At 35.1% G+C, this 64,204-nt stretch overlaps 5 protein-coding genes and 1 pseudogene across 6 annotated transcripts in view; 3 read left to right on the top strand and 3 right to left on the bottom strand.

Moving 5' to 3' along the window:
• The window catches only part of LOC112009968 (polygalacturonase QRT3), a 3,169-nt gene extending 1,050 nt beyond the window's left edge, over window positions 1-2,119 (top strand). The window contains exon 3 of the mRNA XM_024042323.2: window positions 979-2,119. Coding sequence (XP_023898091.1) covers window positions 979-1,998 — 1,020 coding nt within the window. The 3' untranslated portion in view covers window positions 1,999-2,119. The remainder of the gene's footprint in view (window positions 1-978) is intronic.
• A 5,754-nt stretch (window positions 2,120-7,873) lies between these two features.
• LOC112009970 (polygalacturonase QRT3-like) lies at window positions 7,874-11,033 on the top strand. Its single transcript, XM_024042324.2, has 3 exons — window positions 7,874-8,050; window positions 8,157-8,384; window positions 10,017-11,033. The coding sequence occupies exons 1-3, from the start codon at window positions 7,874-7,876 to the stop codon at window positions 11,031-11,033; spliced, it is 1,422 nt and encodes a 473-aa protein (XP_023898092.1).
• A 3,216-nt stretch (window positions 11,034-14,249) lies between these two features.
• LOC112008258 (E3 ubiquitin-protein ligase DIS1) lies at window positions 14,250-20,626 on the top strand. The gene is made up of 6 exons (XM_065777944.1): window positions 14,250-14,729; window positions 15,595-15,675; window positions 15,997-16,062; window positions 16,505-16,749; window positions 18,217-18,603; window positions 20,074-20,626. Exons 3-6 carry the CDS (start codon window positions 16,008-16,010, stop codon window positions 20,392-20,394), a joined length of 1,008 nt encoding a protein of 335 aa, XP_065634016.1. The 5' UTR covers window positions 14,250-14,729; window positions 15,595-15,675; window positions 15,997-16,007; the 3' UTR covers window positions 20,395-20,626.
• Window positions 20,627-39,997: 19,371 nt separating this feature from the next.
• Window positions 39,998-43,339, bottom strand: LOC111996238 (probable E3 ubiquitin-protein ligase RHY1A; annotated as a pseudogene).
• An 8,037-nt stretch (window positions 43,340-51,376) lies between these two features.
• LOC111988770 (F-box/FBD/LRR-repeat protein At4g26340) lies at window positions 51,377-53,663 on the bottom strand. Its single transcript, XM_024020562.2, has 2 exons — window positions 52,137-53,663; window positions 51,377-52,055 (listed from the first exon to the last, which is right to left on the bottom strand). Exons 1-2 carry the CDS (start codon window positions 53,154-53,156, stop codon window positions 51,603-51,605), a joined length of 1,473 nt encoding a protein of 490 aa, XP_023876330.1. The 5' UTR covers window positions 53,157-53,663; the 3' UTR covers window positions 51,377-51,602.
• An 833-nt stretch (window positions 53,664-54,496) lies between these two features.
• Window positions 54,497-60,663, bottom strand: LOC111988758 (uncharacterized). Of its 2 annotated transcripts, XR_010630664.1 has the most exons (2): window positions 59,083-60,663; window positions 54,497-55,676 (listed from the first exon to the last, which is right to left on the bottom strand). XR_010630664.1 is itself a non-coding variant. In XM_024020546.2 (1 exon), exon 1 carries the CDS (start codon window positions 60,481-60,483, stop codon window positions 59,278-59,280), a length of 1,206 nt encoding a protein of 401 aa, XP_023876314.2. In that variant the 5' UTR covers window positions 60,484-60,663; the 3' UTR covers window positions 58,944-59,277. The 2 variants fall into 2 exon arrangements, 1 of the variants encoding a protein (XP_023876314.2); XM_024020546.2 differs by lacking the exon at window positions 54,497-55,676 and having other exon boundaries at window positions 58,944-60,663.
• Window positions 60,664-64,204: the final 3,541 nt, after the last annotated feature.

The raw sequence follows: 64,204 nt of genomic DNA on the forward strand, positions 1-64,204 counted from the left end.
TAATCATCCATATAATATTAACAAATAATCATTCATTTGTTTTGGACTGAGGATTTACATGAATTTGGGCTAGACTGGTCTGATGATTTTAGAGGGGAGAGGGGCCAAGCTACTTAGAGTAGGGACCTAAATTTTTTTTTTTTCAAAAGTCTAGTGGGGGTTGGGCCCTTTCGGGCCCCCATCCTAGGTCCGTCCCTGCATCAAATTGAAACTTTTTAACGTTTTTTCTCATTTTACAATTGCTATTAGGCATGGGCCCGTTCTTGAATCAAATTCAAACTTTTTGACATTTTTTTTTTCCTTTTACAATCACTTTTAGGCCTGGACCCTTTTGGCCCCCCTCTTGGGTCCATCCCCGCATCAAATTCAAACTTTTTGACCTTCTTTTCTCTCTCTATACAATCACTATTAGCCTATTGTTTTTTTGATTAATAGGTATTCTTAGAGTATTTGTTAATGAATTATTATTTTTTTTTTAAATTGACACCATTTTTATGAGAAATAGAAAAGGCTATTAAAAAAGAAATTGCTTATTTTCTTTTAACATTAAACTTTCTTAAAATAGTTTACTAATAAGTGCTCTTAAGACATCAATTAATTTTTTCCTTTAGCATGTCCACTACTTTAGTCAAGCGCCTTGTATTACTTCATGTGTGGGTGGGATGAGAAGCCATATACACTTGAAGAAAAGTCGGGTACTTGAACATCTCTTCCCAATCATTTTACATAATGGAAAAAGCTAACAAATGCTTTTAAGACATTAGTTTAGAAAATATTTTTATACACTTTTTATGAGAAATTTTTTTTAAAGAGCAACTCATTTTTTTAATAATTTTTTAAACTTTTAAAAAATGATCCATTAATTTCCTAAGGACACTCGTTAATTGGACCCATAAATAATAAGTACTCCAACAAGTTGATTTTCTTGCACCCACAAACAATTACTTTAATGTAAATAACATTGGCATGGTCAATTAGGTACAAGGAGGAACTTTGCGAGCATCAAATACATTTCCTATTAATCGACACCTCATTGAACTATGGGCACCAAATTCTCGAAACATAGGAGGAAATAAGGCCCAAAATGGTCGTATTCGCTATGAGGACATCACCTTCCGGGACATCCTCTTTGATTCAAGCTACCGAGGAGGAGGGATTTACATTGTTTATTCAGCAAGAACTCGTATAAACAATTGCTTCTTTCTCCATTTCACAACAGAGGGAATTCTAGTGCAACAAGGCCTTGAAACCTTCATTTCAGGCTGCTTTCTTGGACAACAATCATCCATTGGTGGGGATACAAATGAAAGGAATTTCTCAGGCACTGCCATTGATCTAGCAAGTAATGACAATGCAATCACTGATGTTTCAATTTTCTCAGCAGCAATAGGTGTTGTATTAAGAGGTCAGGCAAACATGCTCACAGGGGTACATTGCTACAACAAGGCATCAGCTTTTGGTGGGATTGGAATATTATTGAAACTAGCTGGATATTCGCAAACTAGAATTGATAATTGTTACCTGGATTACAATACTTTAGTCATGGAAGACCCTGTTCAAGTCCATGTTAGTAATGGATTCTTCTATGGGGAAGCTACTATTGTCTTGAAATCAATTAAGGGTATAATCTCAGGGTTAAATATTGTGGATAACATGTTTAGTAGTGGACCAAGGCAAGCGAAGGTTCCAATGATAACATTAGATGGAAAATTCACTGACATTGATCAAGTGGTGATTGATCGGAACAATGTGAATGGTTTGAACTTGAAATCAACAGTTGGAAAACTAAGCGTGGCTGGAAATGGGACAAGATGGGTGGCTGATTTTTCGCCGGTGCTGTTATTTCCCAACAGGATTAGTAATTTGCAGTACTCATTGCACACTCAAGGAGAGCCTAAATTTACAGCACATGCAGTGACCAATGTGTCTAATAATGTGGTGGTTGTAGAGAGTGAGAAGCCAGTCAATGGAGTGGTCTCCTTGGTTGTTTATCAGTAATGTATAATTAGGAAGAAAATTTTACTTATGTATACATTAAGTTGTGCTATCTTCATCAATTAATTGTTGGTGCATATTTATTTGAAATAAATAGAAGACGAAAGTCTTGCCAAGTCTTTAATATGATTTTTTTTTTTCTGCTTTTGAGTTTTAATTCTTCTATTTGCTGACTTTGGTTCTTGCATTTGCTCTTAACCACGGTCAAATTCTTTATAGATTTCCAACTTTTCTACTTGCAGCTAATGGAAAAGCTAATAATCAACTATGTGCTTTTTTATTTTTCAAATTTGTCGGAAGTGATGAAAGAACTTGGAAGGCACAAACCATATAAACAATTGAGATTAGACATTGATCTAGAGTCAAGAAAGTTTCTAAAGTAAGGAACAAAAGCTTGGGATTAGTGTATGCTTCCCATCTCAACAACTTGAATAGGCTTTGCATTCAGGTTTGGATACTAAAATATTTTCAAAAGAAGATTATCCTACTTTTTTACTTTTGCTTCCTCCTTATGATAATGAGTCTAATCACGAAAAAGCTTTTATAATCATTAAAATAATATGTTGTGCTTAATGTATAATAAAATAGTGTTATTGGATATTATGTTAAAATGATGTTCTTGCAATTACATGAACGCAAGTTATGAAAAAGATTATAAATTAGAAGAGTAATGTTAAGGACATGTCCTTAACATTACTCTTCTTCCAATGCCTCAAAAGGATTCTATCAAAAAAGGGTTAGAAAAAGATTCAATCTTTGAATGAATTTAATCTCATCCATTATATGGCAATAAAATAACTATTCAATTTTTTTAAAAAAGGAAACAAATAACTATTCACTTATATTTGAATAAATTGAAGTATTCAAAGAATTTATATATATATATATATATCTCACATGACCTTTTTTATAGTATGATTTAGTATGTGATTTTATATATATAGAAAGGGTAAAGTTGAATACACGTAACTAAAAGTAACTTTACTTTGGTAAAAGTCTTGTAATTTATTTGGTAGTATTATTTGATTTATGGAACTTGATGCAAATATAAATTTGAATTTGTGGGGACATGTATGGTGATTGTTGAGATATCCATCCATCATGCTAATTGCTTTATGCAATTTGATTAGTTTTCTGTTTTCTGTTTTGTTTTGTTTTTTTTTGTTTTTCTGAGAAGAATCTTTCGAGTAGTTTGTCATGACCTTTTATGGATGATTTGGTAGGTATGAATAGTATCATTGACAACATGGTCGCTTGTTATTTGTATAAGTGTGGGAAGTGAATGAAAATTAAAATTGAAAAGGTTCTTTTGGTGGAAGTGTTAAAAAAAAAAAAACCTCAAACTCTTGCTATCAGTGCAGGATCAGGAGGATTTGGATCTCCTGGGCTAAAGATATCAATGTCGTATGTCTTGGATTTTTTACTGAGAGTGGAATCAATTGATCACTTTCAGTCTTCCAGTTTATGCTTCAAACATTGTAAATGATCAAAAGCACCAATCTTTAAATAAATTAAATTGAATGCAACTACATAGTGTGCGTCTGACTTCAAAGGTCCATTTGAATACAACTTATTTTTGCTGAAACTGAAAACTGAAAACTGAAAATTGAAAACACTGTAGCAAAATAATTTTTAAATATGTGAATAGTACTGTGAGACCTATTTTTAATATTTTTAAATGCATGCACTGTTCATGAACAGTAAATTTTGTCTCTAAAAGTCAATAACTACCGCTTAAAAAAAAAAAAAAAAAAAGAAGAGAAAATGCAGCCGTGGTATCCAAATCCACATCAAATTAAAAAGTCAGCTTATTTTACTATCTAATTTATTTTTACTATTATTCATGAGTCCCACTGCAATTTTTGGTACTATTCATAAGTCTTACGATACTATTTCGGCTAACTTTTACTTTTATTTATAGTATTTTTAACAAAAATTTTCAGTTTCAACAAAATAAATGGATCCCAAATGAACCCATAACATTTGAATTTAATTAGAAAACTTAATGTACTAAGAAACTGTACCTTTGTTTTAAGTTTTCTTCACTAAAGCTAACGTACAAGAGTATGCCCTAGATATAAATCTTGCTTAAAATTGAATATGGTGTAGAAGTTTCAATTCCTAATGAGAGAGTCAAAATAACTTCGTACACATTTTGAAAGTCTATTGAAAAATATGAATTAGATCCCAAAGTTTTAATCCATGGACGCAGGTAGGTTCCAACATATTGGATTATCAAATAGATGATAATTATAAGAATTTTAAATTTTAGGTGTTCTAATGCTTTTCCTAGTTGCATTAGGATTATTTCCTTTTTTTTTTTTTCTTTCTTTTTTTCTTTTCCCAGTTGAATTAGCATTTTTTTTCTTTTCTTAATTAATTTGTTTTTCCTTTTTCAAGTAGGAGTTAGTTAATTATTTCTTTTCCTAAGAGAAGTAGGAGAAATGGATTAATATTATTATTTGGTTATTAATGGGTAGCAAATTTTTTTCCTGGTTAGATTTAGAGAAAAGAAATTACAGGTTTTTTTAGAAAAAATAAATTCACATTTCACACACTCAAATAGTGAGCTCTGAAATCCCCCACTACGGTTCACACTCAACATTAAAAATCCACCATGTACCGTAATATGGTCTTGTAAGAGCATAGAAATAGCCCAAGGCCCACTTTGAATAGTGGTGTTAGGTGTTTGTAGCCTAATACAATTAATTTGTAAGAGAATGAGTTTGCAAGGTCAATTGTAATACTTTGTTGCGATCTAGATATGAACTCAGTGGAATTAAGGCTTGTAAGATGATAAAGAGAAGCAAAACATAGGGATAAAACACTTCCTCAGGCCTGGTCGAGGAGGCAATGTTTATATAAAATTAACTTAAGTGTTGATACAGGGTCATATTCTCTTCCGTCTAATCCTTCCTTTATGATCTAGCCCGTTTCCTAGAGGGATTCCTTTCCTTTATATAGTCACTCTTATTGCATTTGAGCCTTCCACCTATACGTCTCTAGGTAGCAATTTGGATGCTTGTCCCATCAGGACTCTACTAGAAGTGGTAGAATGTGTTGTGAGCTGTGTGAATATTGTTTAAGTATCATTTTCTCTCTTCTTTACTTGCACATCTTTAATGTTTTCTATGGTGCCCTGCTGTTTGGTGCAAGTGGTCAGTTGAAGTATTCTCAAGGTGCACTCGTTCCTCGGGCTCCTCAGACAATAGGTCTTTATGTTTTCCCTCCTTGGATCTTAGTCCACATGTCGGGCTTGAATTGGTGTGATCTCTACGTTTTCCCTCCTTGGACCTTAGTACACGTGTCGGGTCCACAGATTGATGCACGAATGGGCCTTTCCCCATCCTCGGACCAGGTCCATGGGCTCTATATTGTGTTTGGATCCTTCTCTCCCACGGGTCTATTTTGTTTGTTTATCTTGTTGTTCAATTGGCAAAAAAAACTCTCAAACAATGTAACTGAACAACTAAAACCCATTTTGAATCTTACCTTTCATCTTGGGTCCTCTATATATGAGACCTGAAAAGTTGTAATAATTGTGTATTATAGATTTTATTTTATACACATCTACGCTGCATCATAAGGTAAAGCTTGAATCTCGTGAATTTTTTTGATTGACATGAGTATTCTAAAATTTGATTTTTAAAATTCAGCTTTTCAAATGGAGTTAATACAATTCAAATTAAATAAAATACAACCTTATAACATATTATTTTAACACATGAATTTAGCCAACATTTTTAAACTCATCTATTTTGTCATAAGTTTTCATCAATCTCCGAAACATATTATTAGCCTTTCTTTAGGCGGATGGAAAGAAGTAATCCCTTCTTCCGTATTAGTTTTTAGTCTTCACATTTGAATCTTTGATTGCTCACAACTCACAAGTCACTAAGTTATGAGTACTGTTTTTTTTGTTTTTTTATTTTTTTTATTTTTTTGTTTTTTTATTTTTATAGGAAGTTATGAGTACTGCTGAATAATAAATTTGTTCCAACATTTTTTTTTACCTGAATCCGGATACTTGAGAGCTTGTTCTTGCTTTTAATTTCTTCGTTGGTGCTCCAATCTCTGAATTCTATGCTACAATTGTTCTTTCTCTTTTAGAATCATGGGTAGATTACAAATATATAGTATGTATATCATATATTATTTTTATTTTACACGTGATATTTATTTGAAAAAAATAAAAAAGAGAGAAAAGAAGAAAGAAACAAATTTTGATTTATGATTTAATTTAACTTAAACCCATATGTGTTCATGGTGAACTAAGTAGAGCCATACCTTAGCTTCAAGATTGCCACCTGCATTGTGTCACTGAACCCATTTAAAGCAAGCATCAATAAGCCTCCCCATGCGCAGAACCTATCTCTGCGGTTGGCTCGATCAAAAATCGATCATATAGATAGTGGCTTTTGTCGCTATTTATGCTTGTGAGTTGTGATGATAAGAATAAAGTAGTCCACTAGTATTACAAAAGTCGTGTATTAAGATAGAATATAATAAGTGAAAAACAAAATTTTGATATCAACAATTAAGATCTTGTAATTATCCAAATAATCGATAGAGTTGTAGACAAAAAGTTTATTAGAACAATTAAGCTATTGTTTCTGTCTAAAAAAATTTACTTTTGAGTTTGAGCAACTACTTGACAATTAAACAGGATGTTCACTTGGCAGATAATACAACTAGGAGTTTTACGTTCAATTTTTATTATACAATATATAATATGATTTTTTTTTTTATGGCCACTACTTACATTTGTTAAGATAGTTTATATTTATATAATCTTATTTCATTCTTGGGTAAGATCATAGTATTCATTAATGTCCTAATTTTGGAATTCTTTTTTATTTTTAGTAGTGTTTATTACATATAAACTGTTTTACACTGTTTTACACATACCTTTAAAAGCAACTAAAATCATGTGTGTAAAACAATGTAAAACAATTTGTATGTAACAAATTTAACATCTTTTTTAAGGTTCACAAACTGCCTATTATTGGAATCATGATGTTATGTAACACACTTCACAAATAATGGACAAAAATTGGCTGTGTTGTTTTTTGAGATAAAAGGAATTTGTTGTCTTTGAGTGTATTGAATTTGTCCAGATAGATAAAAACAATAATATCACTATTTCCTTATGGGTAAGGTTAAGTCATTGATTAATGTCCATATTAACGTTGGGATTCCGTTTCTTATTATCTATATGTCACGCACCTCATCTTAGGGTCAGGCTAGAGAAACTCGTTATTTGCAAACTAACTTAACAAATCCCTATTTGTCATCAGATATTTTTTTCCCTCAAAAAAAAAAAACTTAACAAATCCCTTTCTCCAAAAAAAAAAAAAAAAAAAAAAAATCCAACTATTCACAGTCACACACTATATTATATATCTAGCTAACTCTTAAATAATAAAATAAAAAAAAAAAAACAACAACAACAACAACAATTTTTTTTTTAAATTTATGGAACTTAAAAAAAAAAAAGAAACATAACATTCTCTCAAATTATTATAATCTTATTATTTTCTTTTGGGTAAGTTTAAGTCATGGATTAATTTCCATATTAACTTTGGGATTAATTTTGTTTCTTATCTTAGCCTTACGTACAACCCATTATTAGAATCTATATGTGTGCTTATAAAAATTAATTAATTCATTAAAAAAAAAAAAAAAAAACCCTTAAAAGAGATTACAAGTTTACAACAATAACAACAACAAACTATAAGCACGCAACATTCTCTCCTTAAAATTTTCCTAGATAACCTTTGAAATAGAAAACACCTACCTACCTCTCCCTCTCTCTGATGCTATATATATTCCTTTTCAAGCCTGCAGAGACAAAAAAAAGGATAGCAATTCAAAAACAATGAAGGCCTTTTTGGTATTAAGCTTTCTAATACTGCTGTTGGCAGAAGAAGCTCTATGTTCCCCTAGAGAGCAAAGGCTATCAAAGTTGCTAGAAAAGCTTGAAGCCAAAGTAGCCTCTTCTCCTACTAAGCCACCTTTGATACCACCACAAAAGGCTAAACACAACAAAAAAAGGGTAAAAGAAAATACTTCCACATCTTTATTATTATTATGCTTGTCTTCTTTCTTGTTTGTTGTTTTGATTTTTTTCTTTTCAATGTTCTGGTTTGAATGTGTTATAGACTGGGAGGGAATTCAATCCCATTGCCTATGGAGCAGACCCAACTGGGACAAAAGACAGTAGTGATGCAATATTGCAAGCTTTGGGTGATGCTTTTCAATTGAGAAGTGGACTGGAATTGTTGCCTGGGATCAGTGACTTTGGTGGTGTAGTCATTGATTTGCAAGGTGGAAACTACAAAATTAGTAAACCAATAAGGTTTCCTTCTTCTGGTGGTGGCAATATTGTGGTAAGTCTCTCTCTCAGCCTGCGTGAGTTCTTCTGCTGTCTCTCTAACTGCGTGTGAATTCAGCTGTGTGCCTATCATTTTTAGTATTGTTTTAGCCTTCTAGGACCAGGACACCAATCTTGCAATAAATTAAAGTTATAGTGACAATATAAATTCATAACTTCACATCATCCTCCAATAAATTTATGATTGATGATACGTAAATTTGTAAAATCATTATAGTAAAATTTGTAATATCTTACTTATATTTTAATTTTAATTACTCGTATGTAAAAATTAGACAAAACTAGGTAAATAGAATGTTGTGAATTTTTTATCGTGACTCTAGCTTTCACGCCTATCGGTTATTGTTTTAGGATTAAGGCATGGTTTGGCTGCTTAGTAGTAGCATTATTTAATTTTTTTTTTTATGACTTTTGTGCAAGATTGTTTAAAGTGTATTATATATATACTCATTAATAAAAAAAAAAATAGTTATGAGTAATTAAAAAAAATAGTTTGTCCTAAAGGTATAAATTAAAGAAAATAGTAATTAAGGAATAATTTATATTTAATTATTATTTTTAATATACACACAAATTCATTGTGATGGTGTGTTTTTTATTTTCATTGACACTATATATAATATAACTATTTTTGAAAAAAAAAAATCTAGTACAAGATATTAATTTAAGAGAGGTGCTATGTTTACAATATTTTTATAACAAATCATAAGTATTTAGTTGTTATAAGTTCAAATTTGAATTTAATACTAAAATTACTTTTTTACCCTAACAATAATAACTAATAATAACCTACCACTTAAAATTTATTATAAAAATATTGTAAATATCTCATTTCCTTTCATTTAAAACACTTTTGTATTGTTGAATCCGTTTTTGATACACGTGCATTTCATAGATTAACATTCAAAGTGTTGCACGTGCCACGTTGCATTGCATGTTACAGCCTGTGCTCTGCCTTCCATGCAGGGACGCGCATTAAACACCGGAACTGCCCCTTTTTGCTACTTAATATTCATCAATGCTTCTCAAAAAAAAAAAAAAAAAAATATTCGTCATTAATGCTTCGTTAAACTCTCTACCTTCAACATCAAATTCATTCAAAAATTCAAATTTTTGTCCTTTTTCTCTCTTTATAATCCCTACTAGTTTACAACAATATCAAAGACAGTGAAAACATAGAAAAAAAAAAGTCATATGATTAACTATTCTCTTAGACCAATTGTTAATAGAGAAAAGTTAACAAATAATTTAAAGATATTAGTTTATAAAATGTTTTTAAAAAATTTTAATGCAAAAAGAAAAATGCAATTGATTTTTAACGTCTTTTTACATTTTTCATGAAATTTATATCAAAACTTTTTTTAAAGCTTAAAACAGTATCTTTAAAACATCTATTAACTTTTTTCTTTAAAAAATAACAACTTATAATATTTTAGTCAAGAGCGTAGTACTATATATGTGCAATAATATAGAGAAATTATATACCCGAAAGAAATGTTCAAATACTTTTAAAGAATAATAAACTTCTTTTCCCAATTATTTTAAATAATTAGTAGTTCAACAAGTTCATTCTCTTTCACCCAAAAACAATTATTTTAACTTAGATGATATTGGCATGGTCAATTAGGTACAAGGAGGAACTTTGAGAGCATCAGATACATTTCCTGGTGATCGACACCTCATTGAACTATGGTCACCAAATTCTCCAAACACAGAAAATAAGGTCAAAAATGCTGGATTTTACTATGAGGACATCACCTTCCGGGACATACTCTTTGATTCAAGCTACAGAGGAGGAGGGATTTACATTGTTGATTCAGCTAGAATTCGTATAAACAATTGCTTCTTTCTCCACTTCACAACCCAAGGAATTCTAGTGCAAAAAGGCCATGAAACCTTCATATCAAGCTGCTTTCTTGGACAACACTCAACAATTGGTGGTGATAAAAATGAAAGGAATTACTCAGGCACTGCCATTGACCTAGCAAGTAATGACAATGCAGTCACAGATGTTGCAATTTTCTCAGCAGCAATTGGAATTGTATTAAGAGGTCAGGCAAACATAATCACAGGGGTACATTGTTACAACAAGGCATCATTTTTCGGTGGAATTGGAATATTGGTGAAACTAGGTGGATATTCACAAACTAGAATTGATAATTGTTACTTGGATTACAATTCTATAGTCATGGAAGACCCAGTTCAAGTCCATGTTACTAATGGATTCTTCTATGGGGATGCTACTGTGGTATTGAAATCGATTAAGGGTAAAATTTCAGGGTTAAACATTGTGGATAACATGTTTAGTAGTGGACCAGGGCAAAGTATGGTGCCTATAATAACATTGGATGGACAATTCACTGACATTGATCAAGTGGTGATTGATAGGAACAATGTGAATGGTCTGAGCTTGAAATCAACAGTTGGAAAACTAAGGGTGGCCGGAAATGGGACAAGGTGGGTGGCTGATTTTTCGTCGATGCTGCTATTTCCCAACAGGATTAGTCATTTGCAGTACTCATTTCACACTCTAGGAGAGCCTAAATTTACAGCACATGCAGTGACCAATGTGTCTAATAATGTGGTGGTTGTAGAGAGTGAGAAGCTAGTCAATGGGGTGGTCTCCTTGGTTGTTGATCAGTAAAGTATAATTAGGAAAAAAATTGTACTTATTTTAACAGAAAGTTGTACTATCTTCATCAATTGTTGGTACAAAAAAAAAAGGAGACGAGAATCTTTGCCAGGTCTTTATAATGATTGGTTCTGCTTTTGAGTTTTAATTCTTTTATTTGCCGACTTTGGTTCTTGCGTTTGCTCTACCATGGTCAAATTCTTTACCAAATTTCCAAATTTTCTACGTGTAGCTAATGGAAAAGCTAATAACTATTTGCTTTTTCAATTTTCAAATTTGTCGGAGTTGATGACATTGAGAACTTGGAACTTGGAAGACACAAACGATGTAAAGAATTGACATATGATAATGACATTGATCTAGCGTCAAGAAAGTTTCTAAAGTAAGAGGAACAAAAGCTTGGGAGATATGTATGTTTCCCACCTCATCAACTTGAATAGGCTTTGCTTTACATGCGGGTTTGGATAATATTTTCAAAAGAAGATTATCCTACTTTTTACTTTTGCTTCCTTCTTATGATTATAAGTTTAATCACACCAAAGTTTTTTAAATCATTGAAATGATATGTTTTGATTGATGTATAATAAAATGGTGTTATTAATTAGTGATTATATTAAAATGATGTTCTTGTAATTACAAGTTATGTAAAAGATACAAGTTATGAAAAAGATATTGTAAATAAGATTATGTCCTTGACATTTCTCATCTTCTAATGCCTCAAAGGATTCTACCAAAAAAAGAGTTAGACAATGCTTTAATCTTTGAATGAATTTCATCCCATCCATTATATGGCAATCAAATAACTATTCAATATTTTTTATTTAAAAAAATAACCATTCACTTATATTTGAATAAAATGATGTATTAACTATTAAGTGAATTAAAAAATAATAACATGACCTTTTTAATGATTTGATTTATTCTCCATACCAATTTGAATGAAAATCCTGTGTAAATGAAAACTTATATATATTAATAAACCAAAGCCCAAAGAATAAACCAAATTGATATAAAAATTACTAATTTACAAAATCGCCTTCCTAATTAGAACTCAAACAAAGCATACAGAAAAAGAAAAATAAAGTAAACAAAAACTTAAGAAAAATTATGGGCAAGTACTTTTTTAAATAGACAATATTTTATAAACATTTTAAAATAAGATAATAATCAAACAAATGAAAGAAAGAAAATAAATAATAGTTATGACTCTCCTAAGTAAATTTATCTTGTTAAGAGTTTTGTAAGTTAGTATTATTATTTGATTTCACGACACTCAAATAGAGATATAAGTTTGAAATTGTGGGGACATGGATGGTGAGATGTCCATCCATCATGCTAATTACTTTATGCAATTTGAGTAGTTTTTTTGTTTTTGTGTTTTCTTTGAGGAGAATCATTTGAGTAGAAGTTTGTCATGAGTCATGACCCTATATGGATGACTTGGTCGGTATATGGATAATATCATTGACATTTTATGGTTTGCTTGTGCTCTCAAAAGAGAACATGGTTTTGTGGGCTTGCAAAAAAGTATGATGGTGATGTGAAGAGTGATTGTGTAGCTTTGTGTTTGTATGATTGTATCAATGTGGGCAGTGGATGAAAATGAAAATTTAAAAGGTTCTTCCGTTGGGACTGTCCTAACCAAGTGTTCAATTATTACTTGTTTTGTTTATGATAAAATAAATAAAAACTCTTGCCGTCAGTACAAGATTTTGATCTCCTGGGCTGAAGACATAAATTCTATATATGTCGTGGATTTTACTGAGAATAGATCACTTTCAATTAATCTTCCAGTTTACGCTTCACCCAACCCATCTAATCTGTCACTTTTCCCCTTACAATTTATACCTGGTGAAATTAAAAAAAAATTTGGTAGAATACCTAGTGAAAATTTTAAAGTGAAAGAAATTAGGTGAGTATACCCGAAAGTAAATGTAATAATAGAAAAACTCAAAGTCGGTGAGTATAATTTTCCCCCAAAAAAAATTTGTTGGGTGAAATTTTAAAAGCAAAACCCCCCGCTGCCCGCGAGGGGCTATTATTACATTTACTTCCCCTCTAGCTTTTAGGATCATTTTTTTGCTACCTTACTTTCAACAAAGCATTAATTAACTCATTTTATTTAGCTTTTAGCTTTTATTTATAATATTTTATAAAAAAAAATTTAACAAAACTCTAAATAAGCTATTTTCAAACGGACATATATCTGTTAAAAAAAAAGTAAAAAGAAGAAAAAAGAAAACCATATGTGGGAAATCGCGGGTGCAAAAAGTGCTTGTGTGACTTGTGTCTACTTTGTGTGCAATAGTGCATGCACCTTGCATTATGTTAGATTTTTTTGTCTTTTTTTTTTTTTTTTTTTTTTCATTTATCACTTCAACAGTATTTTTAACCATTTTTATTAATTCATGCCAATTTTTTTATTAGTTGGACCCACAATAACTCGTACTTAAAAAACACCTTACTATGCTTGGTTTTTTTTTTTTTTTTGAGAGAGTTTCAATTTATGGTATCTGCTCCTGATAATAGCTTTTTATTATCAGACTAAGACACCAATCAGTTTTTGGCATAGACGAGGATTGAACCCCAAATCTTTTATTTAACCATTAGAGATTTTACCAGTTTTTTTGTTATTGTTGAGATTTTACCAGTTTTTTTGTTATTGTTAAAATTTTATCAGTTGAACTAACTGGAACTCACACCTTACCATACTAGTTAACATTTCCCATACTTTTTTTTTAGAAGAAAATATTTTCCCATATTTATTTATTTATTTATTTCGATAAATAAAAAATAGGTAGAGTGGGGTGACCATTATGACTTTTCTACTTGGGCATAACCATGGTAGCTTCCAGGCTAGATCCCATACTTCCATTCTGTGTGAGAAAATCACTTATTTTATAGGTTGACTGTTTGAGATAGAAATGAGATATAAGGAATAATAACATAGCTAGTTGTTTGATGCTTGAACCTAAATTCTGAGACTTATTGACCCGGTATCTTACCAACTAGGTCATCTAAATGTTGATTTTCCCATATTTTACTACCCTCTGTGGATTTGATTAAGTTAAATTTTTTTTTTTTTTTTGGGTAACTTTAATTGGTTGTCTATTAATAAACAAGCTACCAAACATAGTCACCAAGACTCTGTATGTCGCAGAAAGGCACGCGCAAAAATTTCGCGTGGGAAAATCATCAAAACTTTACTTAAACCGTAACGCAAAGCCGGCTACAGCATTTCCGGGCCACTGTTTCCCTCTCTCTCTCTCTCTCTCTCTCTCTCTCATGATCTCACTCTCTGTCTCTTTCTAAATACAAACTTCCTAATCCTCTCTCTCTGTCTGTCTCCCTAAGATTCAATTCGATTTCTGAGCTCCCTTTACGGTCCCACCGACCTTTTCAATATTTTCCTTTTTGTATTTTCTCGAGAAAAATTTCTCTCTCCTCCCAAAACCCCTACTACCCCCTCCGCTCCTCTCTCTCTCTCTCTCTCAACGGCTTTAATTTGAATTGAAATTCTCTCATTGACGCGCACCTCTCTCTCTCTCTCTCTCTCTCTCCTTTTCTACCTTGTATTAATTACATTACACAGTACAGTACCTCACCACCACACCACTACACATTTCTCCAATACACCTCCCTCTCTCTCTCTACCTTAGGGTTTTCATTTTCGCTTCGCGTTTCGCAATGTCCTTTTGAGTTTTTCAGGTACGTTCTTCTCTCTCTGTTTTTTTGTTGTTGTTTTGATTCGGTTTTGAAATTTTCCTGTGATTTCGGGATAAGTTTCCCCTGTTTCTGTGAATTTACGGAATATTCTAGATCTGTTTTGCGAGTCAAGGCTTTGACTTTGAATGCGCGTGCGCGTGATTGTAGGGTTTAGTTATAATCGCCATTTGAAAATTCTTTTAATATATATATATATATATACTAATTTTGGTTTAGGATTTTGTTGTTCTCTGTTACGATTGGCTTAGTTTTCGTAAAAAAAAGTCTATTTTTTGTTCAGGGATTCAAAGTCGTTGTTGATAGCGTAAGTGTTTCGTTCTTTGAAGTTAGGGTTCTAATGGCATTGAATTTGATAATGATTTGTTGCGTTAATTTGATTTTTGTGATGCTTTTTTTTAAAAAGAACTTTTTGTAATGGTTACTGTGGTAGTTACAGAATCCACCAATTACTGTTCATATTGAGAGAAAATTTGACTTTTTGTAGTTTTGAGATTTGAATTTTAGAATGCTGCTCCCATGAAAGCATAGATTTTTTTCCCCCCTTTTTTGATTTGGAAATATTTTAAGAAGTTTTTATGGGAAATTGGAAAAGCATTTTTTTTACAGCTTTTTTTTATGTCCAATGAAAGTCTTATCTAATTTTTGAGGTATTAGAACTTGGAACCTAGAAGTCAGGGGCTTAAGACCTACTCGGCCAAGAGTATTTTAGCTCAACTAGTCGTCATTGCACCTCATGGTGTGTTAGACAGCGCTTTATGAAATGATTATGTGAACATGGGAATTTTTTTATTTATTCTTATTTGATCGAGAGATTATGAATTTTTATTGTTATTGATATCTTTGTTAGGTTCTGGACTCTGGAGTTCCTGTCCACTTCATACCTTGTCGAAAGAAGGCAAGAAATTAAAGTGCAAAACTAAAGTTGTTGGTAAGAATATCTGGTAATGTTTTTAGTTTATGCCTGAAGCTAGATACTACTTTCATTTTAGTTAATGTTATTAATTTCCTATATATAATGATCCACATTCATGGGCATGTAAATCTTTATTTTAAATTTTTTTATTTTTTAATTTATTTTTTATATTGCAATAAATATGTTGAGATGCCTCTTTTTTTCTAGGGTGTATTATATGTTTGTAACTATAGTTAAATGTTTAAAATTGTCAACATATATTTTTTGTGATTTTGCTATATTGTTGATGTTTAATAGTATGACAGATTGAATCATTTTTTTCTTATCCTTTTGCAGTTGGGGTTATTATGCCTTATATTGGAAGATTGGTCCTTATAAATAGTGATCCACATTCATGGTCATGTAAATCTTCATTTTAAAATTTTTTATTTTTATATTGCAATAAATATGTTGAGATGCCTTTTTTTTTTTCTTTTTTTTTTTTTTTCTTTTTTTTCTAGGGTGTATTATATGTTAGTAATTATGGTTATATTCTAAAATGTTATCAACATATCTTTTGTGTTTTGCTATATTGTTGATTTATAATAATATGACAGATTGTATCATTTTTTTTTTCTTATCCTTTTGCAGTTGGGGTTATTATGCCTTGTATTGGAAGATTGGTCCTTGTTTTACTATTTTTTCATCTTTATTTATAAGCCTTTTTCCTTTCTTTTGATGAATCAATTACTGTTAGTGATGTAGCTACATTTATTACAAAAATGTTTTTCTTGTCTACGTTCTGTTTCAGATCTCATTTCTTATGAGTCATGGATTGATGTTACGTATTTATTTGTCTTCCTAGATTTTGCTTCTAGAGTTAGCCACCGTAATACCTGGATGGCATCTGGAAATCCATTTTTTGATGAAATGCGGAGCAAACCTGAGGTCATTGATCCTCCTCAAAGTGAAGACATGTTGGATGTTGGTGAACATGTGAATGACCCAGCTGCCATTTCTCTAAAACCTAATTTAACTGTTTCTAGCAGTGTTCGTGAGCTATTAGAGTGTCCTGTGTGCTTAAATGCCATGTACCCTCCTATCCATCAGGTTTGTGTCAAATTGCCATGTACCCTTTTATACCACATTCTTAAATGAACACAAACTATCTTGTTGAAATGCATTTTACCAATTTGATGCAATGCCCTGTACATCAATTATTATGTCAACATAATAGTTGGTGTAAATTTTTTTTTACCCATCGATTCATCTTACAAAAAGGAACCTGTTAGGGTGTTTAGTTGTTAATGTGTTTAAGTTTCTTTTCTTTATTTTTATTTATTTATAAACAACTGCTTAGTTTCATCTTGATGCATTCAATCATTTATACACCTTTGGCAGGCTTGGTCAGTCGCTTTGCTTCCAAACATGCAGTAGTTTTGATCAATAAGGCCATTGATTAGGTAGCTTATGTTGAGATATATATAGTTAGAAATTAACATTACCTATGGGCTATTAGGAAATCTTGAATTAATGTTAATATTCATTAACCTTCTATACATCTTGATTAGTATTTTATTTACACGAATCAATATTTGAGTTAATAACTGTGCCATTTTCACAAAGAGCTGTCCAAAACAAATGGGCTTCACTTATTATGGTTATGCATAAAACTTTGATATTATATTCCTAATATATAGATTTCTTTCTTAGCTTACGGCATTTCATCAATTATTTCCCAGCCATAGGCACTCATACTATTTTAATAAATTTCTTTTGCACCATGTATTTGGATTTATGGTATATGGAATTCCACTAATTATTGTGTAAATTAGATATTTAATAAAAGATCAGTTATACTCAAGTCAATAATTTATTACTAATTGGTTTCTGTTGTAACTTATCATTATTCTTTTTATGCTTAATGTGTGGCTAATGGTACTTCGTTTGAACCTTTTGTGATACTTCCTGAAAAACCATTTGTTTGAAATTTTGTTGCAACCATTATTTTTTTTTCAAGTCATGAGTCATACTGAAATGTCATTTTTTACACAATAGGGTCTTGCTACATTGTCTATGACAGGTAAAAAAGTAAGAGTCAGAGAGATCAGATTTGAAAGATTTAGAAAGCCTTTGTCCCAGTGTGGGGGTTCCACACTCTATGCTGCACCAACCACTGTCTGCCATATTTCCCTGTTTTTTCTCTTATAAAGTAACCAAAATATAAAAGGGAAAAAAATAGACTTGTAGCATACTGTAATTGGAGTATGAAGTGGAACATTCATAGTGGGATAGAGGACTTTTGTTTGGTTTAACCCCAACATTAAAATGAGAATTGGAACATTCCTCCCACCCCCCGCGCGCGCGCGTGTTCTTGCCCAATCTTCTTTCCAACCTCCCAAAAGAATAACACAACTTAGCATGGAATTCCTCTATTGATGTTTCTTTATAAAAGAAAGTCTTTTTTATTTTTCCCTGTATCAAGATAATTATTATTTCTATCTAATTGAAAAGAAAATGGATGCAAATTAAATGCCAGTTCCAACTCATATTGGTGTTTTACTGTTCCTGCTGCAGTGTTCAAATGGTCACACGTTGTGCTCTGGTTGCAAGCCCAGAGTGCACAACCGGTGCCCCACATGCAGGCATGAACTTGGCAATATTAGATGTCTTGCATTGGAGAAGGTGGCTGCATCTCTGGAACTTCCTTGTAAATATCAGAGTTTTGGGTGCTTGGGCATATACCCATATTACAGCAAACTTAAACATGAATCTCAATGTGTCTATAGACCCTATAACTGTCCCTATGCTGGATCAGAATGCACAGTCATTGGTGATATACCCTATCTGGTGGCCCACCTGAAAGATGATCACAAAGTTGACATGCACAATGGCAGCACCTTCAACCATCGCTACGTCAAATCAAATCCACAAGAGGTTGAAAATGCCACATGGATGCTGACGGTATAGTGTTTCTTACTTGTCCTTATCTCATTGTCTTCTTTATAGTTCTTTGCTTGCTTATGCTTTAGCAGAGGTGGTACTGTGTTTATGTTGGTGCAATGTCAATAGAAGAATTATGTCAGATGCATTCATATCCACTAGTTAATGTGGATACAGAATTTTGTTATCCCGTGAGGGGTCTAATCCATTGTTTCAGCTAAAACTGGGTGAAATATTTATCAGTACTTTGTGGACCTATTTTTAGGAACTGGAATCTTTTAATCGACGGGCCTGATAATTAAGAATGCAATCATATTTGAAACAAAAGTCAATTCAATTATAGAATTGTAGTAAAACCCATCCATATGGGATTTTTTTCTGTAGTTTTGCCTATATTGGGATGAAATACTTGTGTCTTTGTCCTGTAGACCCATTGTTTATGGAAACAGTGCAGCTTTTAAGTACTGAGCTTACACATGCAGGCATGAACTTGGCAATATTAGATGTCTTGCATTGGAGAAGGTGGCTGCATCTCTGGAACTTCCTTGTAAATATCAGAGTTTTGGGTGCTTGGGCATATACCCATATTACAGCAAACTTAAACATGAATCTCAATGTGTCTATAGACCCTATAACTGTCCCTATGCTGGATCAGAATGCACAGTCATTGGTGATATACCCTATCTGGTGGCCCACCTGAAAGATGATCACAAAGTTGACATGCACAATGGCAGCACCTTCAACCATCGCTATGTCAAATCAAATCCACAAGAGGTTGAAAATGCCACATGGATGCTGACGGTATAGTGTTTCTTACTTGTCCTTATCTCATTGTCTTCTTTATAGTTCTTTGCTTGCTTATGCTTTAGCAGAGGTGGTACTGTGTTTATGTTGGTGCAATGTCAATAGAAGAATTATGTCAGATGCATTCATATCCACTAGTTAATGTGGATACAGAATTTTGTTATCCCGTGAGGGGTCTAATCCATTGTTTCAGCTAAAACTGGGTGAAATATTTATCATTACTTTGTGGACCTATTTTTAGGAACTGGAATCTTTTAATCGACGGGCTTGATAATTAAGAATGCAATCATATTTGAAACAAAAATCAATTTAATTATAGAATTGTAGTAAAACCCATACATATGGGATTTTTCTGTAGTTTTGCCTATATTGGGATGAAATACTTGTGTCTTTGTCCTGTAGACCCATTGTTTATGGAAACAGTGCAGCTTTTAAGTACTGAGCTTTGATAATTCATAATGCTAATATGTTAAAGACAACTTTTAATATTGGCTTATAGTCTCTGCCGCATTAGGGTGTGTTATCAAATGTTGATGGTGGAGTGGGTGAATAATTTGTTGTGGAGTGGCTACACTTTGTAGTAGTATGTTATATGCCACATTTATCCATATAGCTCAGTTAATTCTAGCATTTACCGGACAAATTGGGGTAGTAACTGATCACTGAATTTCTCTGTTATTTCTCTAGGTCTTCAGTTGCTTTGGTCAATACTTTTGTCTGCATTTTGAAGCTTTCCAGCTCGGAATGGCTCCTGTCTACATAGCATTCTTGCGATTTATGGGTGATGATAATGAGGCAAAGAACTACAGCTACAGCTTAGAGGTTGGTGGAAATGGGAGGAAGATGACTTGGCAGGGGGTACCTAGAAGCGTTAGGGATAGCCATAGGAAGGTGCGTGACAGTTTTGACGGTCTCATCATCCAACGCAACATGGCTCTCTTCTTCTCTGGGGGAGACCGGAAGGAATTGAAGCTTAGAGTGACAGGTAGGATTTGGAAAGAGCAGTGATAAAGAATTTCTGCATTTATCTTCTTTCCCGTTCTATTCAACCTTATAGTAAGTAGTTCTGTCCTTTTGAGTTTTTGAGTCTTCTGGTCATGTATTTTTTGGAATGTAGGACGCAAACTCTCTTTGCTTGTCCATGCATTGAATATACATGAGTGGGAAGGCATACCTGTTATCTGTAATTACAATGATTATCTATTTGTAGATGAATTAGTCTGCTGCTGGTAGTTTTTTCTTCGGTGTTCTTGTGTGGATGAATATATCAGTTTTGGGACGGCTTTTGATGCACGAGCAATTAAAATTGTGTTATCATAACAAATTAAATTGGGAATGGTGTATTCTAGCTTTTGGAGATAAAACATATGAAAAAATAATAAATAAAATAAAATAATATAGAGGGACATGCAGTTGCAAGAAAAAGAAAAGTACACTTAATTTGGTTTCTACACCCGTGGTTCTGCTCATCAAATAAGATTGAAGCATGATATTTTTTGCTTGCAACAGAGCAACCCATCTTTGTTTGAGTCAGGGAGATAAAAGGATTGAAACGAATAAATATTTAAAATATTTCTCTTTATCATTGATATTTAGGACAAAGTTTAGTTCTATTATTTTTTTCACCTCATTACATGGCAAATTAATATATCAAGATTGGTTTTTCAATTGCCACTTAGTAGGTTAAAGCAAGATAACTTTAAACGTGTTTGGAGCTCAATTTTTTTCTATTCAGAATAGAAAAAGGTATTTGGCAAGACAAATGTCAAAATTATCATAGATGGGAATGACATAGAATTCTCAATGCATGATACCAAATTACTGAAAATAAGCTGAATAACTCAATAGCATTGCTTTCTCAAAAAAAAAAAAAAAAAAAAAAAAAATCTCAATAGCATTGAAGTACCATAAAAATACAAATAAAGGAATACTTCAAAAGACATCCAATCACACTCACTTGGAAAATGATCAAGTTCTAGATGTGTTACATTCACATCTGAAATCATATGGCTTGCAAGACGGTAATGAAAAAAAGGAAAACAAGAAGAAAAAAAAACATAAAGCCAAGCCTCAATTGGCCAAACACTAACGCAGTGTAATTTTCTATTTTAATCGAGAAAACTGCACACATGGAGTTGCACTCTTGAAATGAAGTAAATAGAAAATGCTGGAAAGAAGAGACATCATTGCTGCTGGTTGAATGTCAATTAGTTCTTCAAACGCACAATTGTAAAATGTCTCAACTTGTTGCACACCTTGTATCTGAAATCCTGCGTAATAATAGATTACAAAGATTAAAATAATTTATGATTAGAGGTCCAAACTTCAAACCAAAAAAACTAACAAACTTCAAGCACCTTTAGGTTTGAAAATGTAACATAAACCAAAAAAGAAAGGCATGTAACCTGACATTATCAATCACCAAAAGATTACAGAAATAGTTTAAAAGTGAAAAAAAAAAAAAAAGAAAAAGAAAAAAAGGCAACGTAGTATGTGTTCGAAAATGCCTTTCTAATCTAAAAATAATAACAAATCCAAGCAATAGTCAGAACGAGATAAACTTGGCCCCCTGTAATTGCATGATCCATTCAGCAAATATTTTTTGTATTCCAAGACTTGCAAGGCCACATAGATGTCATTAGAGATGAAAAAGAGGCAAGAAGCAAGCAGCCCCACCTCCTCCAGAAAAGACTCCATAAGTCACTTTCTGTGGCATTTAAATAATTAAATGGATGGATGTTGTTAAATGAACAAGCATTAGACTTTACTGTTCTTGTGAACATTTTTCCATTTATTCTTCCATTTCCAATTCTTAGTATAAGTAATGTCCTGTTTCCTCTTTGGGGAAAAGAAAAGGTAAAAGGTAATAAACGAAGCACAGTGGAAAGCTGACCTGCATTGTTCAATCAAAAGCACTTCTCTCACTAAGTCTGACTCTCTGAGCAATGATTTTCAATCTCAAAATTGTGAAAATGAAAGGCAACAAATCTGCACTAGGTTCCACATGCAACTTGACTACTATGGATTAAATAGCCTAGCTGCAATGCAGGAAAAATCTGATTGATTGTACCTTACATCCCCTGAAGTAAGAAGCTACTGTTTTCAGTACTGATGATAAAAAAAAAATAAAAAATAAAAAATAAAAAATAAAAAATAGACATGAGAATATACTCAATAAGTAAGACCCTTGAATTTTAAAGCTGGTCAATGACATTGATTTTTTCAGCATACTATGGCAATTAAAAAGGTCACAAAAATATGTTGCAACTTGAAGTTTCTGCATTCATGTTGATGACTGCAGACAGTAGAAATTCATATAGATAACCTTTTGAAAGTATAACCTTCTTCCAAAAGCTACATGCCAAATCAAATTACTAAAATTGATTTTAATTTTGACTCATATACCAAGCATGTCAGTTCAAATCCAATGCCAGATATTCACTCCTTAAGAGAAACTAGTTGCCGACCCACGCGATGCATGAGAATATATAAATATTATGTAATAGAGTGTAATTTATAAAAAGTAACGGTGGGGTCATAGAGCCCAATAATGTGCATCCACCTTCTGTACTGGGGCTGAAGCCCATGATGAGACCCATAATCTCATATGAAGAAGGCAATGGAAATCATGGTAGCCCAAGAAACTGTGCCGAGGACAATTCTGTCCTTCGCTAGAAAGGCTGAGGACAATATAAAGAGACTTACCGACAAAAATCACCTTCCAAAGTACCCCAGGGAAGAATATAGGTACAGCAAGCAGGTTCTATGGAGCATGGCAGCAGAACAATTCCAAGAAAAATCTCATATGAAGAAGGCAATGGAAATCATGGTAGCCTAAGAAACTGTGCCGAGGACAATATAAAGAGACTTACCGACAAAAATCACCTTCCAAAGTACCCCAGGGAAGAATATAGGTACAGCAAGCAGGTTCTATGGAGCATGGCAGCAGAACAATTCCAAGAAAAATCTCAAATGAAGAAGGCAATGGAAATCATGGTAGCCCAAGAAACTGTGCCGAGGACAATATAAAGAGACTTACCGACAAAAATCACCTTCCAAAGTACCCCAGGGAAGAATATAGGTACAACAAGTAGGTTCTATGGAGCATGGCAGCAGAACAATTCCAAGAAAAGTCACAGCCTCCACATTAAATGCTCCACAACTAACACTCTGGCCGCATTAAATGTGAAAGTGATACCTGAGCAGTAGCTTTTTAGACTTACAGCTACTACCTCAGAGCTTTAGGAAGAAGGTTGATGTGACAAAGATCAACAACAGTAGGTCTGAGGTGCACGTGTATGGTGGAGATAAAGGAGGAGAGTAGTATATAAGGAGGAAGAGGCTCTAAGAAAAAGGAGGAGAAAAAACTTTTCCAGAGAGAAAACATTGTAACAATCTGTATTTGCTTTGTAACCATCGATATTGTAACTCAAGAAATACTAAGTGGAAGCTCTTCGGACCTGTGCCGAGGACTGGATTGCTTGCCCCAGTCCATATTTATTTTACTTAATCATTCTCCAAACCATCCTCAATTGTTGCTATACTTACCGAAACCCAATTTCTTCAACCCATTCTCTATAAATTTATTTTATTGGGCCTATTAGGGTCGAGTTCGCTTATTCCTCAGGAAAAGTACTCAAACACAGCCCCTACAGTAACAATTACTTCAAGTATTATCTATTTTTTTTTATAAAAAAAATTCTACAATTATTTTTTATCTCTACAAATATATCATAATATTATTTTTTGTATATTTGATTAATCTTTTTTTTAGGGTGAATCATATTCTTCTAACTTCTGTTGTATGTAGTGTGTTATATTTGCCTAATATACAACTAAACTTTATAAGTTTCAAATTTATTATTCAAATTTCTCATCTCTTAAAGAATAAGGAAATTAATAAAAACTTACCACAAAATTACAATTTATGTTATCAAAAATTAAAAAGAAATTAAAGGAATAAAAGATAGACTTAATAATAATTTATTACTCAAACAAATGGTAGGCATATTCAAATTTATAGCCACGTAGATTGTGTTTTTATATAAACTCAAATTCCTATTTCCAAAAAAATTAAGTATTAACCCAAACCAAAATTCAACCAAACCTACAAAAGAAAGAGAGAACTTTGTGATGGGAAATTTTAAAAACACAATACCATAGCACATATTTATTTAAAAAAAAAAAAAAAAAAAAACCATCAACCTTAATCAGTGTTATAAGAAAGAACAAAAATCTAGAGAGAGAGAAAGAGAGAGAGAGAGAGAGAACTCACAGTTTTTTCATGGGATATAGATTGAATGAGAGAAATGATATCGAATTTATAGAAAAATAAAATGAGGAGAAAAAGAGTAAAAATATAAGAAAGAAAAAATGATGAAGGAAGTGTAACGGTAAAGTAAAGAGTAGTGGGGAGATAAATAAGCAAAAAGGGAGGAGAAATGTTGGAGGAAGTGTAACAGTAAATGTGAACTAATAGAGAGAAAAAAAAAAATTTAAAAGAGAAAAGAATAGATACAAAATAAGTTGATGTGGCCGATGATATGATTGAACAGAAGCAGAACAACAATAATGCTACGCTTTAGCCCTTATATATGTGTGTATATATATATAAGATTCTACTATTTGAGCTAATTGATGCAACCTAAAGAGTATTATATTATGTTATCTTTTCCCCCATACATGGTACAAGGTATGCTTAGTGAAAAATAAAATTAAGGAACTATGGCAAATCTTATTCAATTGTGTACCAGTTTGGATAAAACTTGTAAAGGACAAAAGTTCATCATCAACTCTTAAAGTAGAAAAGTTCATCACCCATAAACTTAAAGTACATCCAATTACACCACTGTTAGTTTTTTTAAGACTTTCTTTCACTTTCCTATGTGTGTGTTAAAAATACTTAATATTCTTTAAAAAAAAAAAGTATATCCAATTACACATTACATTTTGATAGTAGAATTGATGTCAGGATACTTCAACTTCCAAATTTATACTTTGTGGTAGAAAGTCTCAAATCTTAGGTCACAAGTCGCACTAAAGATCTGCACTCCTTTACTCAAGTCACAACATTTTGGAATAAACCCAATTGAATCATTGAGGCACTTCATACAGTCTAAGCTTGAAAGGTCTCTAGGGCATTGAACTGACCCGTGGAGTTTGTAATTATCTCCAACATCGAAGTCTTCGGTTGAAAACATATGTGCATTCACAGAAGCTTGCCCTGTGAGTTCGGCCAACCACTCTCCTTTATTTTGTCTAATCAATTGGTTAGTATTCATGTTTTTTGGGGTATTTGCATAGAACAATGTGTCACGGTCAATTTGGCCAAAGAAATCCAAATTATGATATATCAATGTGCAGTAATAGTACCATATTATTGCACCTTTATTATTGGGACAATGTGACCGAATTTCATTTGCTGCATTAACAATACAACTCTTGCAATCTTTCTCTAAGATATCACCACGACAAATGGCAAGCCCATAAATTGTGTCTACGTTGTGACCCTTTGTGCCTATTGCAAAACCAGTGGAAGGGATTTTGTAGGAAAGATGAGGTAAAAGCTCATTCAAATTTGTATCATAATGGTCACTGATTGTGGAATTTAGCAAGCCTAAATAGTCATAAAGGTCACTAATTAATATATATGTATATATATATATATATATATTAAGATGAACCGCCTGCTTCTAATTTCTGTTGTAGTGTTATATTTGCCTAATATACAACTAAACTTTATAAGTTTCAAATTTATTGTTCAAATTTCTCATCTCTTAAGGATTAAGGAGATTATCAATATAATAAAAACTCATCACAAAATTACAATGTTATTTTAACCAAAATTAAAATGAAACCAAAGAAACAACAAATAGACTTTATAATAATTTATTACTCAAAACATGTTTTGCTCAACACAGCACAGATGAAACTACGAAAGATGATAAAACATGTTTCTTTCAAGTTTGGCTATTTCTTCCTCAATTCTAATCTCCCAGAACATTTACGCTTCTGCACATATGACTGTACAGAATACTTTCCCTATAAAACCACAGCACCTGAAGAAAGTGCCCAAATGCACTGGAAAATTAAAAATTAATTTTTCCGTAGGACCACACAGTCCCACAAGACAGATTTGAACTATTGAGCCTGATAGGCCCTGTTGGAGGAGTATGGGGACCTGTCTCTCTATGGAATGGGTAAGGGAGAGAGTTACAAACTTGGGTCAGACCCGTGCTAAATTAATAACAGGCAGAGTCTCCTGGCCAATTTCTGCACCAGAACTTTGTTGTGAGATCATCACTAACCACAATCACTGCAAAAGAAACCACACAAGTTTAATAAACACTTGCAACTTGATAACTTATCCACCATTATAGCACAAAAGAATAATAAGTCCAAAAAAAACCTTCTGAAGTTGAAACTAAAAAATAGATACAATATGAGGCATCCAATAGAGCTCCTCTCCAACTAAAGCCTGCCCAATGTGCATTGCAATCATGAATAAGAGAAAAGAAAAAACCGTAAAAACTAGACAGTTTGACATTTGTTCTGTTAAAATAAATATTCTTCACTATAGCCAGACAAATTACGGCCAGAACAATAATTTGGAACAGGCCCCAGCCATAAGGGCATTGCTACCTAATTGTCAACTCAGTGGAATTGCCCAATTCTCTAATTAAGGAGAACCGAAGTTTGAATTCCCCCTTCTCATATATTGTAAACCAAAACAAAATTGGTCATGAATGCCTCAAAATCTTTGGCACACCCAGTAGATGGATTGCATTTAAAGACACACCAAAAAATTATTGTGGGGGGTCTAAAGTTTTAGTCTTATGGTTTTAAAGAAAAGCCATGTGCACGTAATATCCTCTTTTTCGAGCACGTTTACTACAAATTATTTTCCTTGGCTAACCATGGCTGGTACTTTGGGTTCTCTAATTTTATTTCACCCTCATAGAGGAAACAGAGTAATTAGGTATACTATTATATATTGGTATGTATCATAGAATTCAGTACTAAATGAATTGAACATCAATCATTCGATTATTGCGGAACCAGATGAGCTTATGCCTTTGTATGATCCATTCAGAATGGATTTTATAGTGTTCCAAGACTTGCAAGCCCACATGGATTTTATTAGCGATTAAAATACTCAATGGGGATTTCATTGTGATGTATTTGTTAGATCTGGAATATAGTATTTAGATATTTAAATGGATAAAGGTTTGGTTTAAATGAACGAGAATTCAACTCTGAAACCGATTTAAATATCATCTCTCTTTTTTTCTTTTTCTTTTTTTTTTTTTTTGGTTCTTGGGAACATCTTAACATTTCATATTAGCTTTCCAATTCTTAGTATATGTGATACCTGGTTTCCTCTTTTGAGAAAAGAAAAGGTAAAAGTTTAGAATGGAAGCACAGTGTAAAGCTGACCTGCATTGGTCAATCAAAAGAACTTCTCTTACTAAGATTGAGAAGTGACTCTAAATCTAAAAAATGTGATAATGGAAGGTTACAAATCAGCACTAGTCCCCGCCTGCCGCTTGTAACTATGGATTAAACAGCCTGCCATATTTCAGAAATCAAATGCTACAACCACTTATAGTCTAAATTTGTTAAAAAGTGTTAGAGATATATATTAGACAGATATTAGCCCAATGTAATAGGCCCAAGCCCAGTCCTACTTGTACTAGTAGTCTAGGGTTTAGTCGCCTATATATACTGAACGGTTTTAGACCCCTTAAAACACACAGATTGCGTAGCCTAGATTAATTAGCCAAGTTATTACTTAGTCAAATTAAACAATTCTAGGTTAAAACAATCCAAACAATCATATCAAGATATAATGCAGCGGAAAATAAAGAACACAAGATATGATCACCCAGGAAACCACACGGTAAAAACCTGGGGAGGATTTGACCCACCGATCCTCAAGGCTAACCTGAATTCACTATGAAAGAATTGAAGTTCGTACAAAAGGACTACAAGCTCCCCGCTCGACTTCCTAATGCTACCCACCAGTAGAACTTCCTGACACGACCACGCGCAGGCTCCGAATCCACGGACTACTTCTTTCTTGAATTCTTCAATCAGCTACAAGCTCCCCGCTTGCTTTTCTTTTAAGTTCCAATGGTTGCAACAGTAATGATCTTCAAGATGTTGAAATCATCTCCACCATGAAAACCCTAAGTTTTGTGTAAAGGAAAGCTCCTCAAAGATCTCACACGAGATTCACACAAAACAGCAATGTATGAGCAACAATACAATATGGACAACCTTCAAAAACGTGGCTAGGGTTTTATTTATATACCTAGGGTAAAAACATAAAACCCTAAACGTTTAATGAAGTAGGGCTGAGTTGGAAATTCTGCAGAAAATTCAACCTGTGCGATTTTCGATCGATCGAGTCTATTCTTCGATCGATCGAGCCAGGCCGAGAGTCCCAAGTACTTCTGCAGCCACTCGATTCCAACTTTACAATATTAAACCAACTTTGAGCAAGTCTAAATAAGACTAAATACAATGTTTTGATCATGGTTTGCCAACATTACAAATTAGAGTTCTAAATACATAAAATCCTAAGACCTTAGAACCTAACAAACTCCCCCTTTGGCAATCCGTGACAAAACCCTAATTAACAGCTCAAAGTTTTACAAATAAAAAGCCCTTTACAAAGATAATGCTCATAAAATTCAATTCAGCCTAACTACTATCCATAGTTGCAAGTGTAGACAGCAGCTTAGTTGAATCAACCTGTATAATCCTGAAATACTCAACAAACGCATAAACGCATGTGTGACAGTAAAGAGTAAAACAACAGGTATAACATTCTTGTAAGATCCACACAACACAAAATAAAGACATATAAAAATGAACAAGTCATAAATATAAATCAATACGCAGTGAATCATAAAGCAACAAGAATCAATAAAAAATATCATGTATATCAATCAATGTTACTCCCCCTAACATGAATATCCCCAAAAATGATATACAAAGTGAAGCACATAGATACAATCTAAAACTCCACAAGCTCCTCTAAATCAAAAAAAATCTCCCCCTAACAACAAAAACTCTACTACAAGTCAAAACTCCACTCCCCCTTTTTGTGACGGAATGCCAAAGGGCAATCACAAGTCGCCATCAAAAGGAGGTGGTGAGGGTGAATGAAGACGCGCAAGATCAGCTCGGAGAGCACGCATCTCATCCAGCAAGTCCACCAAAATCTGACCATGAGCCTGCTGAACAGTCATGACAGTCTCCAAAGTACGACGAACATCAAAGTCGGCCGAAGGAGGTGGAGGAACATCAGCAGCAGCATCATCATCACCAACAGGAATAGGAATATCCTCACCAGCCATACCTGCAGAAGAAGAAGGAGGAGGTGCACTACTAGAGGGCTCAGATCTAGGGTGTTTAGAACCAGCTCGAAGATGAGCGGCCCTCTGTCTAAGAAAAGACGCACCTAAAGGTCCTATCACATGGACGGGCTCAGAGGAAGGAAAGTCATCAAGACCAAGAAAGAGAAGAATCCTATGAATGAAAATAGGATGAACAAGAGCATGAGCAGTAGATGAACTCCTATAAACTTCGTTCAAAGAACGAAGAAAAAGATGGGGAAAACTAATAGGAGCATCAGTAACAAGAGCGTACAGAAAAACACACCTCTCAAGAGGAATGGTGTGAACATGGGAAATAGGCCAGATCGAATGACAAGCTATCCGAAAGAACAGATAGTGCAACCCAGAGAGCTCAGCAGAAGTGATCCGAGGATCAGAACCCCACTGGACAGTAGTACCAGTGACGTATGACAAAACATCGCTAATCTCGGGAGACTCATCATAAGGATAGACAGGATGCTGGACCAAAGGTACCCCTAGAGCATCAGCCACTACCCGAGGAGTAATGGTGTACTCTACGCCTCGTATCCAACTCTTAACTAGAGTGTTGGAATCATAGACGCGGATAGAGATGTTCGAATAGAACTCTCTAATCAAGGCAGAAGGTGGAGGAGGATCAGAAACATCCACCAAGGGTAACCAACCCCGACGCTCAAAATTTGCCCTAATGGCAGGATCAAGCTCATCTAACAGCACAGAACGCTCAGCCCAAATCTTTCTCTTAACGGTCAGTTTCTCAAAAGTCTCTTGGTTTTCCTCACTCGGAAACCTCTCACTATCAAAGGATGGAGGGGGTGAAGGAGAAGGTGAGGGAACACTCCTACGGGCTCTAGTTTTCCTAGGCATAGTGCTAAGGAAAGGACAGAGACACAAAGAGAAAAACACAAAGAAACAAGAGAAAACAAAACCAAGGGCAGACTGCAAATTAGCATAATAAATAATATAGAACAAAAATCTATATGATGCATGAACAATAACATGTTGTGATGCATGATCTAAATGCAGTGACAAATTAAGTTTAATTGAGAGTAATTGGACAAAATTGGCTTGAACAAGGAATTTCTATCAAAAATCCCAAAATTTGAAAAATCACTTGAAAATTTTGCAACAAATTGATGAATTAAGCATTACAAAACACAGCACATAGATTATAATGCTTAATTACACCAACACAACAAGCCAATTTCATCAAATTCTATCCAATTTAACAAAAGCCCCAATTCGGATCAAGAACAAACCCTAGAATTTTCAATTTTTCACAAAACACAAAATTGATCAAATTAACCACCAAGGATCATTAATATAATGTGTCCCCACAAAAACCCAATGATCAATTTCATAAAATAAGGTTTGAATCAACAGAAAATCCAAAAAGAATCAAGTCCGAAAATTACCCTTAAATGCATGGATTTATGCATGAAATAATGAAAATAACATCAAAAGGAAGGGCAAAAGAGTCTTACCGGCTTGAGGAAAGAGAGATTTTGCAAAAACAACGGAGGAAAACGACAAAAATCCTGAGGTGTGGAGCCTTGCCAACGCGGAGAGAGAGAAAAGTTTGAAAAAAATTTTGAATAGAACCTTTGAAAAAGTCAGAACTGAACTTTTAAAAAGCTTTTCCACGATATTCGATCGATCGAAAATTACATTCGATCGATCGAAAAGCACAGTCATTTTAAGACAAATGAGAGCACTTTTTCGATTGATCGAAAAACAGGTTGGATCGATCGAAATGGGCAGAGGCTCACTAAATTTTGGAAAAATCACAGTTTTTGAAAGACACAAGCCGAATTTTGAAAATAACTCCTCAAAGCATTAAATTGAAGAAACAAAATGCATGAGTATGAGATGGAATGCTTTTTCAAAAACCCAAAATTTTGAACCCAATATTCTTAAACAAATTGCAATCAACCTCCCATTATATTTTCTCAAGCAACAAATATGTTGTGCATAAATCTCAAGATATTTTCAAACTTGGTTGGTCAGACCAAAAACACACACTAGCATGTACAGTGTTTAACAAAGAGTAACTTGTGTCGTGTGTGATACTAGCAAAAACTTGAGATACATGTGAGGTGATATGTGAATAGCAATCAATCACAAAGTCTACAAAATTCATCACATAGAATTCAAAAGAGACTATCACCTAAAGAGTTACATCCTATAACTCCCACATCTCCTAGAACAAAAGCTTGCAATCATGTAAGTTTCTTGTATTTTTGCCTCTTATTTGCATGAGATGGCATTCAGCCTAATAGTACACACCGGTTTGAATTAAGTGAATTGGCATCAAGCCTAATAGTACACACCAGTTTTAATTTATTTTGAGGCTACACCTTATGTTCTTTTTGTGCATGTGCTACACTTTCTCGAGCACAGAATCTTATGATATGCACTAAGGTGTTCATGATTGGCTAGTGAACAGTGGTGAGATGGTTATTTATGCCTTTCTCAAAAGGATCAAGTCCGACAGTCAAATAACATGTGACTTCAAGATTAAGACAAAGTGATAAACACCATAAACATCTTTCCCACACAACATGCACTACAAAGCTCAAACTAGTAAAGTGCAATAAAGTAAGCTCATCCAAGCTAAACAAGGTACATAAGACATGTTATGTGTAAATAAATTGACCAACCTTGTTTTTCAAAAATCAAGAACATTATGTTCAACATAAATTTTGCTTCCTTCTTTTCCTTTTTTTTTTTTTTTTTTTTTTTTTTTTTATTTAAAGGAAAACAAATAAATCCTAGAATGAAATGCATGAATGTAATGCAATGCAAGTCCTAGAACAAAGAAAACACAAAAAAAAAAAAAAACAATGGTCACAAAAGAATAGAGCAATGAAGCACAAGGACCATGTCAGAAAGACTCAAGTATTTCGAGTCTTTTGCATCCAAAACTTTTTAGATGCACCATGAGCATTGGAGTTCTTATTCACATTTGAGTGATTCCCAACTCCATGATTGGAATAAAGGTTTAACACCTTTACCAATTCACCAATTAATGCCATAGGATCTTGTGCTTGAGGCACAGGCACTTTTGGTTTATTTGCTCTCTTATCAGCTTGAAGCTTGTAACAGTTAGGACGAATATGTCCAGACTTACCACAATAATGACAAACCCACGCAGGTTTACCATGCATCTTGTCCTTAGATTTGGTAGGCTCCTTAGGTTTAGATTCTCTTAAGTCTACCCTAGTCTTCTTAGGTGGTGAAACTTCTACAGGTTTAACTACCTCACTCACAGGTGGTTTGACAGTATCACTCACAACCTCACTCACAGAAGGTCCAGAAGAAGAAGAAGGAACAAAAGTAGTGGAATGTGGTCCAGTATCAAAGATGCTTTCAACATATCCTAACCCAGTTTTATCAGAAGGATACTTTTGAACATTCAGCATGTGATCAAGTTTAGAACTAGCAGATCTAGCAACAGATAAATCATGTTCCAAAGTTCTAACTTTATCAAGCAAAAGCATATTCTCAGATTTAACATTATTCAAAAGTTCATTTGCATCAAACAGTTTAACAAGCAAATTTCTCTTTTCAAGCTCAAGAGAATCAATTTTCTTTAGGCCAAGATCAACTTTCATAGCATCCTTTGCAGCAATTTTGCAAAGTTTGTTATAGGCCTCTTGAAGATCTGCATCTTCAGAGAGTTCCCCATCAGAAGGGTTCTCTTCAGCAGATATGCCTTCATTGACTATAGCAGTAGCCGTGAAAGCAATGAAGTTTCCATCCTCGTCACCACCGGACTCATCATCAGAAACCTCATTATCACTAAGGGTTACAGCCATAGCTTTACCCTTAGTCCTTAAGAATGTAGGACATTCAGATTTCACATGACCATACCCTTGACAGCCAAAACACTGAGGACCCAAAGAGTTATTAGAAGATTGACCAGAATTTTCTCTAGGTTTTTCAAAATTGTTAACCTTAGTGGGATCATTCTTCCTAAAATTTCTAGGTTCAGCAGTGTAAGTACCTCTTGCCTTTCTATTTGTATTCCTAAGAAAGTTCTTAAAGTTTTTGGCAAGATAGGCAATCTCTGTAGCAGAGAGCTCATCATCAAATCCACCACCATCAACATCATCAACTGACTTAAGAGCCATTGATTTGGATTTGTTCACTTTAGGTAGGTCAGACTCATAGGATTGAAGAGATCCTACAAGCTCATCAACAGGGATGGAGTCCACATCCTTGCTTTCAGTTATGGCAGTCACTTTGGGTCTAAAGTCTTCAGTTAAAGATCTAAGAATCTTCCTAACAATCTTAGGTTGATCATAGATTTCACCCAAATTAAAAGCAGAATTAACAATATCATTCAGTTTGGCATAAAATTCATCAAAGGATTCATCATCAGACATCCTAATGTTTTCAAACCTAGAAGTTAATTGCTGCAGTTTGTTTATCTTAACTGCCTTTGTGCCTTCATGCACAGTTTGGAGGATTTTCCAAGCAGTATGAGCAACCTCAACATTAGAGATTCTCTTAAATTCCTCCATAGAAACAGCATTAAAGATAGCATTCATAGCTTTGCTATTGAAGCTTGCTGCTTCTTTTTCAGAAGTTTGCCACTCACTCACAGGAGTAGCGGGCTTCTCCCATCCGTATTCAACGGAATTCCAAACCCTTTCATCAATGGATTTCAGGAATGCTTTCATCCTTACTTTCCAATAGGCATAGTTGTTCCCATCAAAATGAGGAGGAACAAACAGAGAGTGTCCATGCTCCATGACAACAGGGGTCAAGGATCAGCTCAGAGATTAAAAATCTCAAACAAAAAGAGCTACCAGCTCTGATACCACTTGAACGGTTTTAGACCCCTTAAACACACAGATTGCGTAGCCTAGATTAATTAGCCAAGTTGTTACTTAGTCAAATTAAGCAATTCTAGGTTAAAACAATCCAAACAATCATATCAAGATATAATGCAGCGGAAAATAAATAACACAAGATATGATCACCCAGGAAACCACACGGTAAAAACCTGGGGAGGATTTGACCCACCGATCCTCAAGGCTAACCTGAATTCACTATGAAAGAATTGAAGTTCGTACAAAAGGACTACAAGCTCCCCGCTCGACTTCCTAATGCTACCCACCAGTAGAACTTCCTGACACGACCACGCGCAGGCTCCGAATCCACGGACTACTTCTTTCTTGAATTCCTCAATCAGCTACAAGCTCCCCGCTTGCTTTTCTTTTAAGTTCCAATGGTTGCAACAGTAATGATCTTCAAGATGTTGAAATCATCTCCACCATGAAAACCCTAAGTTTTGTGTAAAGGAAAGCTCCTCAAAGATCTCACACGAGATTCACACAAAACAGCAATGTATGAGCAACAATACAATATGGACAACCTTCAAAAACGTGGCTAGGGTTTTATTTATATACCTAGGGTAAAAACATAAAACCCTAAACGTTTAATGAAGTAGGGCTGAGTTGGAAATTCTGCAGAAAATTCAACCTGTGCGATTTTCGATCGATCGAGTCTATTCTTCGATCGATCGAGCCAGGCCGAGAGTCCCAAATACTTCTGCAGCCACTCGATTCCAACTTTACAATATTAAACCAACTTTGAGCAAGTCTAAAGAAGATACCATACAATGTTTTGATCATGGTTTGCCAACATTACAAATTAGAGTTCTAAATACATAAAATCCTAAGACCTTAGAACCTAACATATACTCATGTTAGGGTTCATTATAATAGAGGTTATTGTACTACACTCTTACACAATAAAGATGTAGCCCTTAAGGGATTCCTCCGTGGATGTAGGCCGTCAAGGCTGAACCACGTAACCCTCGTGTTCTTGATGTTCCTATTCTATGCTTCCTCTTCCGCACCCACTCTAGCATACACAACATGGTATAACACATTACTTTTGATAATATTCTCCATTTAACATGGTATTAGAGCTAATATTCAACATGGTATCAGAGCCAAACTTCGTTCTTGGCATCAAACAAACATCTCTAGCAAGCAAAGAAGATTCTCACGTGCGTAACACAGATCCACAACAGTGCCCATGCCTTCTTTCAGATCTGGGTCCACAGCATCACGCAGCTCCCACAGAAACCCCGTTGCTGCCTCGCTGCTACATCTCTGATCTCTCAAGCAAGTCGAACCACTCACCTTTCAGATCTGTGCAAATCAAGCCTTCGCCTGACGAAACCAACTACACAACCATGCTCCACGGCCTACCGTGTGGAAAACCCAGAAATCCGGTCACCAGAAGCCTTTCCACGCGCCTCCACGCGCCTCAGTTGTCTCCGAAACTCTCCCACGCGCCGCCTCAGATTCCCATTTCCAGGTAGTCTTCTTGGTACACGCGCCGCCCCTATGGCCTCCACGTCGACCGATCAACAGAACCAGAAATTTCGGCAGCCATCTGACACTGCACGCGCCATCACGCGCCACTGGGATTTTGGGCTTCTCCTCCACGCGCCGGTGAACATTGCACGCTCCTGCCACGCGCCGAAAAACTGCGGCTGATGTCATCTGACGTCACCTGATGACGTCATTACTCCACGTCAGCAGCCACGCAGCACGTCCACATCAGCCCTAGTCCAGGTCAGCGACACGTCATAGGATGACGTCAGCGGCCTGCTACCCGATCCGTGACCCGACCCGGAAACCCGGAACCGACCCGGACCAGTATCCGTTGACTTTGACCCTGGACCAGTTGACTTTGACTTTTTGCGTTGACCTTTGACCAAAAGTCAAAATTTCCGAAAGGGCCTATCTTGCTCAGTTTTTCGCGTAGATTCCGATTTTGGACTCCGTTTCTTCATTTGAAACTCCAAAATTGGTCAATTGGCACATTCTTCATTGTGGTTTCTTCAAAGGTATTCTTCAAGGCATCTCCAAGTGATCTTCTCATGCTTATCCAACCTCAAGCCTTCATCGAGCATCCGCCTTGAGTTTGAGGGAGGGTGTTAGAGATATATATTAGACAGATATTAGCCCAATGTAATAGGTCCAAGCCCAGTCCTACTTGTACTAGTAGTCTAGGGTTTAGTCGCCTATATATACTCATGTTAGGGTTCATTATAACAGAGGTTATTGTACTACACTCTTACACAATAAAGATGTAGCCCTTAAGGGATTCCTCCGTGGATGTAGGCCGTCAAGGCTGAACCACGTAACCCTCGTGTTCTTGATGTTCCTATTCTATGCTTCCTCTTCCGCACCCACTCTAGCATACACAACATGGTATAACACATTGCTTTTGATAATATTCTCCATTTAACATGGTATTAGAGCTAATATTCAACAAAAAGAATCAACTATGAAACGCCTCATATTTGTTTTGTCGGATTTGAAAATCATTTAGAAAAGAAGCAGTTCACTAAATTGATAGAGCTGAATATTAAGAAGTACCTGACTATGAAAAAGAGTTGCGTGGCTAGCTATCAATTGGGTGGAGCGAAAGAGGGGATTGGGTCTCGTCTAGAGTTTCAGCACCTATCAAAACTTCATTATTGATTCTTATGCAGGGGTTGTAAGCCATCTTGTAGTAGACCCACGTGTTGCGCAGGAAAATTTGATATGAATATGTTTATTGGATAATTATTGAATTAATATATTAGGCGTGCGTTTGGATTGCACGGTAAGTTGCGGCACGTTTTCATTTCACGTTTTCTCCTTTTTTTTTTTCTTTTTTTTTTTTTTTTTTTTTTAACACTAAATTTATAATAATAATAATAATAATAATAATAATAATAATAATAATAATAATAAAATATCATGCCAAACATATCATAAACAAACTAATAAATTAGTACATTATAATTATCATCAAGAAATCAAATGTCAATTAGCAACCGTTACTTGGAAAACAAGGAGCTTGATACAAGGAGTAACAAATTAATTAAAGATAATCTTACGAATGTCAATAAAATCAATTCTTACATTCACTTAATTAAATCATATAATCAACAATTAAATACAATCATACAAAATTTAAACTTAAAACTAATCAAACTCTAATATGGAAAACAATATTTCTTATCAAAACTAAAAAGAAGATGTTCTTCAATAATAATAGAAACATATAGATGGAAATTTTCAAAATCCCATTTTTGACATTTCGTTTAACATTATTTAGGCAACATTAAGACAAGATATAAGAATTTTAGTTTTTAACTTCCATAGAATCAAATGTTTCCTACATTATTTGAACCTTATGGAAAAGAAGGTTTACATGTAGCATGCAAAATGTGTATAATTGACTTAGAAATGTACAAATTAGTCAATCAACTATGGTAGAATTAAGGTTTCAAAAATTTAAATCAAAACAATTCTACAATAATAAAAATTTATTTTCTATGAATATGATTATGAAATGTATTTCTCTTCATTAAGTTAGTTCAAATTACAAAATAATGATAACAATGAGACCCACCCTTAAAAAAATAATCACGCACAACGCGCGAGTCTGCAACTAGTGTAAAAAATTGGGCTTAATTCTTCAATTAGATTGAAACTAGTAGTAGACCTGTGTGATGCGCGGGAAAATTTGATATGAATATGTTTATTGGATAATTATTGAATTAATATATTAGATTGTATATTTTTAAAAGTCAATATGTGTTATTAGAAATTATTTTTTATATTTGAAGTTTTTTTGTGGTGTAACAACCAACAAATTAAATAAATTTTGTAGTTGGGTATTATATATATATATATAATGAAATATGTATAAATATACAATGCAATCATTTTTTTATATAAAAAAAATTACAGTGTGAAAACTATTAGACCAAGTTCTAATCATGTATACTTTGTTTTTTAGTATACAAACGAATGCGATTCAACACTTATAGGTATATTCTTCTCCAAAACATAGATTCACGTCTCTTTTTTCCACACAATTGAAACTAAGCAAAATAATATATAAAGATAACTATGCAATAGATCATAATCAATAAATCATATATCATAAAGTGGAAATATAAAATAAAATAAAATGTAAAGAGTAAACCTTATTTCATCATATGAACAAATCTCACAATATATAACTCTTCAAATTCATAAACTACATGATTACTTAAATTTTATAGTAAAATAAGACCAATCCATCCATCATAACATTGCGATATAGTCTAAATATAATTATATAAAAATCACATTTTGTTGATCATGTTTTATAAACCAAAAGTACCATCTATACATCTAATAAAATCTTTAAAGGGTAACACGTGAGAATTCTTAATTTGAACAGCCGATTACACACACACACACACACACATACATATAGAGAGAGAGAGAGGGTGGTGGAGGGGGGATGGTGGGGGTTGAGGTCATTTTGATTTTGATCCCTAAAATGTAAAATTATGAATTTTAATGCCCAATGTTTAGGCTTGTTTTTAGTTTGGTCTTCCATCCATTTTTGTTAATGAGGTAGCCATTAAATGTCAACTAAGCACAAAATTAAAGAATAATTTTATATGCCGTTTTGAACTCTCATATAGCCACATCAATATTTATTATTTTTCTTTAAGACTTTCTTTCCTCTCCTCGTGCATGTGTTAAAAATACTTTGTATTCTCAATAGGAAGAAAAAAAAAACATTTATTCTTTTACTTGATCCCATAATCAATTTATTTATATATAAATTTTCCCCTTCTTCTCTTTTCTTTAATATTCGGTTTTCAAATTCCCCCGTTCTATTTCTCTTTCACACAGCTAGACGGAAAAACTTAATGCCTCTTCCAGTTTTTCTTCAAAGTTCTTTACAGTACAAAAATCTATTTGGATGCTAAGAAACACAAAGATAATAAGAAAGAAAATTGTTTGGATTAACATAATTAACATCACGCCAAGGGTGGGATAACTGAGTTGTGTTTGATTTTCCATGGTGCAATTTTTATACATGGATGTTATGTTGGCAATTATAAAAATAAAAAATAGAACAGGGACCAAAGCATAAGTTTAATAATTGTTCGCTCCTCCTTTCATTCGAGTAGTCTATTCTATTTATGTTCAAGTAAAAAGCATTTTTTTACTTTATCAAAAAAAAAAAAAAGGTTAAAAGCATTTTTAATTTATGTTATTTTATTTTCAGATAAATATAGGTGTCCAAGCCGCAATACCACTTGTTGGGTCTTTCCAACATCATTCATAGGTTTTGTGGGTTTTGACTGTTAATACCTTCTAAATTTCTTGAATAGAGGAGAGAAATCAAAAGGTAATCTACAACAGTAAAAAACACAAAAACACGTATTCAAAATTCAAAAATAACAGTCCAGAAATACAATGAGACCAGATTTTCTCTCGTGTGTGTACAACAGAGCAGGAGATACAAATAATTACATATGCACACAACTACAAATTAAAGACATAATTTAGTCAGTGCCAAAACTTTCACACGTGTAGGAAACCCAGATTACAAAAACATTTCTAGTAAAAAAAAAAAAAAAAATCTAACTCTTTGATGCTTTGTTGTGACTTGTTACTATATACTTCTACGACAATATGGGCAGTCACCACAAGTTCGAAGCCAGGGACCCAAGCAGGCAGAGTGGAACCTATGGGAACATGGCAAGCGTATAAGCGCATCTCCAGACATATACTACAATCCTGAGAAGCTCTCGCTAACGCCTCTTCACCTTGCTGCTGAAAACCTCCAGGTGCAAACAATCTAGAGCCTCCTGACTGAGACCAGGTGGCTTCTTCTTCTTCGGTTTTAAGAATTATTGTTGCCTCTCAATTCGAGAGGTCAGGCTAGTAATGGTTGAGCTTCCAGCTGACTGACCTGCTGATGCTTGAGGGAGATCATCAACAATCTCCCTTACGCCATCTTCAAGCATTAATTCAGTGCGGTTTGACAAAGGTCTCCCACTTCCCCTAAATAAAAAAGAAAAATGAAACAAGACTATTATTTTGATTCAAGGAATAGGGAAGAAAGATCTTCACATTCAAAATATTTTGACAACTAGTCTAGACCATAATACCACGTGCAGGCAATTAGTCTATAGTAGCACAAGCAGCAGCAGCAGCAACAGTAGTGAGGATGATGTCAGTAGTATCAGCAGCAAAAATTCACAGCAAATGGCAATTAATGATATGAAAATAATTTAACAAAGAATTTAGAGGTGCAAGAAACTGGAAATATCATAAAGAGAACAGAAGCCCAAGAAACATTCGACAAAAATCAAAATTGAATGAGAAACACAATGATTAAAGAAGCCATCCATTAAAATCAGTCCAACCTTTTCAAAGAAAATTTAGTGGTACAAGAGATATTCACCAATAATTTGTGAATATATATGCACATTTGATGAATACAAACATAGAATTCAGCATTTGTTAAAAGAAATCAAATATATTAGGAGAATTTTGTCACAATAAATTACAGTGTCTTGTCTCAACTGCCAGAATTGCTGCACTATAAATATTATGTCATAAAATGAGATTAAAGGAATACAATACTCTCTCTGGTAAGTGGGCAAGATGTTCACTGAGCCTTGGAATTGAACCCAGTGGTGAGAGCCAGTAGAATTAGGCATTGTAATTACTAAACCAAGTTCAAATGCTCCAAAGGGGAATTCAGAGCAAAATTATAGTGGGTCCCCAAAGTTAGGATCACAAACTGCCTAATTGGACTTCAATTGCAATTTATAATTTCAGATAGAGGGAGCAAGTATAACCATGACAAAAGAGCTCTAGTGCGACTCATCATTTTTTAAATGTTATCAACTTAATCAGGGATGTGGCTCCTCTGGAGATTCCAAAGGGAATCCATGGATTTGGACAGTTGTCACCATGTCACATCAATCTCACATAAAAAGACATCATATCTAATTAAAAGAAAAAAGCGATAAACCCTTTAACTGTTGTGCCACAACCTCTACTGTGTCAATACAAGCTGAACCAAAAACAAAACTTAACTGGTTTTATTTTATTTCAAGTTTGTCTAGAATCATATCAAAACCAGTTTTACTTAATATGCATGCAAAAATTTCTAATTTAAAACTAGATTTATTGTGAGAATATGCATGTGAAAACATCAAAATTTTCAGAACTTGATTTTGGAGAGAATGTATATTTGAAAGAACCTAAGTTAAAACTAGGATTTTAAAGGAACATATTTCATCCCATTTTGAACCAGTTTTTTGAACTAAAAACAATTAAAACCAGTTATGTTGTTCTTGGTTGGCCTAGTTTTGTGATAAGCTATACATCCCTTAACGGTATAGGTAGATACAATCCAACATACACACACACACGCACACATTATGCAATTCCTCCAGTCAAATACTTTTGTCATAAGAAATTTAAATTATGGACATCATGTACAGTATAATTAATTGCAAGAAAGTTGAAGATGTTTCTGGCCTTTCCATAAGAATTAATTGGGTCACTATAACCCAGTTTTTACACAAAGAGGTCCATCTAATAGTGGAGCCAGAGAAGAAATTTGGATCCATCATTGATCCTGAAAATATGGTATCAGATTGATTGATTCAATACTTTCATAACTTCACCATCAACAGCATTCGTGGCTGCCAATCTTGGTATTGCGATGTATAATGAAAGTTTTGGCATAAAAATAGATAATAATTTCCATGTAATGTCCAAACTCACCCTTGAAAATACCAAATTGCATATCACATTAAGCACTGACCTGTTTGCAGAAAGAGGCACCCCTCTCAACCTCTCCAGAAGCCTTGTCCTTGCAAGCAGCACAGCTCCAGGAAGCCTGTCCTCATTTTCAATCAACCTTGGCCTACTTGTGCTGCTTAAATTTTCTGTGTTGCCACTGTTGCTTAAAACAAATTGACAATAAGAAAGATACCAATTAAACATTGGGGAAAACAAAAACTTATAAACACTCAATTGATGACCTTAATTATAGGAGATCACAGAGGAGACAATGACACGTCACAAATGAATCTCACATAACTAGTTGCTCTTCCTTGTACTTTTCACTCAAAATATGTACTATGCAGAGAGGGGAAAATTAAAAAAAAAAAAAAACTACAAAGAGAAGCAGCTCATGCCACCTATCTAATTTTATGCCCTCCCTCCTAAAATTCAAAAAGTCCTAAATTTACAAAGAAAGTAACAAAACCAAAGTACTTTTAGTATTATTTATAGAAGAAATAGATAATGGCACCCTACCAATCCCCCAAAAATTATGTTGTTTCATCCTCGGAAATTTTGAAATCCCTATCAAGAGAAGCCCCAATCCCAAAGATGCCACCGTTTCCATTTTTAATGTTGCCCTCAAGTTCAACATTAACTTCCCTCTTGAATTTGCTACAAAAACTGTGAATGAGAAAGAGAGAGACACATACACACAGGAAACACATACAAATGGAGAAACAATGATGCCTATGTGTCACTTTACTTACAGAATAGAAATAGGATCTTAGATCTTTTGGGAGTTAAATTAACTGCCCTTGATGGATTTTTTCAATTCCCAACTAATCCATCCAACAATTCTTCTAGCTTGAGAATCTTGATGATAAATGATGTCAATCACTAAGTTGCTGCTACATACTGTAGGCACATCAATTTCAGCTTTTCCACCTTCTGCATTTGAAAAATCTAACTATTAAGAATAAACCCCAAAGCTAACAAAAGAAAATTGGAAATCAAGTTCCTAATATCAACATAACAATTAATTGTCTTCCTCGTTTTCAACAACAATCTTTTACTGGTGCGGCTTAGTGATTATTGGATTACGTCCGTTTTCAAATGAAAATTTCAGATTTTGATAACTTGACATCTCAAGTCAAAGATGTTAGTAGTTTATAATAATATCATGAACAATTAAGGTCTTTAAATGGCTTGAATACAAAGAAAATGTATAGTATGGTTTCTTTTAAACCTACAGCTCTTTAACTATGATATGTGCTCTTCACAAATTTTCAAGGCCAAACATGCTGATAAGGAGTTATAAATGCATAATATTCATCAATCATCTTACTTGTAGATCCAAAATGAAACTAGAGTTGATTATCAAAAAAAAAAAAAAATGAAACTAAAGTTTCACTCAAGCTTTGCTGATAAAAAATAGTACTAACCTTCAATAATTTAGGAAAAAGAAGCAAATTTTCACTGAGACATTCATCCAGGAAAAAATCATGGTCCTGGATAATCTGTTTCAAAAAAAAAAAAAAAAAAAAAAAGATAGACATCAAGAATTTGTCACTCTCAACACACAAAGACACGCAATAATATTTGACAATACGGAGATTTCATTGACTTTAATACTTTTGCTGCCTTCAGGATTTGTCTAACAAGTTCCATCTCTTCCTCTTTCCCTTCAAATCCTTTATAATGACAGGTAGTAAGGTGTGACGACAGACATTCAGGAACATCCAGTCGCTCCTCCAAGCGTTTAGGTCTAAGATTTGAACCAAGCAAGTGTGCCTTTTCAAATGAAAGTATTTGTAGCTTTGGAGCCCGATAAAGCAAGAGTCACACTCCATCCCACGCATACCACTCAGACGAAATGCCACCAAATAATTTCAAGGAGGACAAGTTATAAAATGCGGGACCATCTTCACGATTGAAATCATGGCAGAGGATCTGCACGACCACATAACAATCACAAATTTCACCAAGTCACAACTCACAACAATGTTATTTTGTATTTAGCAAATTAATTAATGATAAGAGAGTTAGAACATGAAAAATATAGTGTGATCTTACCTGTGCGGTAATTGTGCTAAATTCCATGGAAATAACATTACAGAGTGGTCCCATGAAGTCCCGTACTCTCTTTGCATAATCTTCAATATCCATCAAAACACATTGCTCAAATTGAAGGACACATTCAACCACATTGGGGAGGTTTTCCACCACATTATCCCCATTCAAAAAAACCTCTAAAATTAAAGTACTCGAGAGCCGGGGTTTTTATCTGGAATTTGTATGATGAAGACTGAACGTGCCAATGTAAACGTAATGTTTTAAGCGTAGGTACGAGTACAACGACATTGAACTCGTCCCAATGTTCAAAATTTACATCATACATTGTGAGGGACATAGTGAGGAGGACCGGGCAGGCAGTGAGGAAGGTAGAGAGAGAGAGAGAGAGTCACGGTTTGCGAATTTAACACGCGTAAGTACTAGAACCCTGAGACATGGTAACACACAAGCAGGCGGAGGATTGAGAAGAATTGAAGTCATCAATATCAGAACCACTAATGTTGTAGAAAAATAGATACTGCGGGGCAACTCTAAAGGTTGGTGAACATCAGTATATATGTAGAGATCGAGCTCTTGCAAATCACGCAGATTGGTGGCACGAAGCCATGTGTTAACATTGGAGGGAAGACAATCTTGATACCAATAAATGATCAATTTGTGTAGGGGCATGGGATTGGAAATGGCGTCTCGAACAGTCCAGATTCCAGAAACTATATCTGCCAAACTATAATTTCGATTCTGTGTAAGTTTTCTCTGGTCCAAGTGAAGTGCAGGGACGAGAGTCCAGAGAGGCCTCCACCTGCTCGACAAAATGCTTGTGGCGACACAGTCTCGTGTTGGGAGAAAGGAGAGGATTTGGGAGAGGAGAGAGTCTGGTAGGTCGCTAATAATGTCAGTGTTAGTAGTGAAGGCATTTCGTCGAGCAGTTGAGAGGCGTTTTCTCTGTTTCTGATCTCTCCTTTTTGCTCTCTCAATTCTCTGCCTCTGCTCCATTTTTGTTCAATATGTGTGTGGTTCGCTTTATGGGAATTTTGAGTGACTGAGTGAAGAAGGGTTTCAATTGTGGGCGGGTACAGAAGAGAAGACTGTACAGTAATGATTTGATTAACAAGAAAGAAAAGGAGTCTCTGACTCTCTCTTAGCCCGTTTGGAACGAGGAGAAGGAGGGTGAGTGGAGGGTTTCACAACAATTTCTTAAGTTGTTATGGGTTTTAAATTTGAATTCACATCTCAAATAATAACTGTCCATACAAACTTGTCACTTAAAATTTGTTATAAAAGTATTGTAAAAATATTGTGAACGTAACATTTCTTAAATTAAGTGACCTGGTCTTAATTGGCAATCCAAAACCACTTCGGTCACAGTGAAAAGTTCAAAGTTAAGCGATTAGGTCATTAGCTTTTATTGGTGTGTTGTTTTTTTTTTAAATGGTTATTTATTGTTTTATTTTTTTAATTGAATTTCATTGATAAAATCTTCTTTATTAATTATCTTTAATTCTTTATTTTAGAGAGTTGCAATTTATAGGGTCTGTTATTAATGATAGCTCTTTATCATTAGACTAAAACACTAATCAATTTTTTATGTAAGCAGAGATTAAACCACAGATATCTTATTCAACCATCAAAGATTTTACTAATTGAGTTAACTGGAATTCACTTATCTCCAATCCATTTGATTTCATAGGATTATTCATAAAGAGGATTCATTGACCTGGTCTTCCCTCAAAACCTTTCTACTACATGCAATCTACTTCGGTTTATATTGGTTTTGTTTGGTCCATTTAGATCCATTTGGTCTAATTTGGTCTACTTCAGTCGATTTTTGACTAATTAAGTCATAAGTTGATTCTTTTAATAGGTTGCCTTTTTTAGTTTTAGACATGTTTCAAACTTGCTTTCTTTGCTCCTGACCTTAAGCCTTAGACCAAAGATGACCTTCAGCACTATCTTGCTAAGATTGTGGGTTCAAAATTCTGAACTAATAAAACTTGATTGAAATTACAGATAAATAATCATGTATTTAACAATTTGGGAGTGCAAGAGAGTCCAAAGGTCTGCATCACATAATGAAACTACATCAAAAAGAACTACGTGAGAAGTATCATCATGATGAAGTAATCTAACCCCTGTTAACCCCTAACCTAATGTTTTATGCAAGTCATTTAAGATTATTGATGAACAAAGTCATCTGAAGAAGAATTAGGCTTTACCGCCCTATAGATGACATGTACTTTAGAGGGAAAAGCAACAATGGCTGATGTATTCTCTGAATCTCTAAATGATTCAATTCCGTGGTAGAGTTCAGACAGCCTAAAGGCCAGTGAATCAGACCACAGAAATGAAACTACAATCTGTTCCAGAAAAGTCAAGTAAAATACATAATCATGCTCTCAGAACTCCAATAAAGCGTGAGTTTGGATTGGGCGTTTTGCCTAATTCTTGCCTTCTGCGTTTTGTCTGTGGGTTTGTGGGTACTGTTTATGGACCCACAAAAGTCATTCAAACTCAAATTTCAATATAAATTTGGGTCTTACAATACTACTTATATATTTAAAAATTATTTTGCTATAGTGTTTTTAACAATAAATTTTTAGTTTTCAGCAAATAGACAGTATCAAAACATACCTAAAGTATTCAAAACATTATTGGGGCTGAGGGCAGTACATAATTTCGTGTGTGTATTGAGTGTACTTTAAGTGTGCGTTTGCGTAGCGACTGGGTTGCGTTTGCGTGTGTTGCATTTTTTTTTTTTGGCTGGTCCCATGGTACTATTCATGGACCAGCCAAGGGATGAAAATGCGTGAATAGTAATTTTCGGCAATAAAAAATATTTTTCTAGTGTTCTTAGCAATAAATTTTTAATTTTTAGCAAAATAAGCAGTATTTAAACATACCCTAAGCAGACAAAATGGTATTCTAGTTTCATCTAAACACTCTAAACCTTTTCTCCCACTATTTTAACATAAAAATCTACAAATAATATATGAACGTCACTATTAGTAATAGAAATGTATTAATAGTTTATAGCTTTCAATTCCTTGTATCTTGGTCTAAAACTCAACAAAGCTTTTAATATCATCTAGTTAAGGCTATCTAGACAAATCTATTTACAAATTGCAGCTTCAGCCACGCCATCATGTTCTAGAAAATCAGTGGTCCTGTCTTCCCTCAAAATATACATGTAGCTCCTTTTCAAGCTTTACACTTGGCATTGATTTTTCTCTCCCCATTCATTTATCCACTCTTCATCCTTGCATAGTTGCATGATTAAAATCACCAAAAACTAGTTATCTGGGCTGATTTACACAATAATTTAAGTAATTAAAAACAGAAATAGCAAAAACAATCAAGACCAGCGATTAATATTATGTCATCAAGACAGAACCAATCTGATGCGGAAGGCTCAAAGAGTTATTTATTATAATTTAGTATTATTTAATTTTACAAGAAAAATGAATTTTTTGGTCAAAATTGTATTTTATTTTTAGGTCCTAGTATTTTATTAGGTTTATTAGTATTTTATTTAAAGCCAACATTATTTTTATAATTCAATAAGTTATTTTTATAATTCAATAAGTAGGGTTTCTTAGACCAATTAGAATTATGGTTTAGTACACAAATTTAAGCAAAATATTGTACTCCTACCAAAAGGAGATTATTTTGATTCATAAAGTTTCAATTGAAATTGTCATCAAGGTTTGGTGCCAAGTGCCAACTTAGTTGCTGACTCCTAGTAGTTTTTCTTATGCTTGGTGTTGATACCAAGCAAGCCTTGGTGCTAACTCCTAAGTTTTATCCTATGAAGCGCGGGTGTGTTTCCGGATTCGGGTGCGGGTGCGAGTGTGGGTGTAGGACTCGGTAGTTTTTGAAAAAGTAGGGTGCAGGTGCGGCGATTAAAAAATTATTAAAAATATTTTTATATAGTGAATTTAATATTTTTTATGTAAAAAATTCAAATAAAGGGGTAGAGTTTATTATTAAAAAAACAATTATTTATGATTTTTTTTAATAAAATCAATATTTTTGGTAATTGTAAACAAAAAACCACCTTCCAAGAAGGTTCCTTTGCTCATTTTCCAATTTCCAAGCCCACCCACGTGAAACAATTGACTTTCTCACCTACTTAATTTATATTCTTTTGTTTTAAAACTTTATTTTTCTTCCTACCCTCTTCTAAGTTCTAACCATTTCTTTGTGTCTTCTCATCATATTCTTTTGTTATAAAACTTTATTCTTCTTTCTTGCCTCTTCTAAGTTCTAACCATTTCTTTGTGTCTTCTCATCATCATCATCATCTTTTTTTTTTTTCTTTTTTTTTTCACAACGCCACATGAAGCAGAAGAATGGTGGCCAGTGGCCCATTTAGGTGGCCGTATCTGCCGTTTCTGCTGGAATCGAAGTGAATCGGCCATTTCTGCCCGAATCGAAATGAATCGGGCCAAATCAAAAAAAAGAAAAAGGAAAAAAGAAAAGAAAAGAAAAGAAAGGCAAATCGGCATGTTGGATGCTAGACGCCGCATCAGGGCAAGTCTGGTGCAGGTGCGGCAGCCCAGGAGCCACACTCATGCTTTCTAGGTTTTATCTTTATTTTCCTACTTTTTATTTTCCTATATGGCCTTTTTTTTATTACTTCCTTTTCTTTTTCCCTTTTTTTTCCTGAATAGATATCCCTAATAGTAGGCTTTACTCCCAATGGAAAATACAAATGCTAAGGCCAGTTAATGTTAATTCTTGCACATACACATCTTAACAAATGAGTTCACTAAGCACCTTTTTGATACTAATTCAAATTTCAGGAAGTTGTAAACATGCATCATAGTTTTTGTGTTAACAACATACAAAAAGTGTACCAAGTCTCATTATTAATGATTTGCGTAATTAATTCACTCCAGCTTCAGAGGAGCATCTTTGCTTAAATCAAGACTAAGTCCTCAATCAGCTAATCTTCAGGCTTTTTTACTAATTAAATCTACACAAACAAAATAAACATACTTAAACAATTTGAAGCAGATGAATACCATATTTGCAGACCTGAAGTCCTTGAGCATTAACCTTGTAGAGTTTTATGGTGAAAAGAAATACTGTAGTTTGTGATGGGAAGAACAGATTTGGACCTTCAAAGCAAATAGCCAAACACATACATCCAGAACTAGACATGCTTCATACTACAAATGAATACATATGATGTTAGACGTGTCAAACAAGCTTGATTTGTGGACCTGCGGTTAACCTTGATCATCTGGTAGGAATTGCAAATAGATGGTCTTTTATTTTTTGAAGCTTCAAGAATGTTCAAAGGTATGCATGGCATGATAAAACATCATCAACAGAAAAACTTCTATCTCACATTTTCAACTGAACACCAATTGAAGTAGCCAACATTGTCGTTACTATTTGTTTCTTTAATTGGTGTGTTTATGAGGAAGACTATGGAAAATACAGGGAAAAGATTCAAATTAACTATATGATCATAATCCTAGCTTCAGGATAATTGGGACCATTATGAGCGAAGTTTTTTTTATTTTTTATTTATAAGTCATACACGAACTCAATGGATTTTAAAAAAGCAATCAATCTTTTCAAAAACTGGATCAGACCGATCAGTCACTGGGATCTATACAGGTCTGGTCCACATTCAAAAAATTGAAATACTTAAAACCGGTCAAAACTGGCAATTCAACCTCAAAAAAACCTCCAAAACTGGGAACTGGAACAGGTTTTACCCTTAGTTTTTACTTGTTAAAAGGTTTTTGACATCCAAAGACATCTCCCAAAAAGAGTAACCTTATATGTGTTCTTTTATTAAGGGAGTAATGGGCCAAAAGTAACAATCCCAACATTGAACGAAAGAATGTTATGCCCAAATAGAAGTCAGCTCATACATTCAATATTTGAAATCTTCATGAAATGTGATATTTAAAGTGTAAGAAGTATAACAATCCCTTTTATTTTTCCAATGCTACTAATATAGCATTAACATCTTTAGTTTTATTTTGAAACCTCTTTATAGTAGTACAAATATAAAAGTTTAGGTTTCAATTCCTTACTGTAAAACTCAACAACACCTCTAATTCCACCTAGTTAAGGTCATCAAGACCACTTTCTAAAAAATGCAACCTCATATAGGGCTGCATCTTATAGAAATCACTGGCCTGGTCTTCCTTCAAAACCTTTCTGCTACATACACTTGCCACTCAATCTGTAACATAGTTAACTAAGCACTAATTTCTTTTTTCCTATTTATTTATCCAGTCTTTATCTTAATATGACTACAATCACCTTAGGAGCTAGATAAATGGTTTTTACATGAACTTTTAAGAAATCAAGAAAAAAAAAAATAGCAACAACATTTAAAACCAGCACATAATATCAGGACACCAAGACAGAACCATTCAAACCACTGTTTAAAAAAGTGAAGCAACAAATAATTCCTCTTATCAGTTATCAGCCTAGATATGCATAAATGTACGATGAATAATTGTTCCAATCCTTTGCTTCTTATGGTAACCAAGTCTAGTTAACATTAATTCTTCTGCAGACAAATAGGAAATAAATTATGTGGGCATAAACTAGTCCTGAATAGATTGCATTATTGCACCAATTCTCATGATTAAATATCTACGAAATTTATAGCTTTTATTAACACTGCACAAACAAAAGCAACATGCATAGATTAGGCAGGACAGAAAAATACCATTTCTCTAATCCTGATTGCTACAATCAGTGATGGGAATAACAGCTTTGCTTCTTCAAGTGCAAACAGCCAAGCAAACATTCCAGTAGCACACATGGTGCTAATTTCTACAAAAATCCAATATATTAACACGGTATTGCATCAGGGAGAACATGGAATCAGCAAGTATGTTTGGAAATTATAATAAAATAAATTTTTAATAAAGCTCAGGGAGAACAAGAGATCAGTAAGTATATGCTATACCAGGGGGGAAAATCCTGAATTGAAAACATGCTAAACTGGCATAACTGAAGGAGATGGCAAATACAAATTAAATCTTCAAGCATTTTTTACTGTACCATAGGAATAAAGTCTGACATAGCAAAGGCAGCAAAATGAATTACACAAAGATATTAAAGCAAAGCAGGTCACATGCAATATCCAAGAGGGACGAGATAAAATGCCACATTATGTGAAACGTCCTTCATCAAATGCAATTTCACAATCCTGAGAGCTCCTTTGAAGCTTCCTCAATTCCTTGCAAACACGAAGCTTCTTTGAGTCTAGATAACCGTTAACAGTAATTTTCATTGACTTTAATACTTTCGCTGCCTTCAGAATTTGTCTAACAAGTTCCATCTCTTCCTCTTTCCCATCAAATCCTTTATAATGACAAGTAGTAAGGTGTGATGACAGACATTCAGGAACATCCCGTGGCTTCTCCAAGCGTTTAGGTCTAAGATTTGAACCAAGCAAGTGTGCCTTTTCAAATGAAAGTGTTTGTAGCTTTGGAGCCTGATAAAGCAAGAGTCGCACTCCATCCCACACATACCACTCTGACGAAATGCCACCAAAAAATTTCAAGGAGGACAAATTATAAAATGTGGGACCATCTTCATGATTAGAATCATAGCAGAGGATCTGCACTACCACAAAATTATTTAGTATTTAGCGAGTTAATTAATGATAGAGAGTTATTGGAGCATGAAAATGTAGTGTGACCTGTGCGGTAATTGTGCTCAATTCCATGGAAATAACATTACAGAGTGGTCTCATGAAGTCCCATGATTTCTTCGCGTAATTTTCAATACTCAATGAAGTGCGTTGCTCAAATCGAAGCACACATTCGACCAAGTAGTGGAGGTTTTCTAACACATAATCCCCGTTCAAAAAACCTGTGAAATGAAAGTACTCAAGAGCTGGGGTGTTTATATGGAATTTGTAGGAAGGAGACCTAACTTGCCAATCTAAATATAATATTTTCAGCGTAGGCACGAGTACAGTGACACTGAACCCGTCCAAATGTTCCAAATTTATACCAAACAATGTGAGGGACAAATAGTGGAGGAGCGGGCAGGCAGTGAGGAAGGTAGAGAGAGAGTCTTGGTTTGCAAATATTACACCTCTAAGTCCTAGAATCCTGAGACATGGGAACGCACAAGCAGGAGGAGGGTTTAGATTAATATCACCTACAAATTCCAGAAACACTAGTTTTGTAGAAAAGTAGAGACTACGGGGCAACTCGAAAGGTGTCTTAAAAGAAGTCAATATTGAGAGAAAGAGCTGTTGCAAATCACGCAGATTGGTGGCACGGAGCCATGTGTCGACATAGAAGGGAAGACAATTGTGATGCCAACAAATGCCCAATTTGCGTAGGGGCGTGGGATTGGAAATGGCGTTTCGAAGAGTCCAGATTCTGAACACTATATCCACAAACCTCAACTTTTGATCCCCCTCCTCCTTATTTGTAAGTTCTCTCTGGTCCAAGCAAAGAATAGGGACGAGAGTCCAGATAGACCTCCACCTGTTCGACAAAATGCTTGTTGCCACGGAGTCTCGGATTGGGAGAAAAGAGAGGATGTGGGAGAGGAGAGAGTCCGGTAGGGTGCTAATAATGTCAGTGTCAGTGTTAGTAGTGAGGGCATTTTGTCGAGCAGATGAGAGACATTTTCTCTGCGTCTGATCTCTCCTTGCTGCTCTCTCTGTTCTCTCAATTCTCTGCCTCTCTCTCCTCTGCTCCATTTGTTCAAGATTATGTGTGTGTTTCACTTTGTGGAATTTCGAATGACTGAGTGAAGCGTTCCAATACAGTGTCAGTAGTGATTTGATTAACAAGAATGAAAATGAGTCTCTGTGACTCTCTCTCTCTTGCGAAGCTGCCGAGCCAAGTGGATTGAAAATTTAAGTGGCCTTCCGTTTTAGTATCCGTTTGGATACACGTCCGTCCACGTTTTATTCTTCAGCGCGTTTTCAGCTTTCTTTTTCTTTTTCTTTTTCCTTTTCAGCTTTAGTTGTTGACCAATTCTGCCATGATCGTGTACTGTTTAAAGAATTCACAATCTTTACAAGCAAATATTTTTAATAAAAAATAAGTCCCACGACACTATTTACACATTTAAAAATTATTTTGTTATAATATTTTTAATTTTTAATTTCAGTAAAATAATTTCTATCCAAATGGATCGTTTAGTACTTGATTTTAAGCAACATTTTTAAGTTATTAAATGATATTATACATATTTTTACACACTTTTTCATTTACACATATTTTTAAAAAATACAAATAACGAGAACAACTGCTCCTAAGCCATTTGGCCATTAACTACTATTCATCTGGTCTTAAAAAAAAAAAAAAAAAATCTTTTATTAATATATTTTTTTATTGAATTCAATTGATTAAATCTCCTTTATTAATTATCTTCAATCCATTTGGTATTGCAGTTTGCCCTTGATATTACGTTTCACTACAAGCTCTCATGGCTATTTGCTAATATTTCACTACAGGCTATCATGGCTATTTGCTAATATTTCACTACAAGCTATCGTGGTTATTTAGCAAATGACTATGACCCAATTGTGGCTGGGCAATCTTATTGCAGATATCAGTAAAGTTCATGTCTAGTAGAATTGAATGTTATGACTTATAAGATCTCTAGCGTCTCGGACGAGTAGCTAATGTGGCAGCTCATAATTGCTCATTGATGTATCTAGTTGAGTTTATACTTTATAGTAATAAAACTCATTTCTTTCATTAAAAAAAAAAAAAAAATCTTTTGCAATATAGAATTTACTTGAAACACTTTTTAACATTTTAAGTATTTGACAAATTTTTAAAATTTTATCTTTTTAAGTATTTGACAAATTAAAATGAATAAAGCTTTTAAACTCCTACATTTATAGAATATGAAGGGTGAATTATAGAAATTTTTCTTTCAATTTAAGGCCCTCTAAAAGTTAATAGTTAAAACTCTTTAGCAAATGACTAAAAAAAAAAAAAAGATTCTTCATTTCAAAAAAAAAAAAAAAAAGACTCTTTAGCAAAATTATCAAACATTTGACAATTTCTACTAAAAGAACTTGTGGGCTTAAGAATCTGACGACCCCAGCCTACTTGTCGCGCTCCTGATTTAGGGCCCTGCTCTGGTTATTGGCCTTTTCCTCTAACCTAAAAGTGGCCTGGACAGCTTGCCAATCGAAACAAGCACACAGTAAGTTGGGAAATAATGAACAAAACTCAACGAAGGCACAAGTATCAGAGGTCTCACCATACCCAGGTACCTCTTGAGGCTAAGGACAACCTTCTGCCTCTTCAAGCCCCCCAGCTTTGGCCAAGCGGTGGGGAGTAGCAGGACCTCTTCAGGGCATTGGTCACGTAAGCGCCTTCGCCCCCTCAGAAGTCCCTAAGGGAGGCGTCATCTGTCAAGGGCTCCCTATGAAGAATGGCGGAAGGCAGCTAGGCTTGGGGCTCGAACTGCCGGGTGACCGCATTTTCCTGGCCCTGGTGCCCAATCCTTAACTGCATGGAGGGTCATCGGGCTTCATCCTCCTTCTAGGAAGAGTGAGATCTCCCCCTGTCCATTGGATCTTTGCTTTTGGATGACCTCTTCCTCTTCGGATTAGCGACTCAAACTGAGGAGTCAAGGTCGGCTGCACGGAAGGTGACCTAGTCTGCACGGGCTGAGGCTTGGTTAAGGAGGAGGAAGCTTAGATTGTTGCTTCCCTGGCACATCTTTTCCCAGCTGGCCTTCAATCAGATCGAACAGGTTGGTCTGAGACTTCCTCTTGAAACCCATTTCGACCTGAGAAGAAATCCCTTCTGACAGGATATCCGCTTCGGTCAAATTAGGGTCGCCTAGGTCACCAGAGGGGTCCTCGAACGGATTCACTTGGTTGAAAGCGCCAAATTTGTCCTCGGACGGACCCAAATCAGCAACTTCCTCTTCTCTCACGGCTCTTTCTCCCTCGTCCTCTACAACCTGACAGGATGAAGAAGGCCTAGCAATGGGACGCCTTTTGGGATAGGAGACCTTTCAGGGAGTAAAAACTCGTGCTCCGCTACGTTGATTTTACGAAGTCGAGGATTTTTGGCTCTAATCACGTACATCGGAGCCACGAACGACTTTTGGATCGGGTCGTACCTGAGGATCTTATGAGCAACCCTAACTTGATTGTCGGCTTCGTTCCCAAAGATCTCTACCCTTAGTACGGTCTCCAAGTCTTCCTTGTTGACCAAATGGAAGTATCGTCCGAAAGTGTGTGGATCTGCAAAAAAGAAAGCACGTTCATATTAGGAACCAAACAATGCAAACTACAATAACACAAAGATCAAGTCCTCTCCTACTCTAGGCACCCCACCTGGTGTCCCCTCCTCTGTTAGACAATGAAAGCCGTTATGCCACTCCCCAGACACTATGAGAAGTCCTTATTCAGCTCTTACTAGACTCGGGGAGGCACTGAATAAGCCGAATCTTATCTTCCCTCGTCTTCATGTAATAGGACTTACCCTTTAGGTGTTAGAGGTTGTAGCACCAATTTACATCGTGATGGGTTAACCGCAACCCTATCTTCTCGTTTAAGGCATCCACGCAACTCAGGATCCTAAACACGTTAGTGGTGCACTGGGTAGGGGCTAATCGGAAGTGCCTAAGTAATCCCTCATCATTGGCCCCATAGGGATTCTCATACCGTCTTCAAGGAAGGCAATTATGGGAATCACTACTTCACCCACCTCCCTCCTGATATACCAATCCCTCTCTTCACAGTACCTCAGGCCCACGTTACTGGGTATCCTATAATCGGTGATGAATTTCTCCATTGTCTCCTCAGACTCAACCAACTTCTTAAACCTACCCATCTTAAAGAGCGACTGAGAGACTCAGGAAAGAGCGAAAGAAAGAGAAGAATAAGGGAAAAGAAAATCAGAAGGGGAAAGCACGAGATAGAGTAAGAAAAAAACTTACAGAAATAAGAAAAGGCTCTCAGGATAGGCTTTTTATGCTGCGAAGAGACGCGAGTTGGTTGGAGACTTGACCGGATTCAGAGTGTGTGCGCAAAAACTCTTGAATGCAAAAGTAAAGAGGCAAATCGGTTCAAATGAGTATTTATACCCTCAATCAAAAATAACTGTGGCGGGTTTCCCGCCTATAAAAGAAAAAAATCTCCATCGTCAGATTATTATCACACCGTTGAACGTGGGGAGTATAGAGCCATCCGAATTTAATATGGGTACGCGCCGTATATCGAGGCACCAGAAACGTGCATTGGACAGGTGAAAAGACTCTAGCGCTGATGTAGGACAAGATTAGACAAGCCATGACAAAGGCCCAAGGACATCAAAATCCTCCTCCCCGTCCAAGGATCCGGACAGCAGGATTTTGAGGGGCTATTGTAGGCCTAAGAATTTGACGACCCCAGCCCACTTTATATTAAGCCCAAGGCCCACGCCAAGGATGAAGAATCATCCGAGGATGAGCGTAGAAAGCCCAAGTTGCCAAGAAATATCGCCGAGGACGATCTTGTCCTCAGCCATCCGAGACCACAGAAAGGAAGGGCAACATGCCACCAAAAGCGGCCTCCCTAAGTACCCCAAGAAAAAGACAAGTCTGATGAACCATCCATGGAAACATGGTGGAGGAGCAATTCAAGGAAAAACTGTCACCTTCACATTAAATGCGCACAACTAACATTCTGGCTGCATTAATGGAGAAATGACCTCTGAATAGTGCTACCTTGGTTGCTGCAACTCACAGGAAGTTTGGTAAGGTGGCTGATGAGACGGTAGTCAGGTAAAGACTTGGATGATCAACAAGTAGAAAGAAAAGATCGTTTAGAGAGGACTATATAATAGGAAAAAACAGATCCTAAAGGGGGGGGGGGGGAATTCAGGCAACCATCCTCATTCAATAATTATTACAAAGTTCCTCGGATTGAGCCGAGGACAAACTTTCTTAGATAATCTCAGTTCATCTATATTTGATGGTTATGAACACCATATTGACCATTGTCCATGTACTAAAGCCTAGTTTTTTGTCCCACTTTCTACAAATTCATTGTATTGAACTAGTTGAGTCTGAGTCTACTCGTCCAGTAGAAGAAGTGCTCAGATCCGGTCCCCACAGAACTTTAAGCCTCCTAAATAACTTTTCTGATAGTGCCAATGCACTACAAAACACATCCTTTGAATTTACTTTCCAATCTAAAACAAAATCTTCATTCATTTAAATTGATGTTGTAAGGATATTTTTTTTACTCTTTTAGAGATTGAAACCGAGGAAACTCCACCCTCCTAAGTATCGACGAAAAAAAATAGTTTTACTGGCTTGATTTTGGATATAAAAACCATGAAGAAAAACTTTAAACGGAAAGCAACTTCTTGATATCATTGGACAGGTAACGCATAAAATGCTGGCAATGCAACTGCAATCTCAGCCATAAAAGGAGGACACCATCTAACTGGTTGGTAGTGTAGTCTCGGCTTTGAGGGAGAGTCATGAACCACCAAAAACTCCTGTAGCAGCTCCCTTGCCCCTGACATCACCTGTGAGAGGTCCCAAGAAGATTGATCCATCCTTACTCTGTTTCTCCTTTGCCAAAGACACCAAGCAACCATTGTGAAGAGTGCTGCACCAACACCAACCCCATCAGATCAGCAATAGACCCCGACCCTTCTGATCTTCAGTTGTCAAATCTAGGATCTGAACTCCACACTTGCTGAAGCTGATCACACCGGCACAGTGCACGTATAGTCCTATACCATCTTCCACAATCTCGGGTTGGGAGAAAGGAGAGGATGTGACAGAATTTTACGTAGGCCCCTTAAGGTTTTAGTCAAATTCAGAGGCACTATAAATCTATACATCTATAGTATGTCACAGAGGATATTTTCATCTACACGTTTTCTACAACTACTTTATCATTAACGTCTCTAGAATTTTTTTTTGCAACCCCTCATTATAGTAGTAGAAATATGATAGTTTAGGATTTCAATTCCTTAGTCTATAACTCAACAATGTCTTCAATTCCATCAAGTTAAATCATCAAGACCACTTTCAACAAAATGCCACTTCAATGTAGGGATGCATCCTAGAAAGAATCACTGCCCCAGTCTTCCCTCAAAACCTTTCTGCTACATGCACTTTCCATAGCCACTAGGCACTAATTTCCATTTACTTCCTTATTCTTTATCTTAACATGACTACAATCACCTTAGGAGCTAGTTTAAACATGAACTTTGTTTTTTAATCAGTATTTTTTACGTTAACTTTTAAGTCACTAAGAAATAAATAGTAGCAACAGCATACAAAACAAGCATATGATATTATGAGATCAAGACAAAACCAATACAATCACCGTTTAAAAAAGTGAAGCAACAAAAAATTACTCTTATCTGCCTAGATATGCATAATGGTGGAAAACCTTTTCTTCTGCAGACAAATTGGAAACGACTAATGTGATTAAAACTACAAGCTTTACTCATTCAAATTTCACATACTAAACAACATACCAAGACGAATGCAAAGAAACCAGTCAAATCATAAACATAGTCCTGAATAGATTGTAGTAATGTACCAATTCCCATTATAAAATAACTAGTACAAAATTTATAGCTTGCACTAACTCTGCACAAACAAAAGCTACATACTTAAATTATGCGAGAGCAGAAAAATACCATTTCTGTATTTCTGATTGCTCCAAATGCAAACAGCCTACAAAAATCCAATCTATTAAGACGGCACCACATCATTGCTGCACATTAAGTTCTTCCACATTCAATCTCTTCCCATCAATCCCTACACATAATTGTTCTAATTCAAGCAAAAGAATCAATTGGCACATGCCTTGTATAAGTATAACCAACCAACCACTAATAATACTCATCATCCTCCTCGTCCTCACTATCCCATAACAAATCCACCTCCCCATCCTCATCCTCCTCTTCCCCTTCATCAAAAGCCGAAATCCTCACCCCATTAATCTCCGTCCTCGCGCCAACAATCTCCTCCACAAGACTATCCAAATCAGTCTCATTCCACCCCGCATTCTCATCCAAACTACTAACCGAAAACAACTCATCCTCCCTCTCCAAAAACTCGCTCCCCGTCCTCTTCTTCTTCCTCAACAAATCCTTCTCTCCCACCTCCCCCTTCTCCACCCGAACCCACGGTACCCACAAATCCGCATGCCTCCCCAACGCCCTATCCCAATCACCAACAACCACAGTCCCCAACTTCGCCTCCCTCGCTCTCCTCAACATATCTGAAAAATCAGAATCGTCAGATACCAAAAACAACCAATCAACCCCTCTACTCATCGAGTGCTGCATTTGCTTCTTCAATGCCCAATCCGCCGCTTGAGGCTTATCCTCAACGGTCTTAACGAACACGCCAGCTCTTCTCAGCTCCGAAGCTAAACCGTAACCGACTTTCGGCGTAACCAAATCCCTAGCCGCCTCGTTATACTTCTCGTTCCCATTTATAAACCTCTCCTTGAAACGCTGTCGTTTCTTCCCTTTCAAAGACCTCATTCGATTCAGCTTCTTCTGCCTCTCTCGCTCGTGGAGCTGCTTGAAGTGCTTCTTCAAGTCGAGATTGGTCTTGCATTTTCGGCCGCACACTTTGCAGATGTAAGGATCGGACGGTGTGATCAAGCCTTTGCGCTCGAAGAAATCGACTTCCTTGCGGTCTCGGCGTTGATGTACGACCCACTGGGGCAGGTGGATGAAGGCGTGGCGGTTAGCGTAGGCTGACATGTCGATGACGTCGCCGAACCGTTGAGCTAACTGTTTTAACGACATCGCCGCATTGTACGGCGGGCCTCGCGGGGGTTTGTTATCGAGGTCCCATAGGACCACTACTTTCTTCTGTTTCGGCGTGTAGACGCCTTGCTTGTTCTTCACCATGTCGATTTCGTAAACGGCGCCGTTTGAGGTCGAGGCTGAGCATTTCGTTTGGAAACGGCGTGGTGAGAGTTTTTGATTGTTGTTGAGATTGATTGGGTACGTGAGGAATGGTTTGTGGATGAAAAGTAGTGAGGGGGAAATGGTGTTCATTGAATTGGCGAGGAGATTCATAGTTCATTTTATGATTTTTGAATTCTCTTTTTTGTGTTTGTGTGTTTCCAGTTTCTGATTTTTCTTTTTTTGCTCGGTCTATCGGAATCGGATATTCGGATAGTAGGATAAGGATCCGAAGGGTGTGGAATGTGGCTATCATCCGGTTTGTATGTCAAACGGGTTCAGGTAAGGAAAGCCTGGGTAATGAGCTTGTGGGCTAACAATAGGATAGGTTCACTGGATTGAGCCGGCCCGACCCATTTTTATTTGGCCTATTGGCTTGTTGGCTTCTCTATCAACCTAACCTTTTGTAATGCCCAGTCTCAAGCATTGTCTTTGCCTAATTTAGGTAAGGAGAAAGTTTATTTCCAAATTGATTTAGAGGAATTTTGGTAATTGAAAAAGATCATCTATGTGTAGTTTTGGTTACAGAACATTTTTAATGAATTATGTGACTTATTTAAATAATACATATGAGTAGTTTTATAAATTGTCATAGAAGGCGCATAGGCTTTCGGGTAATTGGGAAAGCTTAATGGGCTCGTTGGCTTCCTTATCAACCTAGCATTTCATATTGCATGGTCCCAAAACTCCCAACTCCCAAGCATTATCTTGGCCTAATTTTGGTAAGGAAAAAGCTTATTTCCAAACTGATTTAGAAAATTTTTTTCTTCAACCCATTATATGGCAGTTGAAAAAATCATCTATGTTAGTTCCTTCACCATTTTATTCAATCAAACACTACCGTGAAATTAATCATGCATATCATTTTATATTTGAGGTTTAATATTAGTTAGATATTATTGTTCTAGTTGTAGTTGGAATTAGGGTAAATCCTTAAATTGATTTGGGGATTTTTTGTTATAGTTGTATTTTTTTTTTCCCATTAATTATTAAAGGGTGGAATTGAGGACCCAAATTGAAGATTTGAATAATCAATTCATCAAAATAGCAACTAGTTAACAAATTATTAGAGATTATAAATTCTAGGGTTAGGGTTTATACTAAAATGGGGGATTTTTTTTTAAAAAAAAAAAAAAAAAAAAAAAAAAAAAATTCTCAACCATCAATATCTAAAATTAAAATTTGAGCAAAATTAAAAATTAAAATTTAATTGCTTCTCAAAAAAAAAAAAAATTACGTATTTATTTGGTAATTTAGAAACTAATTTCACTAAGAAAAATGGCCACTGTAAATTAATCTCAGATTAACATACAAAAACAAAAAATTGCTCGTGATTTGAAGTAAACAAAAATAAAAGACAGAATTTTTATTGTTTATTGTGTTCTTAGCTGAGAGAGAGAGAGAGACAAGAGAATGGAGGTAGCAGAATTGGATGAAGCACTCAAAGTGTTGGACTCTTCTCTTTCTCTCATCAAATGGCGCCTCCAATCTCAATCTAGGCGCCGACTTGAAATAGGTCCGTTTTCTATTCACTTCCCTCTATGTGTTTTTCTTCAAATTCCTCATTGCTTTGATAATTTCTTTTTTGCTTTATTTCACCTAAGACATTCATTTTTCTTAGTTTTATATTGTTTTGCTTTCTGGGTTTTTATTAAATTTGTGTCTTTTCCAAATTTGAGGCTCCATTTCGGTTTTGGGTTTTGATATTATTTGTTTGAATAGTGAAATTCACACCTTATTTTGTTTTAGCTTGAAAAACATGGAACCCCATTTAACCCATATGGCATTTTAGCTGATTCTTACTAAATTATGTTGTGGTGTGACTTTTCCTAATAGTTCAAGTTGTTGGAAAAGCTCTAGGCTGTGTTTGGTTATTGAATATGTTTGTTGGAAAAGCTCTAGGCTGTGTTTGTAGTTTGGGAAATGAAATGGAAAATTAGTGTGAAAATGTGCGGTTGGGTTAAGAAATTTATCATTTTTCCGGGAAATGAAAATGCTAAAACTTTTTCAGAACTAAATATGAATTATGATCCAAATTTTAGTTTCTTTTCCCTTATGATGGATGTGATGTCCCATTAAGGTGAATTGTTATTTGTGATCAAGTCAATATGGTGTGCAGCGAGTCTGTGATGCTTTTACGTTTGATACACTGATAATTTTCATGTGTTAGAAGCTCATGACTCATTCTCTTGTATGCCGTTATTGCTGAAGCATGTAGAACTTGCTCCTTTCCTTACATTTATTTTTCTTGTTTGCTTTTGATTAGAGGGTAAATGCAATTTTGAGCGATTTCTTTTTGTGCCGTTTGAATTGTGATTTTGGAATATTTTCTTGCAGACATACTGGCATTATGTAGAGGAATGAGGCCGGTTGTAATGATAGACTATGGTGGAAAGATGCCTGAACTGCAGGAACGACTATGTGCACTTATTAAACTTACTCAAAAGGTTTTACTCAATACTTTTTGTTGGTAAATTCTGCCTTAGTGTTGCTAGTAACTGCCACTGCTTTGAATTTCATCGATTCATTTGTAATACTTTCTCAATTAATCATCAATTACAGAACTTACAATTTTTTGTTTGAATATTAGTTTAATTTTATGAGTTATTTGTTATTGAATTCATACAAGCTCCAAAGATTCATCAATGGAGGAAAACACATACACCGAGAGAGAGAGAGAGATATGACAATATGAATCTTGTGAAATGAATTCAGTGTATTAGCTTGGAGCACTCTGTTCTTTATATAAGGAGAGCAGAGGCGGGAAAATGAAAACAGAAAGAAACAGCAAAAATAACTAACTGTAACTAACTCATTAATCTAACTAACACTAAACGACTGCCGTATGATAACTATTATACTAGGCTAGTGCTAAACTACTTGTAGTTCACTTACATATATATACAAGCCATAAGCAACAAACTACAACACTACAACAGCACTACAACAAATACTAACAGCTACTATATAACAGATGTAAATTCAATACTCCCCCTCAAGATGAACCATAAATGTTGATGAGGTTCATCTTGGATAAGAGGAAGTAGAATTGCTTGTAACCAAGTGCCTTTGTGAAGCAGTCAGCAATCTGATGTCTTGTAGGAATATGGAATGTCTTAATCACTCCATCTTGAAGCTTACTTCGAATGAAATGGCAGTCAACCTCTATATGTTTCGTACGTTCATGAAATACTGGATTGGCAGCAATGTATAGAGCTGCCTTGCTATCACAATACAGAGAGGCAGGTTGATTATGATCTAAACCAAAGGTTTGAAGCAAGGCCAACAACCAAACAACCTCACTGGTGACAGTAGCCATTGCTCGATACTCTGATTCTGCAGATGATCTAGATACCACTTGCTGTTTCTTGCATTTCCAGGATATGAGAGACTCACCAAGAAAGACACAAAAACCTGAAACTGATCTTCTTGTATCTGGACAAGCCGCCCAGTCAGCATCACAATAGGCTTTTAACTTTAATTCAGAGCTTGCTGATAAAAACAAGCCTTGTCCTGGTGTCCTTTTAAGATACTTTAGTACCTTGTAGGCTGCCTGCAAATGTGGTAATTTGGGAGAACTCATAAACTGACTCAGTTTATGCACTGAGTAGCAAATGTCAGGCCTGGTTAAGGTGAGATAAAGAAGCTTGCCTATAATTCTTCTGTATAGAGATGGATCTGGAACATCTTCTCCCATAGAACTTCTAAATTTTGCAGATTGATCCATGGGAACATTTGCAGGCTTACTTGCAAGCATTCCTGTATCAGAAAGTAACTCTAAAACAAATTTTCTTTGACATAAATTGATGCCTTTGTCAGTCCTTGCAACCTCAAG

The sequence above is a fragment of the Quercus suber genome, unplaced genomic scaffold (genome assembly GCF_002906115.3).
Source record: "Quercus suber isolate HL8 unplaced genomic scaffold, Cork oak 2.0 scaffold_169, whole genome shotgun sequence".
In the NCBI taxonomy this organism is placed as follows: Eukaryota; Viridiplantae; Streptophyta; class Magnoliopsida; order Fagales; family Fagaceae; genus Quercus; species Quercus suber.

Excerpts from the sequence above, each read along its gene's own strand:
- LOC112009970 (XM_024042324.2), top strand. The coding sequence starts at position 7,874 with ATGAAGGCCTTTTTGGTATTAAGCTTTCTAATACTGCTGTTGGCAGAA. Across the intron at positions 8,051-8,156 it reads CTAAACACAACAAAAAAAGG|ACTGGGAGGGAATTCAATCC; the intron begins GTAAAAGAAAAT and ends AATGTGTTATAG. Across the intron at positions 8,385-10,016 it reads CTGGTGGTGGCAATATTGTG|GTACAAGGAGGAACTTTGAG; the intron begins GTAAGTCTCTCT and ends ATGGTCAATTAG.
- LOC112008258 (XM_065777944.1), top strand. The coding sequence starts at position 16,008 with ATGCCTTATATTGGAAGATTGGTCCTTATAAATAGTGATCCACATTCA. Across the intron at positions 16,063-16,504 it reads TGATCCACATTCATGGTCAT|ATTTTGCTTCTAGAGTTAGC; the intron begins GTAAATCTTCAT and ends TTGTCTTCCTAG. Across the intron at positions 16,750-18,216 it reads TGTACCCTCCTATCCATCAG|TGTTCAAATGGTCACACGTT; the intron begins GTTTGTGTCAAA and ends TTCCTGCTGCAG.
- LOC111988770 (XM_024020562.2), bottom strand. The coding sequence starts at position 53,156 with ATGGAGCAGAGGAGAGAGAGGCAGAGAATTGAGAGAACAGAGAGAGCA. Across the intron at positions 52,056-52,136 it reads TGAGCACAATTACCGCACAG|ATCCTCTGCTATGATTCTAA; the intron begins GTCACACTACAT and ends GTGGTAGTGCAG.
- LOC111988758 (XM_024020546.2), bottom strand. The coding sequence starts at position 60,483 with ATGAATCTCCTCGCCAATTCAATGAACACCATTTCCCCCTCACTACTT.